General features: G+C 25.0%; 8 protein-coding genes across 8 annotated transcripts; 5 read left to right on the top strand and 3 right to left on the bottom strand.

Annotated features, from left to right (window-relative positions):
* Positions 1 to 22,996: 22,996 nt before the first annotated feature.
* K444DRAFT_616594 (uncharacterized protein) lies at positions 22,997 to 23,673 on the bottom strand. Its single transcript, XM_024880951.1, has one exon. It carries the CDS (start codon positions 23,540 to 23,542, stop codon positions 23,228 to 23,230), a length of 315 nt encoding a protein of 104 aa, XP_024732925.1. The 5' UTR covers positions 23,543 to 23,673; the 3' UTR covers positions 22,997 to 23,227.
* A 2,094-nt stretch (positions 23,674 to 25,767) lies between these two features.
* K444DRAFT_633123 (uncharacterized protein) lies at positions 25,768 to 26,408 on the top strand (the record flags this gene model as incomplete). The annotated part of the gene is made up of 3 exons (XM_024883579.1): positions 25,768 to 25,776; positions 25,846 to 26,030; positions 26,234 to 26,408. The coding sequence occupies 3 exons, from the start codon at positions 25,768 to 25,770 to the stop codon at positions 26,406 to 26,408; spliced, it is 369 nt and encodes a 122-aa protein (XP_024732926.1).
* A 1,424-nt stretch (positions 26,409 to 27,832) lies between these two features.
* On the top strand, positions 27,833 to 29,089 carry K444DRAFT_536611 (uncharacterized protein; the record flags this gene model as incomplete). Its single annotated transcript, XM_024875391.1, has 1 exon — positions 27,833 to 29,089. The coding sequence occupies one exon, from the start codon at positions 27,833 to 27,835 to the stop codon at positions 29,087 to 29,089; it is 1,257 nt and encodes a 418-aa protein (XP_024732927.1).
* A 461-nt stretch (positions 29,090 to 29,550) lies between these two features.
* K444DRAFT_694496 (uncharacterized protein) lies at positions 29,551 to 30,016 on the top strand. The gene has a single exon (XM_024887867.1). It carries the CDS (start codon positions 29,606 to 29,608, stop codon positions 29,777 to 29,779), a length of 174 nt encoding a protein of 57 aa, XP_024732928.1. The 5' UTR covers positions 29,551 to 29,605; the 3' UTR covers positions 29,780 to 30,016.
* K444DRAFT_694502 (uncharacterized protein) lies at positions 29,978 to 30,706 on the top strand. The gene has a single exon (XM_024887868.1). It carries the CDS (start codon positions 30,176 to 30,178, stop codon positions 30,446 to 30,448), a length of 273 nt encoding a protein of 90 aa, XP_024732929.1. The 5' UTR covers positions 29,978 to 30,175; the 3' UTR covers positions 30,449 to 30,706.
* Positions 30,707 to 31,331: 625 nt separating this feature from the next.
* K444DRAFT_567543 (uncharacterized protein) lies at positions 31,332 to 32,977 on the bottom strand. The gene is made up of 4 exons (XM_024877171.1): positions 32,470 to 32,977; positions 32,339 to 32,416; positions 31,715 to 32,272; positions 31,332 to 31,662 (listed from the first exon to the last, which is right to left on the bottom strand). Exons 1-4 carry the CDS (start codon positions 32,967 to 32,969, stop codon positions 31,545 to 31,547), a joined length of 1,254 nt encoding a protein of 417 aa, XP_024732930.1. The 5' UTR covers positions 32,970 to 32,977; the 3' UTR covers positions 31,332 to 31,544.
* Positions 32,978 to 33,086: 109 nt separating this feature from the next.
* On the bottom strand, positions 33,087 to 33,683 carry K444DRAFT_72369 (uncharacterized protein). The gene has a single exon (XM_024888597.1). The coding sequence runs from the start codon at positions 33,511 to 33,513 to the stop codon at positions 33,205 to 33,207; it is 309 nt and encodes a 102-aa protein (XP_024732931.1). The 5' UTR covers positions 33,514 to 33,683; the 3' UTR covers positions 33,087 to 33,204.
* Positions 33,684 to 35,136: 1,453 nt separating this feature from the next.
* K444DRAFT_567545 (fatty acid oxygenase) lies at positions 35,137 to 39,315 on the top strand. Its single transcript, XM_024877172.1, has 16 exons — positions 35,137 to 35,390; positions 35,443 to 35,607; positions 35,655 to 35,763; positions 35,812 to 35,898; positions 35,951 to 36,299; positions 36,349 to 36,623; positions 36,672 to 36,839; positions 36,890 to 37,027; positions 37,080 to 37,115; positions 37,166 to 37,370; positions 37,420 to 37,694; positions 37,749 to 37,965; positions 38,016 to 38,430; positions 38,482 to 38,644; positions 38,716 to 39,078; positions 39,131 to 39,315. Exons 1-16 carry the CDS (start codon positions 35,220 to 35,222, stop codon positions 39,166 to 39,168), a joined length of 3,174 nt encoding a protein of 1,057 aa, XP_024732932.1. The 5' UTR covers positions 35,137 to 35,219; the 3' UTR covers positions 39,169 to 39,315.
* The last annotated feature ends 32,464 nt before the right edge of the window (positions 39,316 to 71,779 follow it).

Raw genomic sequence — 71,779 nt, forward strand, 5'->3', positions numbered from 1 at the left:
GTTATATAAAGCTTCTAGTTAATAGACTAATATAATATATACTTCTTTAATATATTAGGTAATATATTAGTTCTTAATAAAGAGATCTTAATAAATAATACCTCTATTACTTATAGTAATAATATTTTTTATAGAAATAGTTTAGAGGTTTTTATATTAGTATTTCTATATAAAAGTAATTCTAGTAGTATTTATATAAATAATACTTCTATTAAACTTGAGATTATAATTAATAATAAGATATTTATACTTTTTAGCTAAGAACTTAGTTTTTTAAAGCTTTAGTTACTTCGTTTTTACAAAATTATTATTTTTAATAAATAGGATATTATTAGTTTAAAGGCTAATAATTTTAAAGAATTACTTATTATAGAAAAGGCAAGAGTTATAAATTAATTATTTTATAAAAAGCTTATTAATATAGTAGAAATAGTAAGTTTTAAACTAGTAATTTCTAGCTTCTAATATATTATATAATAGTTTTATAACCTTTAGAACCAAATTATTATTTAGATTTAGCTTTCTAATAAGCTTATAAAATAAGTTAATATAAAAATTATAGTTAAGTAAAGTTATTAATTAGATATAAGCTTGCGAGATATTATATAAATATAGCTTTGTAATATCTATTATTATAGTAATAATACTAAGAATAATTCTCTAGCTAATATATTAAATAATTAGTAATTATATTAATATTATATATTTCTTACTATTATTATAAGCTTAGATAACTAGTCTTAATTTCTTAAATTCTCTTTTTATATTTTTATTCTTAATTTTATTAATAAACCGAGAATTAAAGATATGTATTTTCTTAAGTATCTGAGATCTAAAAATAACTTTAAATATGCTTTTTTCTAGGAGGCTAGTAACTTTAACTTAACGGGAGTTCTTATATAAGTTATTATCTTATAAGAATACTATAATATCCGGATTCTTATAAAAGTATTCTCTATTATATTTTAGTGAAATAGCAGAAATAATAAGAGAAATTATACTTATATTACTTTTAGTTTTATTATAAAATTCAGGAATAGGTTTAGGTTTAGGGCTATTAGTAATAATCTTAATATTTCCTATATAAAAGGGCTTTATAGAAGTTAAGTAAAAAATAGTATTACTATATAATAAAGCTAGTATATAGTTCTTTCTATTAATAGCTACTAGCTTATATAGCCTATTCTAATTACTAGATTAACTAGTATTTCCTTTATATTATATAAAAATATTTGAATTTAAGGGAAATTTATAAATATTAGTAATACTAGAACTATTTCGGGTATTTAGGGTATTTATAATCTAATATCTAGTTTAAAGCTTCTGAATTTCTATTATTACTTTCTTAAATACTACTAATTACTATAATATAGTTAGTAATAGAGTATTATAAACTAAGAGAATTAGGATAATACTATTAGGTTTAGTAGAATTATTAATAGCTTTAAAAGCTATTTAGAATATAATATCCTTATTAATTCTATTAATTTCGGCTATAATAATAAGATAAGTATATTAAATCGGGCTATAATAGTATTTTATAATTCTAATAAAATTATAAGTTTCTATAGAAATAATTTTAACTTTAGTTCCTATAATATTCGTAAGCTAAGTAAACTTCTTACTAGTAAACTGCTTTTTAATATCTGCTATAATCTAATTAAGAGAGCCTAAATAGGTATTAATCTAATATTATTTTGGGATATTCTAAGTATATAATATACTAATATTTTAAAGCTATTAGCTAGCTTAATATTAAGTGCCTTTATTAATAATATGAAATATAAGCTTATTAGAAATATAGAAAATATTAATAATAATAAAATAATTAAAACTAATATTATTTCTTAGGTTAAACTTGAATTATTCTAGTAATTATCCGAATTTCTAATATTATTTATAGTACTTTATAAGGTATTTAAGGGCTTTTATATTAATATTATAGTCTGCTTATTCTAGTATATTTCGGAGCTTACTAATAAATAAATAACTAAAATAGTAATATAAATATTATAATTTGATTTTTATAAAAAAGCAGGAATTATAAATAAAGAATTCAGAAATAAAGCTTTATAGAATAGTATTTTAAAATAAGAAAAAGTATTTAAAACATTATACTATAAATATAAAGTATCTAGTAAAAATAATAAGATAATTAATAAGATTATTAAAATAGATTTCTAGTTTATTTATATTAGCTAAGCTAAGTAAAAATAGAGTTTTTATAGGTATAATATAGAATTATACTTGCCTAATTAGTATTCTTATTATTATAGATCTAATAAAAAATATAAATCTAATACTAAACTAGATATTAACTTGATTTTTAATAGTTTTATTAAGTTAGATACTACTATTAGTCTGCTATAAAGCTTGAAATTAGTTAGAACTAGTAATTAAGAATCTAGAGGCTCTAATATTAATTATAATTCTATAAAAGTAATAAGTATTATATCTTAATATATTATTAATTATATATATCTGGGCGTTTTCTATTTATTTAATAGGCTCTAAAATATAATTTTTGCCTATTATCTAATATATAAGAGAAAGAAATATAAGGTTATTTATAAGAGTATTAGTTATAGAAATAATAGAAACAGGAACTATAAGAGTAGCTAGGAAGCTCTTAATAGAAATAAAGTAAAAATTGGAATAATATTTCTTTCCTTTATTTATTTCTACTAGGAAGGCTTTAAAAGCATTACTTACTAGTTTGTTTTTATTACTCTTATTATTTTCTTTTTTTCGAATTTAGTAATATATTATATATAAGTATTACTAAAGTATTTATTAAAATTACAGGTATTTCGGGATCTAAATTAGTAAATATTTCTATTCTTGAATTAAGCCTTCTTAGCTTTTTATTTCTCTAGTATATATTTCTATAAGTAGTATTTGGGTCTCTTATATATAAAACATAACTTCGGAATATAATTATTATAATTACAGGGCTTAAAGTAGTTATTACGGGTTCTAAAGTTATAGCTAGGTCCGTATTAATAATTTCCGGATAAATAGTAATTTAAAAGATTTTAAGAATAATATTATTAATTAATAAAATAGGTTTTAGTAATAATTTATTACTTTTTCTTATAAGTAGTAATAGGTAATTAGAGCTTATTAATAAGCTAGCCGAGATTATTAGAAGAATCCGAAACTATATATTAATATACTAGTAAGCCTTAATAAAAGATAATAATCTTATTATATAGGAATTCAGTATTTTATAAGATAGAAATAAAGCTATATTATAATTTATATAGGTTATTAATTAGTATTTAGACAAGCTTAAATATTGTTTTTTTAGGGTTCTTTATTATTATAGTTACTAAGATAATAGTATTTCATTTATCTAAATTTCAATAATAGAAACCAGGGCCTTTAAAAAAGCTATAAATATTTATATAGGCCTTTTTATATATATAGCTCGAGAGCTAATTATTATAGAAGTAGTCTTATACTAGTTCTTTTAATATAATAAGAAAAGCTCTCGCTAGTATTTCTTCTAGAAGCTCTATATATTAGTAAATATTAAAAGAAATAATAAGTTTATAATTAAAACTATTATTAGTTCTATTATATTTCTATATTTTAAAATATATCTTTATTATTTTCTTAATAAGCTTCCTAGCAAAAATAGTAAATACTAATTAATAGTAGTTCGGGTTTAGTAGTAATACTAATAATAATAAAAATAAAAGAAGTAAATAGCCTTAATTTAGAAAAGATAAATAAATAGCTTAATTTCTCGACTAAGATTATCTAGTTTCCTTATATCTAGTTTTATTTGAAGTAAAATAAACTAATATAATAGGTCCCTAAAAAAGATCTATTCTAATTAGACTATTATTAATAATATTAGCTTTATTCTATATATTCTTTATTTTCTTTTAAGTAAGATTAATAAAGAATTATATAATAGTAAGGTTTCTATAATTCTATTTAATATAAATATTATTATAGTAAAGTTAGGTTTAGAGATTTTATATAAGTATATGGCTAATTAGACTATATATTATATTATTAAAGTTTTCGAAGTTATTCTGGAATAGATCTTATAAATTATTATTACTTTTCTTATATAAGATATATTAATATATTTTAGTAATTATATATTTCTAAAGTTTAGTCTTTATTATAATTATTAAGTTAATACCGTTCTTTTATTTCTTAATTAGCTTCTTTCTCTTATTAGTATCTATACTAAACCAAGCTCAGGTTCTCTCTAGTATATATATATAGTTTATAGCAGGAGGGATTTAAAAATAAAATAGTTTATAATAGGTTTATAAAAAGATTTAGTAATAAAAATATCCAGATACCTAATTTAGATATTAGATATCTAATTCAGATACCTAATTAAGATATTAGATACTTAGTTATTAAGATATTAGATACCTAGTTATTAAGATACTAGATATCTAGTAATTAAGATACTAGATACCTGGTTTGAATATTAGATATCTAGTAAGATATTAAAGTAAATATTTCGCTCTTAAATATTTTATTTATAATAAGAAATTTAGGAAATAAAATATTATAATTCCGGGAAAGTCTAAAGCTCAAAGAACTCAATTTAATAATAAAATCGAAGTAGTAGTTAAAGAGCTTTAAGAATATATATAGGATATATATTCCAGAAAAAAAGTTCTATAGGTATAAGTATTATATAAATAGAAAAGATAGTTTTTAAGAAAGTAATCTTGGGGCCAAAAGAAATTAATTTTAAAAAATAGTAGAAGTTAAATAAATAGATAATTAAATAACTAATTATTTATTAATTAGTAAGAATTAGATATTTTTTTTATAAGCTATTAAATACTTTTATAAAATTAATAAGTAGTTTCTTTTTTTAATATAGAATAGACTAGATTTGTCTTAGGCTACTAAATACTTTTAGGACTAATCTAAAATCTTATCTAATCTATATATATAAACTAATTAGTATTAGTTTACTAGTAATATATAATACTATTATATAGGTATAGAAATACTAGTTATATTAGTTAGTAAAATTATTATTATTCAGAAATAAGAAATATAATATTATAGTATTAATATATAATTCCTAAATCTACTAAGCCTAAAAGGGTCTAGTCTACTAGTCAAGTTACTAATAGGATACGAGGTTATATAACTATATCTCGTATCCTATATTCTATTACTTATATTCTATATCCTGTATCCCATAACTATATATATAACTCCTAAAGAAATAGCTATACTAATAATTAGATTATATATTAAGAATAATATTTTAGAAAAAGAAATACTAGTAATATAAAAAAGAATTTAAAAAATTTAAATAAAATAAAAAATATTAAAAAAGTAATAATAAAAAGTATATAATAAAGTTATATTATATATAAAAAATATTAAATAAATATTTTAGCTTTTTTAAAGTTTTAGAAATTATAAAAATATATAAATAAATATATAAATAAATATATTATTATTATATTAGGTTTATAATTTTTATAAGCTAGTATTATAATAAAACTAGAACTAATTAAAAATAAAAATAAAATAAAAATTGAAATATAATTTATTATAATTTATAAAAAGAATAAAAAGCTAAAGAAATGTTTTAATTATTAATAAATAATCTAAAGATTATAAAAATAAATATTTTTATTAAGAAATTATTAAAAAAACCATATATTTATTCTTAGAAAAATTATATAAAAATTAGTAAAATTTCTAATTTATATATTTTATAAATATTTTGTTTTTATAATTATTTCTTTTTATTCTTATTACTAGAATTCTTTCTAGAAATAAATTATAAATTAGCCTAAAAAGTAATTAATTATTTATAAAAAAATAAAAATAAAACAAATTTATTTATTATTAAAAATATTTTATATTTATATTAAATTAATAAGATTTAATTTAACTTATATCTTAAATTATTAAAGGAATTTATAAGTTTTAAATAATAGCTTTAATATAAGAAATATATAAGAAAAAAAATAACTTTTTTTTATTTAAATAAAAAATAAGAAAAATATTTATATATATTTATAATTTAGAAATAATAACTTAATTATATTATATATATTTAAGAAATTTTAAATAATATTAGAATAAGAAATAAAAATAAAAGTTATAATTTATAGAATTAAATTTCTTATTTTTAGAATAATAATAATTATATATTAAATAATTATTATTTTTAATATAAATAAAATTAGAAATCTTAATAATATTCTTGAAATATAAAATATAATAAAAGTAAATTAAAGCTATAAAAGTATTAACTAAATAGTTAATAATAAATTAATAAGTATAAAAAAAAGAATTTATTTTAATAAATAAAGAAATAAAAGAAAATATTAGAAAAAATTAAAAAAAAAAATTAAAAAAGCTTAAAAGAATTTAAAAAAGATTTAAAAATAATAATAATAAGAAAAATTAAAAATAAGAAAAAGCTAGATATAATATTATAATTAAAGAAGAAAAAATTAATTAATAAAAAAAAGAAGTCTTTTTATAATACTTTTTTCTTTAATAATAATTACTAATTTAAAACTAATTATATATTAGAAATATTTAGAAAATTTTAAAGAAAGAATTTATAAATAAATTAAAAAATTAAAATAATTATTTATTTATAAATAGAAACTAAAATAGAATTTATAAATTAATTAGGAAATTAAATAAATTTTATATTTAATAATATATATTATATTTATATTACTTTTATAAAAGAAAATTACTAGAAATAATTTATAAATTAATTAAATTTATTATTTAATTTAATATATTTGAGTTTAAAAAGGCTTATATATTAGTTAATTCAAGTATTATAAATATTATAATAAATATATTTTATAGAATTATAAAAGCTATAATAATTCAAATTATAATAAAATATAATAGTTTTTTATTAATAGCTTTTAAAAGCTTATTAATATTAAAGAATTTAAATAAATAAATAAAAATTAAATAAAAATTAATTTAAATAATTTTACTAATACAAAAATTCGAGCTATAATAAAATAATTAATAATTAATAAATTATTTTATAATTTAGATTATAATTTTCGTTTTAATAATTTCAGCTATATTAATTATTATAATTATTCTAAATCTAGAAATAAAATAAAAGCTAAAGAAAATACCTAAAATAATATAATTATACTAGATTTTGAATTATTTAATATTTTTTTAAAAACTAAATAAATTTTATATTAAAAAATTAAATAATATAATAATTTATCTAGTTCGAATTAGTAAAATTAATAAAACTAAAGCTAAAATAATATTTATAATTTTAGTAATAAATTTCTAATTAAATATAAATAGCTTTAATTTATTTAATAAAATTTAAGGTTTTATTAAATTAGAAAATAATAATTTTCTTTTCTTTTTTAATTTCTAATATTATTAGCTAAAATAAAATAAAAAAAGCTAAAAAAGATATTTCCGGAATTTAATATAAATTAATATTAAGAAAAGAAAATAAATTTTAATTTAGTAAATTAAGATTTAGTTTCTGAGTTTTTTTTTAGAGTTTTTATAATATTTATTTAATTAATAAATTTTACTAAATAAACTATAAATATATTAAAGTTTAATAAACTTTTAATATTAATATATATAAAGATTATAGAATAAAGAATTATATGAAATAATAAAAACATTAATTAAACTAGTTAGAAAAGAGCTTTAGTAAAATATAAAGCTTTAAGAAATAAATATATAGATTCTAACTAAATAAAGTAATTATACTAGCCCTAATTTAGTAATTCTTATTATAATATATTTATTTTATTTAATTAAAAAGCTTTAAAATAATAAAAACCGTCTAATATATAAGTTTTATAAAACTATATTAATATTTAGATCCAAATAGGTTTAGTATATATTATTTCTCTAGATTACTAAATTTTAAAAGAATTTTATAAAAAGCCTTTCTTTTTATTAATTCTAGAGCCTTTAATTAAATTACTTTTTTTTAATATCTTTTTAGAACTCTTTTTTTAAGCTTTTAATTATTATTAATATAGCTTATACTAGTTCTATTTCTTTTTATATTACTATTAAATTAATTCCGGCTTATAAATTTAAGATATTTTTAATTTAAAATATATATTTTTTATATTTTTTATTAATTTTAGATAATATTAAATAACTTATAAAATTATAATAAATATAGCTATTAATTATTAATATAAAGCTTATATTTAATAAAATGTTAAGGTTTAGATTCCTATAATATCTTTTAATATTTCTAGTATTTTTCTATTAAAAATAAAGAAAACTATTTCGAAATCTTATATTTTTTATTTTATTTATATTAGTTTTAGAAATATCGCTTATATAAATTATTATAAATTTTTTATATTATTTTAAAGCTTGTTTTAATTTAATATAATTTCTTTTATTTTAAAAAATAAAGGTAATAGTTTTATTATAATATTATTAGTAGAAGTTCTTATTACTAGAAATATATTTTTAGTTATTTTTATTTTACTATTTTAATTTCTTATATTTCTATTATATAGCTTTTTTTTATTAAATTTCTAATTATTAGAAATATTATAAGTTTCTTTTTTTTTCTTTTTTTTATAGATTCTTACTTTTTTAAAGTATTTATTTATTTTTAAATATTTTATTTATATTATATTTAAGATTATTAAATCTAATAAAAAAAAAATTAATAAAAGCTTTTTTATTCAGGCTTTAGAAGCTATTAAAAAGAGTAAAAAGTAGTTTAATTAAATAAAAGGCCTTTTATATAAGCTTATTAATATTATAATAGAATACTTTTAGATTCCTTATTATTAGCTTTTAAATTCTATTATTTTAATAGATTTTATAAATAAAAATATAAATAAAAGCCTTTTCTTATATTATTTAATTATTTTTATCTTTATTCTAATATTTTAAAGATTTAATAAAGCTTTAAAATTCTTGAATTTAATTAGAATAAATTTTTTATAAATTTATTTAAAAATATATAACTTGAAAAATGCCTTTATTATACTTTTAATATAGCTATATATTTTAGATATTAATATAATAAAACTTTATAATAATTGTTTTATTTTTTCTAATAATTAATTAAATAATTTATTTATTATTATAAAATATAATTTAGAGTTTTCTAAGATTTAAATATAGATTTCTAAATAGTTTTTAGAGAGCTATAGTTTCCTTTATTATATAAATAATTTTATATATTTCTAATTTAATTAAATAAATAGTTATAATATTTTATTAAATAGTATTTTATAATATTAAATTTCTAAATAAGGAAATTATATATTTATAGCTTAATTATTATATATCTAGATTATTATTAGTATAGCTATTCCTTTGGGAGTTACTTGTATAGTTACGGGACACGGGATACGGGATATAAGTAATGAGATATAAGTAATGGGATATGAGATACGGGATATAATTATATAACCTTATATCTTATTAGTAACTCGACTAGTAGACTAGATTCCTTTAGGCTTAGCAGATTTAGGAATCATATATTAATATTATAATACTATAATTCTTACTTCTAAATAATAATAATAACTTTACTAACTAATATAACTAGTATTTCTATACCTATATAATAGTGCCATATATTACTAGTAAACCAATACTAATTAGTTTATATATATAGATTAGAGAATAGAATCTTTTGAGCTAAAGAAGTATCCGGTAGCCTATAGTAAAATTGAACTAGTCTATATTAAAGAAGGGAATTACCTATTAACTTTATGAAATATCTAGTAGCCTAAGAAAGAAAATAGCTAGCTCTTACTAAGAACTAATAACTACTTTATTAAAGTGGGAAATTACTTATTAACTTTATAAAGTATCTAGTAGCCTAAGGAAAAAGACTCTAATTCTTACTAATTAATAAGCGGTTAGCTATTTAACTATCTATCTATTTAACTATCTATTATTCTTTAAAACTAACTTCTTTTAGCCCTAAGATTATTTTCTTAAAACCTATCTTTTCTACTTATATAATACTCGTATTTATAGAATACTTTTTCCGGAATATATATTTTATATATGCCCTTAAAGCTCTTTAACTATTACTTTAATTTTACTATTAAATCGAGTTCTTTAAGCTTTAGACCCTCCCGGAATTATAATATTTCACTTCCTAAATTTCTTATTATAAATAAAATATTTAAGGGCGAAATATTTACTTTAATACTTATAATATCCCTAGATATCTGGGGCATCTGGTATCTGAACTAGATATCTAGTATCTAAACTAGGTATCTAGTATCTAAACCAGGTATCTGGATATCTTTATTACTAAACCCTTTCTATAAACTTACTATAAACTACCTTACCTTTAAACCTCTCTTGCTATAAATTATATATATATTAAGAAGGGCTTGACCCTAGGGGTTTAGTATAGCGGAACTATAGGATAAATACATATAGGTAAAGAAGTAGAAAGGCAGTATTAACCTAATTACCTATAATAATAAGGAAGTTCTAGACTATCTTAATACTAGACTATTTTAGTATAAGATAGAGAAGTTAACTAATAATAATTTCTGGGAAGTATTTAAGAAGGATTTTAGTAATTTTGACCTCGAAATACTCAATTATCTAGATTAATATATACTATATAAATTATAAGCTATTTTATAATACGGCGGCGTTTATATTAAATAAAATAATAAGAGACTTACTATTATATAGTCCTTAGTTAATACTATTTAGGAAGAAGAGTAATATATCTAGACTATAGCTAATATTATTATTACTAGACTAGACCTTAATACAGGCCCTATTACCTTATTATATATATCCCTTAATAATAGTATTATAAGAAATTAATAAACTAAACTAATTATTACTTATACTTCTTTATTACCTATAATTACTCCTGCTAGTACCAGACCATAAAGAACTAGTAATAACGGATTTTTACTACTTCTACTATTTCTATTATTTTTAAATAGCCCTTTAGCTAGCCCTCTTATTATAAAGCTAATTAGAGAAGTAGTAAAAATATATATTAAGGCATAAAAGTATAATAGAACTAATAGTAGTTTTAACTAAAAACTCGCTATCTTTTTCAATATCTACTAATATATAGAGCTTTTATAAAAGGCATTAGTAAGAGCTTTTCTTATTATATTAAAAAGACTAGTATAAGATTATTATTATAATAATTAGCTCTCTTAATATACGTATAAAGAGGCCTATATAAATATTTATAGCTTCTTTAAAGGCCCTGGTTTCTAATATTAAAACTTAGATAAGTAAAACACTACTATAATAATAACTATAACGGCTTAATATTCTAAAAAAACAATATTTAAGCTCGTCTAGTTACTAATTAATAACCTATATAAATTATAATATGAACTAGTACCTGTCCTATAAAATACCGAATTCCTATATAATAAGATTATTACCTTCTATTAAGGCATACTAGTATACTAATATATAGTCTCGGATTCTTTTCCTAATCTCAGCTAACTTATTAATAAGCTCTAATTATCTATTATTACCTATAAGAAGAAATAATAGATTAATACCGAGATTCTCTTTACTAATTAATAATACTATTTTTAAAACCTTCCAAATTACTACCTGTCCGGAAATTATTAATACAGACCTAGCTATAACTTCGGAACCCGTAATAACTACTTTAAGCCCTATAACTATAATAATTATACTCTAAAGTCATATTTTATATATAAGAAACCCGAATACTGCTTATAAAAGCATATACTAGAGAAATAAGAGACTAAGAAGACTTGATTTAAGAATAAAAACGTTTACTAATTTAGATCCCGAAATACCCGTAACTTTAATAAATGCTTTAGTAATACTTATATATAGTATATTACCAAATTCAAAGAAGAAAAGAATAACGAGAGTAATAAGAATAAATTAATAGGTAATGCTTTTGAAATCTTACTAGCAGAAATAAATAAAGGAGAGAAATATTACTTTAATTCCTACTTTACTTCTATTAAGAGCTTCCTAGCTACTCTTATAGCTCTTATTCCTATTATTCCTATAACTAATACCCTTATAGATAACCTTACTTCTCTTTCTCTTATATACTAGATAATAGGCAAAAACTATATTTTAAAGCCTATTAAATAGATAAAAGACACTTAGATATTTATAATTAATAGTATATTAAGATATAATACTTACTGCTTTTATAGAGTTATAATTAATACCAGAGCCTCTAGATTCTCAATTACTAGTTCTAACTAATTCCAAGCTTTATAGTAAACTAATAGTAGTATCTAACTTAATGAAATTACTAAAGGTTAAGTTAATATCTAGTTTAGTATTAGATTTATATTCTCTATTAGATCTATAATAATAAGAATACTAATTAGGTAAGTATAATTTTATATTATACCTATAAAGACTCTATTTTTACTTAGCTTGGCTAATATAAATAAGCTAGGAGTCTACTTTAATAATCTTACTAATTATCTTATTATTTCTAATAAATGCTTTATACCTATAGTATAATGTTTTAGATATTCTTTCTTGCTTTAGAATACTATTCTATAAAGCTTTATTTCCGAATTCTTTACTTATAACTCCTGCTTTCTTATAGAGGTCAAATTATAATATCTATATTACTATTTTAGTTATTTATTTATTAGTAAGCTTTAAAACATACTAGAATAAGCAGGCTATAATATTAATATAAAAGCCCTTAAGTATCTTATAAAGTATTATAAGTAATACCAGAAATTTGGATAATTACTAGAATAATTTAAGTTTAACTTAAAAGATAATATTAGCTTTAATTACTTTATTATTATTAATATTTTCTATATTTCCAGTAAGCCTATATTTTATATTATTAATAAAGGTACTAGATATTAAGCTAGCTAATAGCTTTAAAATATTAGTATATTATATACTTGGGGTATCCTAAAGTAGTATTAGATTAATACCTATTTAGGCCCTCCTGATTAGATTATAACAGATACCAGAAAGCAGTTTACTAGTAAGGAGTTTATTTAGCTTGCGAATACTATAGGAACTAAGATTAAAATTATTTCCGTAAAAGCTTATAATTCCGTCGGAATTATAGAATACTACTATAGCCTAATTTAATATACTTATCTTATTATTATAGCTAAAATTAATAGAATTAATAAGAATACCGTATTTTAAATAGCTTTTAAGGCTATTAATAATTCCGCTAGACCTAATAATATTATCCTAATTCTCTTAATTTATAGTACTTTACCTTAAATAACCGAATATAATACCTTATTACTAACTATATTATAGTAATTAGTAGTACTCAAGAAGGTAATAATAGAAATTCAGAAGCTTTAAGCTAGATACCAGATTACAAATGCCCTAAATACCCGAAATAGTTCTAGTACTACTAATATCTATAAACTTTCCTTAAATTCGGATATTCTTATATAATATAAAGGGAATACCGGTTAACCTAGTAATTAAGATAGGCCATATAAGCTAGTAGCTATTAATGAAAAGAACTATATACTAGCTCTATTATACGGTAATATTACTTTTTGCTTAATCTTTATAAAGCCCTTTTATATAGGGAATATTAAGGTTATTACTAATAGCCCCGAACCTAAACCTTTTCCGAACTTTATAGTAAGGCCAAAGGTAATATAGGTATGATTTCTCTTATTATTTCCGCTATTTCACTAAAGTATAGTAGAGAATGCCCTTGTAAGAACCCGGATATTATAGTATTTCTATAAGATAATAACCTATATAAGAACTCTCGTTAAGTTAAAGTTACTGGCCTTCTAGAAAAGGGCATATTTAAGATTATTTCTAGATCTCAGGTACTAAAGGAAATATATATCTTTAATTCCTAGTTTATTAATAAGTTTAAGAATAAAGATATAGAAAGAGAATTTAAGAAGTCGAGACTAGTTATCCAGGCTTATAATAATAGTAAAAAACATATAATATTAATATAATTACTTACTATTTAATATATTAGCCAGAGAATTATCCTTAGTATTACTATTATAATAATAGATATTATAGAGCTATATTTATATAATATCTCGCAAGCTTATATCTAATTAATAATCTTACTTAACTATAATTTTTATATTAACTTATCTTGCAAGCTTACTAGAAAGCTAAATCTAAATAATAATTTGGTTCTAAAGGTTATAAAACTACTATATAGTATACCGGAAGCTAGGAACCACTAGTTTAAGACTTACTATTCCTATTATATTAATAAGCTTTTTATAAAATAGTTAACTTATAACCCTTGCCTCTTCTATAATAAGTAACTCTTCGGAATTATTAGCCTTTAAACTAATAATACCCTATTTATTAGAAATAATAATTTTATAAAGATGAAATAACTAAAGCTCTAAGAGGTTAAATTCTTAGCTAAGAAGCGTAAATACCTTACTATTAACTATAATCTTAAGTTTAATAGAGGTATTATTTATATAAATACTACTAGAATTACTTTTATATAGGAATACTAGTATAAAAACCTCTGAATTATTTCTATAAAGAATACTATTACTATAAGTAGTAGGGGTACTATTTATTAAGATCTCTTTATTAAGAACTAATATATTACCTAATATACTAGAGAAGCATATATTATATTAGTCTATTAACTAGAAGCTTTATATAATTTATTAATTACTACTTAAGCTATTAAATCCTCGGAAACTAATATAAAGGCACTTAATAAATGCATTTAATAGTAAATTAAGAATACTGCCAGAGAACTGAGATTTGTAAAGCTAGTAAAGAAGTTCTTATATTTAATTATTTTTATAAATACTTTATTTGCAAATAATAGAGATCTTTTCTCCTAAATCGGATATATTATAGTTCTAGTAAATAGAACTAGATATACTAATATTATCTACTAGTTCTTTACTAAATATAAGAGAGTTACTAGAAGTATTCTAGCTTTAGAACTCTATAGTATAGCTTATGGCTTTAATATAGGCGCTTTAGTTAAATCTATAATTAATAGAATACTAGAAATAGAACTATTACTAGTAGTCTATACGGATTCGAAGTTATTATATAAATACCTTATTAAATTAGGAACTACTCGAGAAAAGCGTCTAATAATTAATATAATATACTTTTACTAGGTATATAAATAACGAGAGATTACAGAAGTCAAATAGATTAAGGGAGAATTAAATCCTGCCGATTCTATAACGAAATTAAAGCTAATAAATGCCCTCAAGTACCTAATTAATATAAATATCATATAATTAGATATAGAGGAATAGGTCGAGTACAGATAGAATAGGAAATAAATATATGAAATAGAAGAATATTATAAGAGGAGAAGTCACGTATAAAAGGCTATAGCCTTTAGTATATAACTAAAACCTCGGAAGTAATATGGATATATAGAGTATTTGGGAAATCTGGTACTAGGCCGCATTAGGGAATTTGTATATAATTAGAGGGAGATACTATTTTTCGCGTTTTTAGAGAGTTTCTAGTATTAGTATAGCTATTTCTTTGGGAGTCACGTATATGTTACGGGATACGGGATACGGGATATAAGTAATAGGATATGAGTAATGGGATATGAAATACGGGATATAATTATATAACCTCGCATCCTATTAGTAACTCGACTAGTAAACTAGACCCCTTTAGGCTTAGTAAATTTAGGAATCGTATATTAATACCATAATACTGCGATTTTTACTTCTAAATAATAATAATAACTTTACTAACTAATATAACTAGTATTTTCACGCCTATATAACGGTACTATATATTACTAGTAAACCGACAATTATTTATATATAAAATATTAAATATAATATATAGCTATATTTTTTAATATTTTCTATTATATTAAATTATTAAAAACCGGATTTTAAATAAATATTAGAAAATCTAATTTATAGCTATAAAATACTCTAGAATAGAATTTATTAAAAACTAAGAAAATATTATAGTAATAAAAGTTATATCTGGTTTAATTATAATTATAATATAAAGTAATAATTTAACTTTTTCTAATATATTTTAATTTAATATAAATAAGTTTAATTATTATATTTCTGAAAATTAATTCTAAATAATAAAATACTAGAATACTTTCTATTTATTATTCTAAACTTCTTAATAATCTTTTTAATATAGGTATTATAAACTAGCTAGAGCTTTTTAGTTTTCTAATTTCTAATTATATAAATTTCTAAAAACTATTTTATAATTTATATATTATAAAGCTTATAAATTCTCTTTATTTAAATAATAATTAATTAAATATATACTTTATTATTTTTATAATAAAATAATAGAGATTTTATAATCTATATTTATATAAATATAAGGCTTTTTATTAAATTTAGAGAATTTAATTCTTTTAAAAATATTTATCTAATATTTATATTATAAAATAAAAGAGTTTTATAGCTTATATAAAGTTTAATCTATTTCTATTATATAGCCTAATATCTTAAAATCGTCTAATAGCTTATATATTATTATAGGTTTATTAGAATTTTTTTTATATTAATAAATATATTTATAATATTAAAATAAGCTATAATTATATTAGTTATTTAAAAAAAAAACCATATTATAAATATAATAGTATATATAAATAGAAATAATATTTTCTTTTAGAAATTTTTATAAACTATTAGCCTTAAATAATATTAAATAATATATTTATTAGAATTAATTTTATATATAAATACTTATTTTAAAAAAATCGAAAATATATTTATTTTATTACTAAAAATAATTCTTTAGTAATTTCGAGCTTTAAAGTTATTAATCTCTAGTTTAATATTTGATTTAAAATACTTTTTAGTTAGATATTTCTCTAGATTATTTTATATTTTTAAAGCTTTTAGAAAATTATTAATATAAATTTTTATTATTATTATATTATTTAAAGCTCTTTATACTAGATATATTTTTAATTAAATTACTATTATAATTATAATATATATAATTTTATAATCGAATTTCTTTTTATAATTCTCTAGCTAATTAGGTTAAAAAGATTTTAAAAGAAACTCTAAATAATTAATCTAATTTAATTTATTTATTATTTATAGTAATATATTTATTATAATAATTATATTATTACTAACTTTATTTAAATCTTTATTCTCATTATTTTTCTTATATAAATATATCTAGATTAGCATATTTCTATTTTTAATAATTAGCTTTTTTATTTATTTTCTTTTTAGTTTTATTATTTAATCTTTTATATTAGCTAAACTATTTATTCTTTTTATAAAGAATTCTTTTATTTTTATTAAGCTATTTATTTATTTTATAAATAAGCTTCTTGCTTTATTTATAAAAGCTACTAATAGACCTTATTACTAGTTTTAAAGAGATTTTTTTCTGCTTTTATTAATTTAATATATTTCTCTTTATAATATTAAGTCTTTTAAGAACTTAGTACTTTTATTTCTATTATTTTTAGGCTCTAATATATTTTTTAATTCTAGAATATTTTATAGAATTATAAGTTCTATTTCTAATAAGGCTATAAAATTTCCTATTTCCGAATTATAATCTATTAATATACTTATAAACTCTTTTAATTATTAGTTTATTTACTTATTATTTTCTTGTTTAGGCTTATTTTTAATTTGCTTTTATAAGCTATTATATTATAATTCCTTATTATTAAAAAATAATTTAGTATTCTAAATTTTATTTCATAAAAGAATAATTCTATTATATTTTTTATAATTTCTATATAATAGCTTTTTATATATTTATAATTCTTTTTATAAAGAATATTTCTATTAAATATAATATTATATATAATAATTATTTAATTAAATATAATATATTTAATTAAATATTTAATATATCTATATAATATAATTTTAAATACTTTCTTATTTTATTCTATTTTATAGTTCTTAATTATTAGATATATTCTAGAACTATATATATAAATTCTATTCTAATTAGATCTAAAACTAATTATTATTAATATTATAAGATCTAAGTTATATTAATAGAAATAATTATAAAATTATAAATTAAATACTTTATTTAGTATTCTCTAGTTATTTATATATAAAAAGCTCTAATTTTATAAATAAATTATAGTTATAAAGCTTTCTAGCTATAGCTTTTCAGATAAATTAGTTATTAAATATATTATAATAGCTTTATTTATAATTTCTTGCTTTATTTATTTAATATTATTATTTGATTTATATATATATATAAAAGAAAGCTTGATTTTAATATCTTATTTCTTTATCTAGATCTAATAAACTAATATTTCTTAGATTAGAATAATTGCTTTTTTTAAAATTATATTTAATATAAGTAATTAAAAGATTATATTACCTATATATTTATTATTTAAAATCTCTAATTATATTAAATACTAGTAAATCTTTTTTATTTAGTAAAAGATATCTAAAAAGCTTTTTACTAAATTTGTTTTTAATTATTAGAATTTAGCTTAAACTATTATAGCTATTTAAGTAATTAAATAAGTCTTATAAAATTCTCTAAAAAAATTAAATAAACTTTTTCTTAATTAGCCTATATAAGATTACTTATTTAGTATATATTTAAATATAAAATTCTTATATAATTCTTATTAGTCTATTAATTTTTATATTATATATATAATTAATAAGCTAAATATCCTGTTTTTATATATTATTTTTCTTTTAAATTATTTCTTAATTTAAAATATTAGAAATATAAATATACTATTAGTATTAATAGAAATCTTAAATAAAATATTAGAGTAAATAAAAAGTAGTTTATATTTAAGAAAAACTAAATTAAATCTATATTCTAATTATATTAATATTATATTCTCTTTATAATTTCCTAGTCTAATTATAAAATTATAAAGAATTAGATATTTAGTATATAGTTCTATAAGTTTATTAATTATATTTTTAATTATATAAATACTATATTTAATAATTAGAAGATTAATTATTTCTGCTTTTACATAATTATTAATTTTTGCTTTAATAAAAGTACTAGAATTAATTAGATTTTTATTATTAATTAAATATATAATATTATAGTTATTTAGTAAAATATTTTAAAAAATTAAATATTATATAGATCTCTTAATTTAAATTCTAGATTATAAATATAAGATTTATTAGAATAATATTAAAGTTCCTAGAAAATTAGGTTTTAAATATTTTAGATTTCTTTCTAGAACTAATACCGGATATTAGTTTCTTTATAGTTTATTTATTAATAATTTTTATATTATATTTCTTTTTTAGCTAAGGTTTTAGATTTTTCTAATATTTAATTAAGAGTCTTTTCCGGATTTTTTTAATTTGTTTTTTGTTAAACTTAAATTTTATCTAAGTTTTATTTAATTTAGTAATTATAATTTCTATAATAATATAACTAAATAAGTTCTATTTATATTTAAAGGTTTTAAAACCCTTATAATAGTACTTATAGTACTTATATTTATTCGAATCGGGTTTATTATCTAATTCTTTATTAGTTTAATTCCCGAATATAGTAAAGATTATAGAAGCTTCTAAGTATTTAATATTCTGATTTTCTAAAATAATTCAATTAAATATCTAGTTATATTATTCGAGTATAAGAATTAGAAGCTCTAGTTCGTTTTTATTATATAGATTATTAAGCTATTCTATTATCTAGATTAGTATAAGCTTTTACTAAAGAACTATTAAGAATTCAATTATTATTAGAATATCTTTAATTTTAGTAATTTTAAAAGCTCTAGTATAATTAAATACCTTTTTCTAATTAATAAACTAGTACTTTAGGCTTATTTCTTTTTTACTTACTTATAATAAAATCGAGCTATATATTCTTCGAGTAATAGTAATTGATATTATATTTATATAACTATATTTTATTAATAAAGCTTTAAAAACCTTATAAATAAAGCTTTATTTACTTTTTTTTAAATTCTAAAATAAAGTTTATAAGAATCTCTATATTAACTATTTAATAAAGCTATTACCTAATTATATAATAATATATTAGCTTATTTATCTAGTCTAGTTTCTTGATTTTATAGTTTTATAAAAGTATTAAATAATAATCTCTAATATTTTCGAATATTATAATCTATAGAAATACTAGTTTTAATTTTTTTTTAATTATAAATCAAATATTCTTATTCTAATTCTCTATTTTAACTTAATATCTAAGATAGTAATTCTTTATTTCCTTTAGTATATGCTTATTAATTATAAAGAAGGCCTGAGAAAAGCTATTATATTTATTTTAATTATTTTATTATTAAAAGAATTAATTTTATTTTAAATATTTTTATTACTAGCTATTTTATAAAAAGTATTAAACTAGTTTATCTAGGAACTATAGTTTTTTAGAATAATAATCTTTACTATAGCTTCTAATATAATTATAATTAAGCTTATAGAAATAATAGAAATTATAGAAATAATTTCTATTAAATAATTAATAATAGAAATATAAATTAAAATATAATTTTCGAAAAAATAAATTAAATAAGCTCTTAAATACTCTTTATAGTATACTAATTAGAAAGCTTATTAGTATAAAGCCGAGCTTATAACTAATATATATAAAGATTATAGAATAGAAAATTATATTAAATAATAAAAGAATTAATTAAACTAGCTAGAAAAGAGCTTTAGTAAAATATAAAGCTTTAGGAAATAAATATATAAATCCTAATTAAGTAAAGTAGTTATACTAGCTCTAATTTAGTAATTCTTATTATAATAAATATAAATAGAAATAATAATACTAGATTTAATAAAAAAGAATTTATAAAATATTAAATAATTTTATTATATATATTTTATATAAACTTATATTTATTAGACTTATTATAAATAAATATAAACTAGTCTATTATTATTATAAAGTTATATATTATAATTTACTAAATATAAGCTTTATATTTAAATATTTTAAACTAGATAAAGATAGTTTTAGAAATAATATTATAAATATATATATTATTATTTAAATTAAAAGAATAAAAAGACTTAATATTAAGCTTCTTTTATTTCTTTAAAATATAATTAGAATTAGTAAATAAAAGAAAGTTTTATAAATATATAAAGTTTATAATTTAAAAAATAAATTATAATAAATTTATTTAAATAAAAATAGAAAATATTATTATTATTTAAAATAATATATAAAATATTAAAAAAAAAATAAGGCTTTAGAAATTAATTAGAAAGATTTTTATATTAAGATATAAAATAAAAGTTCAGAAAAAAAGTTATAAATATTCGATTATTTTATTATAATTACTAATATATTATTAATAAAATAAACTATAAAATTAATAAATATAAATATTAAAAATATTATAGCTATTAGTTTTAATTTAAATAAAACATTTATATTTTCGAATTATAAATATATAAATAATAATTTCTATAAAAATATTACTTAAATAACTAAAGTTTATTTTAATTTAAAATAAATACTATTAGCTATTATATTAATTAAAATATAGCAAATTATAAAAGAAATAATAAATATTTATTTTGGGTTTAATTCTAGTATAAATATTAGAAAAATAATATTTTAAAACTATTTATATTAAAATTTTTTATATATAAATAATTATTAGTTTTTATTAAAAAGTTTTAAATTTATTTTGCTTTTATATAGACTGTTTTTTTATTTATAAGCCTTTTCTTTCTTGTTTTTAGAACTAATATATTTCAAATAAATAAAATATTTTATTTAATTTTATATATAATTAATTAGAATTCGTATTTTTAACTTATTTGAAATATTATTAGTTAGTTAAAATATATAAAGCTATTATTTATATAAGTAAGATTCTTAGATACTTTTTAAGGTTTTAAATTAAAGATATTTGTATTTATTAAATCGAGTTCTGTTCTTTTAAATAATAATATTAAATATATTTTAAAGAAAATTAATTATTATATTTTTAGTAAAAAATAAGAAATACTAAAAAAGTATTAGGCTAAAAGAGGTAATTCGGAAATTAATATTAGCTATTAATATTTAAAATTCTTTTTAGAAATAAATATATTTTTAGAACCGTTTTAATAAAAAGTTAATACTTTATTAATTTTTTATAAAATAATAAAGAATTAGAATAAATCTAGAAAAATATTAATTAATAAAATTAAAAAAAAGTATATTTTCTTTATAGTTTTAATATATTATAGGATATATAAATAAATTTACTAAATTCTATATTTTATTTTAAGAATAATAAATAAAAGTATTAAATAAAATACTTAATTACTTTATAATATCCCGGCTATTTTTATATAAAAGTATTAAATCTAATACTATATTATTTATTATAAATAATAAGTAAATAGAATTAAAATCTCTAAAAGATAATAAGAATTCTAATTCGAAAAATTAGATAAAAAGAATAGAGAACTAGTAATTTATTAAAATAAAAAACATATAGAAAAGTTATAAAAAACAAATAAAGGCTTCTATTAATATATAAAAGCAAATGTTTTTAAGCTTTCATTTTTTAATATTTCTTTTAGGATATAGCTATTTAATATCTAATTTTATAAAGCTTAACCTATAAACTTGGCAATTTGCAAATATTAGCAAGAAATTATACTATCTCTTCTCGCCTTTATATTAACTACAAGTTTGAACTTTTATAACCACTTGCTCGAATTTCTGCAATCCTTTAACTTTACTATCAAGCATCCAATAATATAACCGATAGGGCTTACCCAAAACTATAACCAATCCCGGATTGCAACTAATGGCAGCTCCCAGGCTACCAAGTTCCAAACTCCTAGCCTGTTACTTGTCCAAATCTCTACATATGCCTGCACTCGCTAGAGCTGCCTCCTGCAGCCCCTCCTCGCTAACTCGCCAAACATCCCTCCTACAATAGTATTATGAGAACCTACACTATAGCTCAGCCCGTCGTCTTTTAATCATATCTTTGCAGTTCGTACTTTACCAATTACCTGGCTTCGCACGAAGGGTCTGGGCAGAGACTTTCGATAGCTAGCATAACTTTAGTATATATAAGAGATATATTAGAGATAGTATAAAAATATTTGTTTGCTAGCCTGATTTGTAATCTTCTCATATTCCAATCAAACAACTCTTTACAAAGGAAACAAGCAAGAGAAAGTAAGCTCAAATGAAACCATATCGCCAGCACCCAACTCTAACTACGGACCGTCAATCCGTAATATCCACCGACAAAACCACCACTTCCTGTAACACCTCTAAAAATCTCATGCCCTTCTTACAACTCCACAGCCCAGCCTCACGTTTGCTTCCGGGGCCAGCCTTGCCGTCTCTTCTGCAACTGGCCCCCCGAGACATTGGCTTTACCAACACCTGCTCGGATAGTATAGTAGTATCCCTGGATTGCCTTTGGGGTCTGGTAGAGTAGGATGTTATGGATCTCTTCCCAAGAGCAGCTGTCCTTGTCCCTCATCTTGAGCACTGTTGCGTCCTCTTCAGGTGTCCACGGAACACGCTTTATCCGAGGACAAACCGCGGCAAGATATATCTTGGAATGTGCGCTAGCGTTGTGAGGGGTTGCAGCCTCTGCGGACGTCTCCTTGTCAGAACGCATGCCCAAGGCTTTGGAGTAGAGGTGCTCCAGGACATGTTGCAGCTAGAACTCGAGATTGTATATTGTCTTGTTCCCAATCCCGGTGCGTTTTAGGAAGCCTTGAAAGGGCCATTCCTGATACTTCGCGAATGGTGCCGACTTCACTGTAACGGAGGAACTCCGAGAGGTTCGCGAAGGATGGTGGTCGTCGCTAGCTACGGGTGCCCGCTCATCGGGTAGTGTCGGAGAGTTGAGGCCTCTCACCTCATCCCTGTCCATTTCACGTAAGACCCTTATCCTTCGCATCCTAAGATATCTCCGTTTCGCTCGACTTTGGACTTTTTCTCATCGTCGGTCTCCGGCATGCATCGATCGCAAGCACCTCTCGATTTATGGCCCCTTCGTATCCGCCACTGACCGACCGATGGCGTTTCAGCTTCAAACCCGACATTCTTTGCGGCATAGGAGACGTCAGACTGTAGACAAACTTTAATGACAGCTGTTAAGCCCCTTGGACATTAATCCCTTCATCAACCATCCACGACAAACACATCAGTAAAATTTCCAGCATCCCAGTGAATTGATTTGTTAGTACAATATCTCACAAGCCCACGCCGTCCTTCTTCAACTCTGACAGAGCTTCGCACAGGGAGCATAGCATCGTCGAACTGTCTTAACAAACACGAATCACGAAAGTCCCTCCTCGCTGGAGACACAGCGTACCAACCGTACATCGTAGGATACCATCAACGTGAAAATTCGCGCCATTTGTCGCTGGCGCAGGGCTACGACAAGGAATAATGTACAAACCAAATACCACCTGGACATAGTCCTTCCTAATTATCGCGTTGGTGCAGACCGCAGCCATTCTTGCTATGGAAGCATAGGCATACACCATTATCTAATTCAAGATACAGATACTAACTCTTTGGTGATAGCTTCGTCTTTATAGGCTTCGTCTTTATAGAATTCCAGGAAAGCCTTATACCCAACTTACCCAGAATACCATAAGTTAAGACTATTCTGACATATCTCACGATCTTTATTTTCGGATTTCCCTATCAGTATACCCTGGTCTATGACCCCCTCTAGTTGAAAAATACTATTCAAGTCACTGGTCTCTGCTTGTATAATATCGGCATACTAATCTATATTGCTATCCCTTGCATTATTGCCTTATATATCATGGTCATGTCTTATATTACTTGGAAATTATATACTGAGTTTGTATAAACCATTTACAAGCATATTAGTGCAAATAAAATAATAAAGTAAAGGTTTCTGACCTTTTAAGTAGGCCTCTTCGCAAGAGAATCTTTTGCGCAATACTAACTCTAGCTTCTAGATCTATAATTCCCTTTTGGAGTTTGACTTCTTTTTCTTCCCGGGCTTCATAATGAAATTTCTGGCCATTATTACAAATATTAGCCTTGCTAAGTTTGGACTAACTATTGTTGCCATTCCAATTACAATTGCTATCCTGCTACTAGTTACCTTTTTTACATATTAAGAGAATATTATTGGGATAATCTTTATTCTAATCCTATACTTCGGCAACTTGGCTTACTTTCTCTTCAAGCTAGTCCAAATATATTAGCCCGGGCATATTAACTAATACCTGCTTATAAAAAAGTCCCTTATAATCTTCGCTATCTTAACTATAGTCCTGATTATACTTACGATTATTAACACATTAATGTGTACTCACAACTTCGGAAAGGGTCTGAAACTATATATCCTGAAGCGCAAGGTTCAAGAAGAGAATATGGAACTACTGGACGTAAAGTACGGACCCGTACTAAGCCGGATAACGACTAACTAAGGAGTATATGGTGTGGTCTTGTCGGGAGGGTGAGAATCGTTTGTACATTGAGACGAGAATGGCATGTCTTCAGTAGCGTGAAAGCCTTTGGGCTTGCCTCCGCAGATTGCTATCGGCCTCGCCAGGGCGCCAATTTCAACGGCCCTTACCAAACATTTTCTGTCGAGCTTCCTCCACCGCCAAGCTGACAATCCATCTCTACAATCGGCAGATTTCTGGAAGATGATATATACTAGTCCCGGTTTCCCTACTTCAATCCTTCCTGATATAAATACAGAAATTTGGCCAGTCTCAGGGTCCCATCAAACGTCCAGTTTGAAGTGGACGACGTAGAAGCAGAATGAACCTTTCGTACCCCATTGGATCTCATCCACGTCCGTTTCCTGGCCTTCTCCATCGTGGACTGGCCGAAGCTCGCTAGACAATGCTACACGTGAGTATCCTCCCCCCAGCCCTTTCTTTCCAGTCCCGTTTCTTTCCTCACATTATACATCTCAAATAGACACACCAGGCCAGGCGGCGGGTTGAATTCAAAGACTGTGATCACCACATTGCCTCGTCCGATAATTCGCTTTCAAAAGATAGCTACATCTACCAGTATCACAAGTTACTCAAGGACGCAATTGATACGATGCATCCCTCATATGCTCCTGGCCCGGAGTTGAAGAAGTGGGCCGAGGAGGCAGGGTATGTGAACGTGATGGAAGATATCATACCTCTGCCGATTGGGTTGTGGCCAAGGGACAAGAGGCTGGTACGCGCGGCTTTCACGTTGTCATTGCCTTCCAGCTTGTTGTCCATACTTTCGTATGTTGGTCATAAGATTTCCAATCCGAAGTCAGTCAAGGGATTTGGGTGAGAAATGATTTTGGTGCTAACATCTAGACCAGAAAGAGATTGGAGCCTGGAACTACCTCTGTCTCATCGAGGGCCAAGGCCGTCTGTATGCACATGTTTACGGGTGTCTTTGGCTGGTCGGTAGAGGAGGTGCAGGTTTTCCCTGCCAAGGTTAGGGCCGAGTCGATGGATATAAAGAAAGATAAGGTTCATTCACAGTATACTTAATAAGCGGTTCCCTCCCTCAATATTGGCTTGCTGGGGTGCTGACGAATGTGTGCTCATTAATTACGTCGTGACTAGGCAGAAGCCCGAGGGCAGGAATTGAATAGTCCTTCTCCCATTTTTGTTTAGCTAGATATATATATTAGGAGAATATCACTGTGAGTGGCTATTCACGATGAGTGACTCCCAAGAAACTTATTTTAAGAGCGGTCCTGGCGACTGGTCAAATGGGTAGTGGTCATTGGCTAGTGACTGATCACTGGTGCCTTCCTTACCCGGAAATTAAACTGCCTCATTACAATCTGGCATAAAATTATCCAAAAGCTATTCATGTGAGGGTTTGAGTCAAGGTATGTATTGATTCTAGATACACAACGTAGCGCGAGGAGCAAAAGAAGAATAACGCGGGGAGCCATCCTTAAACAGGCTTCGATATAACTCATTATGTGGTGTTGAACTAGCTAAAGCAATATAGCTAGGGTCACGTGCTTGCAATGTAAATCAAGTAAACGATACTGAATTGACTGCTGTTCTACAGTGGTAAGTAGCCCGTATATATAGCCCTGAACCCCCTAAGTCACATGTACTAAATCCCTATGCCAGCTGAACCGATTACAGCTATACAGGGTATTCCAGCCGTACAGGGTATTCCAGCTATACAGGGTATTCCAGCCGTACAGGGTATTCCAGCTATACAGGGTATTCCAGCTGGACAGGGTATTAAGCTAGTGCACAGCCCCATGGCGTTCGGTTCCAGGGCTTACTAAGCCTATTAGGGGCCTCAGGCCCCTAATTTCAACATGTGGCTCAGTGTCATGTGGTCACGTGATTTCGCGACAATTCATGGATTATTTGAACTACCAAAATATAAATTTGAATGGATTGAAATCGCCTTAAACGAAAATTCGATTCATTTGATTCATAATTCATTCAAAAAATTCTGGCTGTCGGGTCCTGAATGTATGAGGGCTAGGAACCCACTCAAAGTTTCACATCGCACATTATTAGCTGCTGGGACATTAAACTCTCACCTTCCTAAGACCGTAAGGTGAGTTCAATTTCTCGACCTTAAAAATGCCAATTCAGCACGTGTAGCTTTAACGTCCCGCTGGCGACCTAAAAATTTCGCTTCTTCCCGCGGCCAATCATCACCAAGTCTCCTCCAACGTGCCATCAGCCCAAAAATGCAAAGCTGCTTCAATGGGGATTCTTTTCCGGGGAGTGTCTAAATCGCAGATTCAAGAGCCTCTCTCTGGACAGATAGATGTCACTGCTTCCCGCTTTGTGCCTTGCAGACGAATTGGGGGGTGCATGTTCATGATCACCTTTTCTTATAAGTAGGTTGCTTGTGCGTCGTGCGCAATAGCAAAGAACTCATATTTCTTCTCATTCTTCCCTCGTTGTCTCCTTCCATCCTCTCACTCAGTATGCGTTACAACTATCAATCTGCTGCCGTGAGCGCGACGATTGCTGCATTGATTGGCAGCACCTCAGCTCAATTCGAACTTGCGGACAATGAGGTACCCTTCATTGGTGGTGGCGTCTACAAGTCCAGTGATCCAGCTCTGGCTGGTTACACTATTCAGTACAAACCACCGTTCAAAGCATCCAACTACGGCGGGTACTACACTTGGGCAGTCAACAACAATACTGTGGGGATTAACAACAACACTGCTCAAACAGACCCACTTGGTATCCCGAATTCGCCCTCAGACAACACCATGTACCCATTATTCATTATTAATGAAGGGAATCCGAAGGAGATATCTGTCAGCAAAGATGATGACACGCACAGCGAGGGCAAGGGCAAATTCAAGAAGATCCTCCACGTGATCTTCGAGAACGAAGTGTACGGCTGGACTATGGGTGATTCATGGTGGAAGCTACTTGCCAAACGTGGGAAACTTTTGACGAATAGCCACGGCATAACCCATCCGTCCTTGTCTAACTACGCCACTTTCCTCGCTGGTGACTTCTTTGGTGCTGCAGCCGAAGACTTTTATAACCTCAACACCACCACCATCTATGACCTGCTCGACGCAAAAGGGCTTGACTATGCCACTTACGCTGAGTGGTATACTCCTCTCGCTACAAAACGGGGCCCAAATGACTGCAACAATGAATTATTCATCGGCCCACTCGACAGCACCAACCCAGACTGGAACAGCCCAGTATATCGCCGCTTGGACGTACCACCATTGCTCTTCTCTACATACACCGACAGCTACACTCGCTGCAGCAAGATCTACAATGCAACTGAGAAATTCGACGATGATGTGTTTTCACAAAAGCTTCCCGCCTATTCATTCTACGTCCCCGATATGCTCCACAATGGCCACGACCCAGAATCAGACAGCGACTACGCCCATCAACCTACATCATCGGGAATGTGGTTCAACGCCTTCTTGGATATGTACCTCGACGATTTGAAGGACCAGGGTACCTTGATAGTTGCAAGTTTCGACGAGGCGACGTGGCAGAATGATAACGATTATATCCCAAACAATAATAACCAAGTTGCCACTCTTTTATTCGGCCATGGTATTGACCCCAATACGAAGGATAATTCATACATCACCCATTATGGTGTCCTCCGAGGTGCCATCACCAACTTTGGTCTGGGTTCTCTTGGACGTAATGACACCAACGCTACTAACGGTAATCTGGCGTTGTTGCTCGGCTGAGCATGAAGATGAGAGATAGTTGGATATTATCATTATGGAAACTTGTAATTTGCTTGAACATTTCGTGGTTTCGAAGGGACAGTGTCTAGGGCTGATAATTGAAGACTTTGAGCTTGAATCACCCTAAACTCCTTTGAATGAATTGAATCCAGATTAGGAAAGGCTTCAATGAATTTAAAGCTAGCCCAAGGCCTCTTCATTCATCAAATTTATCAAAATTCTATGAATTACCATAAATCCCAAATGTATGGTCCCCTGACCCGATCCTTAAAATTTGACCTCAAATATAATAAATATTAAAAATAAAATAAAGACTTTTATTTTTATAAACCTAAAATTATTATTGATTATTAGATTCAACCAAAATTCGATCGAATCTCGTCGAATCAAACTAATTCGATGATTCGATAGGAGCCCTAGGTAGTACAGTCACCACCAACTGATATTAGCCGAAACGCGTATTTAAGCGACGCGACGCGATTTCCCCTACCAACCCCCTTACATATATTATCCAAAATGCCACCTTTACGCACTCCTTTACGCTCCATCTCTGGAAATCGCCCTAAGGGGTCAGAGATCTCTCCTTATATACGTGGTCAAGTTATAGGGGAGGCTTCAGAGGGTACAGATCCTACCTCGATTGCAAAGGACCTAAAATTAACTCGCAGCACCGTTAATTACACACTTTAGCAAGACGAATTACGCAACGACGGGCACTCCCTACCACGAAAGCCTCGCAAGAAATCATATACCGATACCGATAAACGTCGAATCCTCCGTTACGTTCGCCTGAACCCAAAGGACACATACTAACAGGTCATTGATTAATTAGAGCTGGGTTATAGGCGTGAAACCATTAAGAAGATCCTCAAGAGGCATGGCATATGTAATTGGAGAGCAAAGAGACGCCCGGAGCTTATAGAAGCTTACGCAATGGCACGGCTTGCTTGGTGCCTCGTACGAGAAGGATAGACAGAAGAGGAGTGGGGCTTGGTGGTATGGAGTGACGAGTGTTCTATAGAGCGGGGGCGGGGTAAAAGGGGGGAATAGTGCTTTCGTATACCGGAGCAAAAGTGGCACAAGGAGATGGTTCAAACCTATAGTACGGGCAAGAATATAAAGATTATGGTCTGGGGATGCTTTTGGGACTATGGGAGGTCCAATTACTATATTATGGACCGTAATTTTGAGTCGGCAAAGTATGGGCACTTAGCTAACTCCTACCTGGAGATTTGCAATACAGAAGTAGCTCCAATTTTCTTACGATTTGACGATAGTTACTTATTTATACAAGATAATACTTCTATATACCGGGCATATATAGTTCAGGCTTGGTTTGCACTCCATAGTATTATATAGATAGCAAATTAGCTCGTATACTCCCCTGATCTCAATCTAATTGAGTATATCTGGTGGTACCTGAAAACAAGGACCTATGAGATGTTCCCAGAGGTAGCGGCAGATAAATCAGAGTCAGAGTATGTAAGACAGAGGCTAGAGTCTTGTATTCAAGCGGCGTGGGACATATTAGATAAGGGGTTATTCGATAATTTATATGCAAGTATGCCGGCGAGAATGAAGGCTTGTATCGCGGCCGATAGGTGGTATACTAAATATTAAGATAATTAGACGGATGAAACTGTATAATATTTGGGTATATAAAAGAGCGAATCGCAATGATTAAAACAATATAATTTGCACGTGAATTGCCCTAGTAGTTATTAAGTAATTAAGTAATTAATATGGGGTGGGAATGAGAAGTGTGGTGTGGTGCGGGGTCGTGTCTAATATCAGTTGGCTAGTACTGTACCATCGTTTTTTGGTGTTCAGTCTAAATTCACAATACCACCGCATCGCCGCCTACGGCTGTGGGCGCGGTAAAACTACCAATGGCACCTCTTAGGATGCGTCCAATTCGCAGGATTTCCCTGTGCTACCGCCCTTTCTATTTTCTCCTTGGTCACGAGCGAGATTCCGACGTGGTGGTTTAGGTATTTTGGGCATTGGGATAAGTTGAGGTTATATTCCACGAGCGGCGGATCCCGAGGGAGGCTTGGAGGAGATGGGGTGGAAGGGGTATGATCATCAGGGCGAGTGAAGCTCGTAAATAGACGGCACTTTAGTGTTGCTTGCGCTGAGCAACAGCCTAACGTCTTTATTCATTGCTCCAGAGGTATATGGTTCTCCCTGTCTACCGTACCTGCCAGGCTACATGATCGTATAACTTCTGTTAAAAATGGCGCCTGGGGATGTAATATTTACAGCGTTTGGAGCCACGAGATCGGGTGCAAGAGCTGTTCTCCGTGAAGTCTTTCTGGATGCCGCTGGGTGCTAAAATTCTAGGCCAATTTTTAGAACTCCTGTTCAGCTCCTCAACCAGAGACCGAGAAAACAGTATATGCCCTCTCTTCAGCGAGACACAACAATACGCTCAACATTCAACACCAAGCAGCACCTAGTCCTGCGGCTTCCCACCATTCCTATACTGCCAAAGCCTCGAAATATCCTTCAGTCTCTTCTCCCTATGTCCACTAAACCCATTCAAAAGCTCTTCTTTATTCTCCCTTCCGTTACTACCACGCGTCAGCATGCCTTCCCTTCAAACCACACAAAGGTTCAACTGACCTATTAGGAACCAACGAATCCATAAACACATTCCCATCCGCCACCCTCCCGTTAACCCTCGTAAACATATTATCTAAATAATGCATATCCAACAAATGTCCACTACCCTCCCTAATGAACACTGGCCCATAAAACGCATTCCCATCAGCATACGGCTGCGCCTGTGGACTGGTAAAATTAAGAACCCCAATATTAGCCACGAAATCCTCGCTGTTCGCATAATGCTCAATATGTTTAATAATCCTTTCACCTCGACCATCCCTCCCATTTTCAACCGTAGATACGTTGAGAAGGGGATTGTTGAAATGACGAGCCGCGTTCCCGAAAGTGAATATCTCGAGTTTGGAGATTAAGGAGGATGAAAGATCGGTAAGAAGCCAGTCGAGAATTGAAGAGCCTTCGATCCCGCCCTGGCTATGGAGAATGAGGACGACTTTGCGAGTGGTGGGGGAGGAGAGCGCGGAGCGGAGTTGCATGCGGCCTTGGCGGATGTCTTTGGTCTTGTAGTCGATGTCGCGCTGAATTAGGCATTCTATGAGGTCGAAGAGGAGTCCTTTTCTGGGAAATGTTAGTATGGAGCCGGTTGGGAGTGAGTGGGGTAGAAGGGAGAGGAAACGTGCTTACGTCGGGTTGTGGATGCCTACTATCTCGCGCTGGAAGGTGCTGGCGAGTAGATTGAGATTTGATTGTAGCCAATTGTCTCTTGGGGTTGGAGTTAGACTGTTCCGTTGATCTGATGCGGAAAAACAACATACCCAGTTGCAATACCGTTGATAAAGAACCAGAGTTCGCTCTCATCATTCACAGGTGGCTCGCCATCGGGTAGGCCGACTAAGCATTCAGTCCTCGGTCCTCCATTGAGTAACCTCATAACCAACAATGTTGATACTGTGAAAAGAACACAGAAGACAACATGAACAATTCCTGGAACAAACCAGTATAGAACAGCCACAATTGGCAAAGTAATAAGCAATAATAGTTGGCTGATGATCAATACGGCATGAAGGAAAATGTCTCTAGTATTCCGCCACGTTGCTGAAAGTTCGTCGAGTTTGCCTGAAATGCATGGTCGAAGCGGGATGACAATAAGGGGAAGAAGTCTGCTGTACTGAAAGACGGAGAGGATGTCAATCCATACCAGGCGGAAGGGATTCCTGTCGACGTCTGATGGGATCTGGATGTAGGGGTTGTTCCCGAAAGGTTTGTTCGCGTTGAATATTCCGCTACCGGGCATCTTTTTCGCGTATCCGTTCATAATGGAAGTGAATTGCTTCGTTATTGAAAGGATGTGGGATAGAGTTGAGATGGAAAAGTGGTGTTTTATTAAGGAAAGTGCTACTCGCAAGAGTGCTTTTGTTTGCGCCTAGGGCTGAGGTGAGAGGCCTTCCTCAATATTTAAGCTGCCTTAATAAAACGCCAGGTCTTGTTCCGCAGTAAGCAAACTTTCACGTGAAATAATACTTTGAAACCCCCTTCTTATTTTTATCTCTTTACGAAATGTTTCGACAGCTTGTCATCTTGAGAGGAGTGGAGGCTGAGTGACGACCAATTGAGGTCAATGCCACTATCCGCTCGAGAATTATCATGTGAAAGAAAGTAATACACCCCATTCGTGATAGGAATAGGGTGGCTGAGTTTGACAGTACAGCGGTGAACTTGTAGAACTTGACATGTGAGAAATACGAGCACGATACTCGCCAAACACTAAATGCAATAAGATTCGATGGGAAGTCAGGCGAGGCGTCGGAAAGAATCACCCCTATAAAGCCAAGCTGAAATAATAAGCAGGAACCCCGCATTCCCTGAGGTTTTCACCCCCCCTGTTTATCATCCGCACCACATATTCCCATTCTATCAAGCATGTGATAGACAGAAGATAGCCTCCTCAGAACTGACTCCCTGAACCCGGAGCAAATCCCCGGCAATGAAAATCCCCACGCACGTCAAAGTGCTAACAAGCTAGATGGCGGTTCTGAACAAGCTGAATCGATGTGAGCTGACAGATGTAAACGACGGTATAGGCGACGCGCAGACACAAATACGCCACAACAAAGGCATTGAGAGTGGAGATGTCGATACTCGCGATGTAGCCAGCCAAGACAGCCCCCACGAAGACCGGAGATTCTCCATTCCGTTTTTATGAGTAGCTTCTGCTCTTTCATAAGGACCATACACCTCGATGGGCGTAGACTCGCTCAGGGTAGCGTCCTACTTGGAAGATCTTGGGTTGCTGTTGTTCAATCGTCCATTGTTGACCTTTTTCATGATTGCAAAGGCATAATTGTGAGGCAGCAAGGGAAGGACTCAGTAGGCTGGAATGGCGAAAAATAAAAAAGTTGGTCATTTGAATGGTAGTGGCTCGCCTATCTCGGTGAGATATGACGTCTCTCTCCGTGGATGCTTGGGCACGGATGTGAAAAAGGCTGATCGAATTTGGAGCCGCTTCCTACCGCCAGCGAATTGGTGATCTGGACGAGGATGAGCGCATCTTAGAGACGTACGCAGTAAGACAGGTAAGCATGCAACAATCTCGAGGCACTGTGGAGTGACTTAGAATCCAGGAAGATTTTCCGAATGCGGATATGTATAGGGCTATGACTTCGAATCCCTCGAATGACAAAGCAGTGATGTTAGAAAGGTTCAAAGAAGATGGTGCGTATGGACATTCGAAAGGGTAGGGAGAACTCACGGGCTTCTTCTGCTGATTTCACGTGCAAATCCTTCCTGAAACATGGCGTGTACAGGGGTTTACTGGGCGCCGGGGCTTCTAACCCAACGTCCTGTCGTCAACCTCTCCGCATTCTCCTGAAGGCCACCACTCTGCAGTCATCGTGAACACGGCAGGACGCTAAGTTGCGGCCTGTGCCATAATTTGGCCCATCAGGACGGAACTCTCCTTGTTATGCGTGATTTTCTCCATTCTGCAATGCTTCAGCTGGCTCTTCGCCGCCACTGAAGCACGAAGATATTGAATCGCCAAGGCGTTGCAGTCAGCTCGACGGGATCGTTGTCAGCCTTACGTAGGTATTCTCTTCGGGCGACATCCTGATCGCTGCATTTGAACTTCTCCTGACCCTTCCATGATCCAGAAGTCTCTAGATGAAGCCATCTTCTTCAAGAAAGTCCATGGATGTCGAGAACTATGGCGGTAAGCCGCCAAGCTCAGAGATATTACTTGCAGGAGCTCATGGGAGGTATCATGTCGTGTAACAGCGTATCGTATGTTTGACACTTCCAAGGCCAGCGGGCTGAGGGCTGGGTTTCATTCGTAACGCCCTCTTTCTGCTTACGTCCTTTTGCAGGTAGGCAACTTCACCTCTCCATAATTTTGCATGTGAATTTTCAAATCGTTGATCTCTCAAGGGTAATAACTACTTCTTATATCCCGAAGACACGTTTTGATGTGCTCAAGGAATCTGTTCAGGACAACCAATATCTTCTCCCCGTGTCGATACATTCTTCAACCTAGGAACAACGATTTTTAGATCATAATACACAAGCCATCATGACTTCGAGCAGCAGCAAGGCTGAGAAAGATGATCTTGCTTCTCTCTTGAGTCGGGCAGTTGAAGACGTCTGGAGTCAAGCTGGCCGCGTTGGTCCTGATGTCACAACAGCTCGCAATATTGCTATGACCACCTTCGCAGGCGGCGTTGTCGATGATCGTAAGTACATTGTAAGTCCCAACCGAGCCCCATTATACTCAGTATGCTAAAGATTAAATATAGATCGAAAACGTTGTTCAAGTAGCAGCATCTCTGCCCAATGACTCTCAACTCCGAAACGATCTAAGTGGACAATTCATCAAAACACTCTGGAATGGCTTGAAGCACCCACCGATTTCATATCTGGGTGATGAATTCAGATATCGTGCAGCCGACGGCTCGAATAATGTATGCGACCTGAAAGTGTGGGGAGAGTCTGCATTGACAATATTTAGAACATCATGTATCCAAACCTTGGAGCTGCAGGCAGCCATTACGCGAGGAGTGTAGTGCCCCAGCGCATGAAACCTGCGATTTTGCCTGACCCCTCACTAATATTCGACAGTAAGTTATGTCTGACATCTTCCAGCTATTCGTGCTTATTTGGTGGAGCCATCTTGGTTCGTAATGGACCAGCTAGGGAGCATCCTAGCAAAATATCAAGCATGCTGTTCTATTTCGCGACGATAATCATCCATGGTAAGTATTGTTGTCCTAAAAACATGGAATTACTTGTCTTAATTCGGAATAGATATATTCCACACGGACGAGCAAGACTACACCCGCCTTAAGAGCTCTTCATATCTCGATCTTGGCCCACTCTACGGCCATAACGAGGACCAGCAAAAGCTCGTCCGAACTTACAAAGATGGTACACTAAAGAAAGACACTTTCGCGGAATCTAGGCTCTTAGGGCAACCACCCGGAGTGTGTGCGCTCATGATTGCATTCAATCGTTTCCACAACTATGTTGTTGGGGAGATGGCGATCATTAATGAGGGTAATCGCTTTAGCATTCCGAAGGGAGTAACGCCACAAGATCCCGGGTACGAAGCAGCACAGTTGAAGCGTGATAATGACTTGTTTCAAACCGGTAGACTGTGAGTAGCGGATCTGTTTGTAAGTGACATTGCTAACGCCGTTGTGCAGCGTAACCTGTGGTCTCTATGTCAATATAATTCTCAATGACTATCTGCGAACGATATTGAACTTGAACCAAAACACCATTGACTCAAACTGGAAGCTAGACCCACGCAAGAACTTTGACAATGTCTTCGATACTTCGGGTATCCCGAGTGGTATCGGAAATCAAATCAGCGCTGAGTTCAATATGATATACCGCTGGCATGCAGCTACAAGCAACCATGATGAAGCTTGGGTAAAAGACTTCATGCGAGTTGTGTTTGGACCTGACGTTGACCCCAGTAAGCGCTCCCCAACAGTATCGAATCGGAAGTACTGACATCTCACAGGTAAGTTGACATTACCTCAATTCCTTGGGGGTCTTGCGAAATGGGCGCAGGGTCTTCCAACAGATCCGGCGCAATGGGAATTTGGCGGTCTGAAACGACAGTCGGATGGCTCTTTCCAAGCCGGAGATCTCGTTGACCTCCTTCGAGTTGCAACGGAAAATGTTGCTGGCAAGTTTCCTCCTTTGTCCGAATGACAAGAACTAATTATCCACAAATAGGTGCCTTTGGAGCACGTAATATACCAGCCGTGATGAAGGCTATTGAGATTCTGGGGATTGAGACAGGACGCAAATGGAATATTGCAACACTGAATGAGGTTCGATTGTTCTTCAAACTGAAGCCACATGCAACGTTCCGTGGGTACCTCAACGCCAATTATTATTGATGCTCTACTAAAGGTATCTCCAGTTGAGGTAAACTCAGATCCCGCGGTCGCAGAGGCTTGTAAGGCTCACTTAACCCCATGTCATGCCCCGGCGCTAATTTTGGCATAGTGCAATCATTGTATGAAACTCCCGATGATATCGAATTGTATCCTGGTCTCCAAGCCGAAGAGGCAAAGCAACCGTTCCTGCCTGGGTCCGGCCTGTGCCCTGGGTTCACAATTGCTACCGCCATCCTCGCCGACGCCGTCGCTCTGGTGAGGGGAGACCGTTTCTACGCGGTTGACTACAGCCCCGCGAATCTTACGAACTTTGGGTAAGGAGCTGTTGTGATATAACAATTTTCTTGCTTATTTTTGAATCAGTTTCAATGCTGCCGAATCCTCCTTCGATGTTGCCAATGGCGGAGTTATATACAAGGTTTTGATGCGTGCGTTCCCTGGCTGGCATCGTGCGAATTCGGTGTATGCCCTATTCCCATTCTCGACGCCAGACAAGAACCGAGAGATTTTTACAAAGCAGGGCCTTGCCGACAAATACAATTATAACCCACCTTCATTCATCGGACCACCTATTCCGGTGATTACATGGCAAGGCGTCGTCGATGTCCTCAGTGATCAGACGAAGTTCAAAGTCCCTTGTATGTAGTGGCGCTTGTCCTAAAGTATGAGCAGCGTAGTCTGACCATCAACAGGGGGAAATCACACCTTCCAGCTAACACACCACGACTACATGCTGAGTGGTGACTCGGTCGCTAATGCCAAGCAAAGAGAGTTCGTCAATGCTTGTCTGTTCAAACCTCAGAATGCTCTGGACGAAGTCCGAAAGTTCTACGACGCTATCACGTTAAGTCTCATCCGGCGTTACAGTCGCAAGATTGGCAAATCGTATCAAGTTGATATTGTGAGAGAGTAAGACGGTTCTCTAGTTCAGTGTCAAGTCGCTCGGCTAATTTTTACAGCATTGGCAATCTGGCTCACGCCAACTTTGCTGGCCATTTCTTCCGCATTCCGCTTAAGGATTTCGGCGGTGGAGAAAATTCATTCACTGACAAAGAGCTCTACAACGCTCTAGCCCAGATCTTCGCCTATGTATTCTTGGACTTGGATACAGCCACTTCGTTCCAACATAGCGTAAATGCTGCAAAAGCGACGAAGAAACTAGGGGATGCCACGGTGACTTCCGTAACTGCTGTCAAAACCGAGCACTTCTCTAGCTTCAGACACATGATGGGTATCACCCCTAGCGAGACAATTCTCAAAGATTATGGTACTCGTCTTGTCGACAGACTGTTCGAAGGAGGGAAGAGTATTGATGAGGTTGTGTGGACAATTATTCCCACTGCGGCAGCTGCGGCTGCCACGCAGGCTCAAGGAGTATGCGCATCTTCCAATGTTTAAATAGCTCATAGTCACTGACAGAAACAGTGGGCTCAACTGATCGACCTTTACTTGTCTGACGACTACATCTCGCATTGGCCTGAAATCCAAAAGCTTGCCAACTCAGACTCTCCTGAGGACTTCGAGAAATTGAAGAAATACGCTCTTGAAGGCCTTCGACTCGCCACTCCTGCTTTCGGCGTCCTTCGGGGTAAGTTACCTCTTTTCACAAAGCATTTTGTCCCGATAAAATAGGCGACATACTGACTTGCAATTTTGCAGTTGTCGACGTCCCCAAGACAACTATCGAAGATGGATCACGCGTTGTCCCGGTCAAAGAAGGCGACACCATCTTCACCGACTTTGTAAGCGCAGGCACTGACTCCGCAAAATTTCCCGATCCTCTGAAAGTCAAACTCGATCGACCAGACGAGTATTACATTCATCACGGCTGGGGTCCGCACTCTTGTCTTGGACGACCCATCGTCACGACGGCGGCGGCTAGTATGTTAAGAGTCTTTGCAAGATTGGGGAACTTGAGAAGAGCCCCAGGAGCTGCTGGCGAGATGAAGAATAAGATTGTTGGAGGCGCTTTCAAGGTTTTCCTCCTGCCGGATGGAAGCGATTGGGGATCGTTCCCTTGTAGTAAGTCTCCGCGATTGAGAGATTTCGGATAACTGCGCTGACAATTACCTAGCCAAGAAAGTGCTTTTCGATGATTTTCCGAGTGTTTGAGCTGGATATGAAGGTCATAATTAAGATTTTGTCCTCATTGTTTCGGTTTTGTTCAACATTCGTTCAGTTGTTAGTTGGTCTTGAATATCCAGATACTCCTTCCTTATTATCAAAATGCCGCTCAAATTGAAATCGTTTATCAAAGCCCCCGGAACTATATTTTCCAAAGTTCATCCATTACCATCATTCAAAGTGATCTCGCTATCTCTGGTGAGCAATGACGCGCAGAGGTCAAGTTTTATCTACTTATGTACGCATTATATCCTCTATATCTGTGGGAGCCCTGGACAGGGTGGAAGCATACTCTCCCCTGCTGTAAACATACCACAGCCAAGTACCAGCCTTAGTTCTTACGATACTTTCAGCAAAATCCTGTTAGAATGCGGTGGGCTGTTTTGATTTCCTTGGCATGACCTCAATATGAGTCACGTGTTACTAGAGCCTACTACTACCGTTATTATTAACTCTTGAGAATTATTGTAGCCTACTTTAATAATACTCTATATAAATAGTTTATACTTAGATAATATTATAACTATAACTAAATTGCAAAGTAATGAAAAGAGAATTTTCTTAATATAATCTAGCTAATTTATTAGCCTATTTAGGCTTTATAAGCTAGTAAAGACTCAGTTTAAGTTAACGAATATTAGATGCATTATTAGAGGTTCTAGGGGCGTAAATAAGAACTAATTTAAGGATAAAGATAGCTGTAATTAAGATATCTAAAGTATAAAAAGTATAGAAGTTATAGGCTCCTGAAATAAATACTAAGATAAGCTAGTTTAAAATAGAAAAGAAGAGAAATAAGGAAATATTTTATATAAAAGTTATTTAATACCTTAATTAATATATTTCTCTAAGTTATAAGTATAGTATAGAACTTAATAATAAAGATTTAAATAAACTAAAACTTTATAAGACTAATTCTATCTTCTTTTTATAATAATAATAACTAATAAATAAAGAAATAAGAAATAAAATTAAGTTAAAAAATAGTAAACTTATATATTAATATATTTAATAATATAATAATATTAAATGTTTTTAACTTAATCTCGAGTCTAAATAAATATAGTATTATTAAGCCCTTTATTATTATTAATTTAGGTATTTGTATTATAAAATAAATACGAATAAGGGTTTTAGTTTATTAGAAAAATATAGGTTTTAATATAAATTTTAATATAAATATTATTAAGCTTTATTATTTTAATAGTTTTTTCTTAATTAAAAGAAACTATATAAATTAATTAGTATAATACTAAATAATTAGTTATAATAAAGAAAATAAATAAGAGCTTTTTTTATAATAAGAATTAGCTTAATTAAATCACGTATTAAATTTATATATATTTAAACCTAAAATCAAATATTAATATAAATAAAATTAAAGTAAATTAATACTAATAAGAGAATAATATTATATACTAAATATAAAGAAATAAAAAAAGTAATTCTTTAATTTTATTTCTTAAAATATATTTATTTATAAAATAATTATACTTAACTAAAAACTATTCTTTATTATTAAAGTTATTATTAAAGTTATTAATAATTCGACCTTTAATATTTATTATATTAACTATCTAATGAATTTCTTTTTAAATAATAAGTAATTTAATAAAACTATTTATAATTATTTTATTTATAAACTTTTATTTAACTTAAATATTACCTTTATTAATCTCTTAATATAGTTAAGTATTATTTAATATTTATATACTTAAGTTTAGTTATAAGTTTTAGTAAATCTTTTATAAAAAGTTTAATAACCAAAAGATTATTATAATAAATAATAAGTTCTTAATTAATATTAAGGTTAATATTATTACAAAAGCGTCTTTATTAAAGAATTTGGCTATATAAGTAAGATAGTAATAATTAATTATAAATAGCTTTACTAATTAAATAAGTTATTAAAAAAAGTAAAGATATTTTCTTTAATACTTTTTAAGTACTTTTATTATTTATAAAAGTAGTATTATTAATAGTACTAAATACTAGTTTAAACTTTATTTATTTTTATATTTAAATATATAAAACTTTATATTATCTAAGTAATTAAAGTATTAATATATAATAATTAAATATTTTAAGCTAATATTTTTAAGGTTCTAAATTAATAATTTAATATTAAAAGTAATATTTAGTTAAGTAATAGTTATAATATAAATAAAAGAGCTTATTACTTAAAAGTAATAATAAATCCTATCTTTATTAATTATATTAATATATATATAAAAAGAAATTATTATTAGTATTTTCGGTTTATATAATATTATATTAATATATTTAAATTAATTATATATCTTTATAATATAAGTATTTTAATAAATCTAAAGTTTTTAATTTTTATAATTTCATATAACTTATATATTATAAAACTATTTTAATTTTTTTAGTTTTTATATTTTAAATAATTTTAAGAATTAAGTTTTAAACTCTTTAAAATATCTTTAATTTAAAGAATAATATAAAACTATAATATTCTTAATATAAAAAAAGACGAGCTTATTATTAATAAAGAGGTATAAATAATTTAGTATAAATATAAGCCTTAGCTTTTTTAACTTTTAACTAATTAAGTTAAATTCTAAAAGTAGTAATTTAAATTACTTATATAAAGCTTAAATTTATTAAAATATTTAATATAAATTAGTTTATTATTATATATATTATAAAAGGCATTAATAATATTAAATTAAAATAAGTAATACTTATTATAAGTATATTTAAAATATATATAATTAAAATTATAATATAAGTTTTTATAAAGAAAAACTTTTAGAAATTATTATATACTATAAGTCTAGATTTATATTTAATAGAATAATTATTTTAATTTACTTTATAAATAAAGACTTATATAAAAGATATAATAAACTAATTAATATTTATAATAAAGATTAATTTAAAAGTACTTTCTTTTTAAAAAAATATTATATTTTTCCTTTTAGAACTCTTTAAAGAATTAATTATATAAATAAGTAATAAAGTTTTTATTTCTTTTTAAAAAAGGAAATAGATTCTTAATATAAATTTTAAGTAATATAATAAAAGTAATATAAAAGCTTATAAAAGAATTATAAAAAAGAAATCTTAGTTTAATTTCTTAATATTAAAAATAATTAACTTATAAATATATTTTCTTTAAATTATATTTAATATAAAAGTACTTTTCGAAAACTCTTTAATTATTTCTTTTTTTAAAAAGCTACTTTATAATAATATTAATAAATTAATAATTAAATTAAATTAGTTATATATTAGTAAATTTATAAACTAATTATATATTTTTGAGCCGATTTTATAAATTAATATATTAATTATATTATCTTGAAAGTTAAAAGTACTTTTTTTATAATATTTAATAAAAGTATAAATAATAGTATTTATTTTATTAATAAAGTATAACTTTAAAGCAAAATAGTAATTAAAGTGCTTTTATTAAATATTAGTTTAAAACTTTCTTTAGAAATTAATAAGATATAAGCTACCTTAATTATTTTAAGAAATAAGTTTATAATTATTATATTTTTATATTTATTGAATATAGTTTTAAAAGAATATTAAAAAGAAATATTTCTTAATTATTAATTATATTATTAATATTTAAGGAAATAATTTCGAGTACTTATATTATATTAAAATTAGTAATTAATTAATTATTATTTAAGTTATATTATTTTTAATTAAAATAATAGTTTTTTAGTTTAATATTTATAAACTTATATTTTATAAAGTAATTAATATAAATATAATAATTTAGTTTAGCTTTTACTTTAGGCTATTTATTAATATATAAATATATTTAATAATTATATAATACTAAATAATTAATAGCTAATTTTAAAGTAAAATTACTTAAATATTTCTTTATAAAGTTAATAAAAGTTAATTATTTTAAAAATGAAACAAGAAATCTATTAAATAAATAATTAATATAAAGTATATTTTAAGTTATAAAAACTTTAGTAAATTAGAAATTATATATATATTATAATATTAAGCTTATAATACTTTTTAAATTTCTAAATAAAGCTAATTTAGGTTTATATATAAAATATAAATTATATAATAAAGAAATCTTTCTTTATTATTTAAAATATAAAGTTATTATTAAATCTTATTATTATTTTTTTATTTTTATATAATATTTTTATTATAAAGTTATAAAATATATTATTTACTAGTTTTTAATATATAATATATAAAATATATTTAAGAAATTAAATAAATAAAATAAAGTATATAATTCTCTTTATTAAAACTTTTAAATATTAAAATTAAGTTTTAATAAAGCCCTTAAAATAAAGTAAAATAATATATTATAAAGCTTTTATAAAGTATTTACTTTATATTATTTAAATAATACTTTTTATACTTTGAATTTATTAATTAAATAATAATTAATACTATTTCTTAATATAAAAAAGAACTTTAAAGTAAAAATACTTTATTATTTTATATTTTTAATTAAAAGTAATTATATTTATAAGCCTTAGATCTCGAGAAAAATAAGCTTTAAAATATATAATTAAAATACTTTAATATAAGTTTAATTTAGAGCTCTTAATAAGAGAATTATATTTAAATACTTATTAATTAAAAATTATTAATATATTAATTTAATAATCTTTATAATTTCCTTATTTAAATATATTTAATTAATTGAACTAATAAATACTATATTTATTAAATTATTTTAGAAATATAACTGAAATATAAAAAATAAATATATTAGCTATATTATAAATAGTAATTATTTCCTTATTTAGGAACTTTTTAGTTTATATAATTATATTTATAATATTATAAATTTCTATTATTATTAAGGTATTTCTTAAGTAAATAAAATTATTTTCTTTAAGTTTAAGTTAATATAAGTTATTTAAATAAGACTTTATATTATTATATAAAATATATTTTAATAACTTAATATTAAGAATACTAAAAGATTTAATTATTTATATAAAGCTTATAATTAATTAAAAAAAGTCTTTTATATTATATAAATAATATATAAACTACTTTTATTCTTATTATTTATATTAATTATTATATTATTACTTTTAATTACTTTTAAATTTAATTAATTAGTAATTAATATTATAAATTAAAAATATAATTATTTTAAGCTTTTTATTTTTATATTTGAATTATTTTAATATTTTTATTTTATAAACTTAGTTTTATTAAAACTTTATTAACTTTATTTTAAATTATAATATTAATTTTTTAATTAACTAAATAAATTTTTAAAATAAATTAATAATATTATAAATATATTTATATACTTTTATAAAGCTATTTAACTTTTATTTTTAAAAAACTATTATATAAGTATTATATTAAGATTAATTAAATTATAATAAATCTCGAAACTTCTAAATTATTTTTTTAAAGAAAACTAAATTAGTTTTATTATTTAGGGTTTTAACTAAAATTTAGTTTTAATTATAAATATAATATAATTCGACTTTTTTATTACTAAAATAAATATATAATATAAATAAAGATTTATATTTTAAGTATACTAAAATTTAATTTTAATTATTATTAGTTTATTAAAAATATATAATACTATTATATAATTATAAAATACTATTTATATAAGTTAGAAAAATAGTTATAATTTAAAAAATAGAGATTATATTATTATAGTATTAATATATAATTCCTAAATCTATTAAGTCTAATAAAAACTAGTTACTAGTTAAGTTATTTATATAATATAAGGTTATATAATTATTACCTATTATCTATATTTTATTATCTCTAGTTACTTTTATATTATATAACTATATTATATAATTATTAATAACTATAATTATATTAATACTAGAACTTTTCTAAAAATATAAAAAATAATATTTCTCTCTAATTATATACTAATTTCCTAATCCGGTCTAGTATTAGATTTTTCCAAATACTTTATATATTTACATTACTTTAAAGGTTTTAGTTATATATTAAAGGCTATAGTTTTTTATATATAACTTTTCTTTTTATAATATTTTCTTATTTTATATATTTATTTTCTATTCTATTTATATTTAACTTATTTCTCTATATTTAATTATATTATATTCGTATTAATTAGGTATTTAAGGGCATTTAATAGCTTTAATTTTATTATAGAATTAGTAGAATTTAATTCTTTCTTAATTTATTTAACTTCTATAATTTCTTATTATTTATATATTTAATAGAGATATATTATATTAATTATTAGATATTTCTTTCGAATAATATCTAATTTAATAAGATATTTATATAATAACTTTAAATTTATATAGATTACTAGTAATAATTCTATTTTTAGTATTTTATTAATTATAGATTTAACTAAAGCGCCTATATTAAAGCCGTAAATTATACTATAAAGTTCTAAAGCTAGAATACTTCTAGTAACTCTCTTGTATTTAATAAAGAACTAGTAAATAATATTAATATATCTAGTTCTATTTACTAGAACTAGAATATATCTAATTTGGGAAAAGAGATCTCTATTATTTATAAATAAAGTATTTATAAAAATAATTAAATATAAGAACTTTTTAACTAGCTTTATAAATCTTAGTTTTCTAGTAATATTCTTAATTTGCTATTAAATATATTTATTAAGTACCTTTATATTAGTTTTTAAGGATTTAATAGCTTAAGTAATAATTAATAGGTTATATAAAGCTTTTAGTTAATAAACTAATATAATATATATTTTTCTAATATATTTTTCTAATATATTAGTTCTTAATAAAAAGATTTTAATAACTAATATTTTTATTATTTATAATAATAATGGTTTTTACAGAAATAATTTAGAGGTTTTTATATTAGTATTTCTATATAAAAGTAATTCTAGTAGTATTTATATAAATAATACCTTTATTAAACTCGAGATTATAGTTAAAAATAAGGCAATTATATTTTTTAGCTAATAACTTGGCCTTTTAAAGCTTTAGTTATTTTACTTTTATAAAATTATTAGTACTAATAAATAAGGTATTATTAGTTTAAAGACTAATAATTCCGAAGAATTACTTATTATAGAAAAGGCAAGAGTTATAAATTAATTATTTTATAGAAAGCTTATTAATATAATAGAAATAATAAGTATTAAACTAGTAATTTCTAGTTTCCGGTATATTATATAATAGTTTTATAATTTTTAGAATAGAATTATTTTTTAAATTTAGCTTTTTAATAAATTTATAAAATAAATTAATATAGAAATTTTAATTAAGTATAATTATTAATTAAATATAAGCTTGCGAGATATTATATAAATATAATTTCGTAATATCTATTATTATAATAATAATATTAAGAATAATTCTTTAGCTAATATATTAAATAATAAGTAATTATATTAATATTATATATTTCTTATTATTATTATAAGCTTAGATAACTAATCTCGATTTCTTAAACTCTCTCTTTATATCTTTATTCTTAATTTTATTAATAAACCGGGAATTAAAAATATATACTTTTTTTAATACCTGAAATCTAGAAATAACCTCAAATATATTCTTTTCTAAAAAACTAGTAATTTTAATTTAACGGGAATTCTTACATAAATTATTATCCTAAAGAAATATTATAATATCCGGGGTCTTATAAGGGTATTTTTCATTATATTTTAGTAAAATAGCGGGAATAATAAGAGGAATTATACCTGTATTATCTTTAGTCTTATTATAGAATTTAGAAATAAATTTAGATTTAGGGCTATTAGTAATAACCTTAATATTTCCTATATAAAAGGGCTTTATAAAAATTAAATAGAAAATAGTATTACTATATAATAGAGCTAGTATATAATTCTTTTTATTAATAGCTACTAGCTTATATAATTTATTCTAACTATTAGATTAACTAGTATTTTCTTTATATTAAATAAAAATATTTAAATTCAAAAATAGTTTATAAATATTAGTAATACTAGAAGTATTTCGGGTATTTAAAGTATTTATAATTTAATATCTAGTTTAAAGCTTCTAGATTTCTATTATTACTTTTTTAAGTATTATTAATTACTATAATATAATAGGTAATAAAATATTATATTTAGTTATTTAAAATAAAGTATTATAAATTAAGAAAATTAAAATAATATTATTAGATTCTATAAAGTTATTAATAGCCTTAAAAGCTATTTGAAATATAATATTCTTATTAATTCTATTAACTTTAATTATAATAATATTCTATAATTCTAATAAAATTATAAGCTTTTATAGAAATAATTTTAATTTTAATTCCTATAATATTTATAAGCTAAATAAACTTCTTATTAGTAAATTACTTTCTAGTATTTACTATAATCTAGTTAAGAGAACCTAAATAATTATTAATCTAGTATTACTTAAATATATTTTAGATATATATTATACTAATATTCTAAAGCTATTAGTTAGTTTAATATTAAGTACCTTTATTAATAATATGAAATATAAATTTACTAGAAATATAGAAAATATTAATAATAATAGAATAATTAAAGCTAATATTATTTCTTAGATTAAAGTTTAATTATTCGAATAATTAGCTATATTTTTAATATTATTTATAATATTTCGTGAAATATTTAAATATTGCTATATTAATATTATGGCTTATTTATTCTAATATATTTTAGAGCTTATTAATAAATAAATAGCTAAATTAATAATATAAATATTATAATTTGACTTTTATAAAAAAGCAGGAATTATAAATAAAGAATTCGAAAATAAAGTCTTATAATATAGTATTTTAAAATAAGAAAAAGTATTCGAAATATTATATTATAAATATATAATTTCTAGTAAAAGTAATAAAATTATTAGTAAAATTATTAAAATAAATCCCTAGCTTATTTATATTATCTAAGCTAAGTAAAAATAAAGTCTTTAAAAATATAATATAGAATTATATTTATTTAGTTAGTATATTTACTATTATAAATCTAATAGAAAATATAAATCTAATAGAAAATATAGATCTAATATTAAACTAGATATTAACTTAACCTTTAATAGTTTTATTAAATTCAATATTATTATTAGTTTATTATAAAGCTTGGAATTAGTTAGAACTAGTAATTAAATATCTAGAAACTCTAATATTAATTATAAAAGTCTAGATATTTTCTATTAAAAATTTAATAGATTTTAAGGCATGGTTTTTGCCTATTATCTAATATATATAAAAAAATTGAAAAAAAATTATTTATAAAAGTATTAGTTATAATTATTAGTAAAATAAAAGTAATAAAAGTAATTAAAAAGCTTTTAACTAAAATAAAATAGAAATCTAAATAATATATTTCATTTACTTATTTCTATTAGTAAAGCCTTAAAAGTATTATTTACTAGTTTGTTTTTATTACTTTTATTACTTTTCTTATTATTAGCTTTAATAATATACTATATATAAATATTATTAAAGTATTTATTAAAATTACAAGTATTTCGAAATCTGAACTAATAGATATTTCTATTCCTAAATTAAGCTTTCTTAGTTTCTTATTTCACTAGTATATATTTCTATAAATAGTATTCGTATTTCTTATATATAAAACACGATTTCGAAATATAATTATTATAATTACAGGATTAGAAATAGTTATTACGGGTTCCGAAATTGCGGCTGGGTTTATATTAATAATTTCCAGATAAATAATAGCTTATAGAGTTCTAAGAATAGTATTATTAATTAGTAAAAAAAATTTCGAGATTAGTTTATTATTTGCTTTTATATATAATAATAGATAATTAGAGCTTATTAATAAGCTAACTAAGATTTATAGGAGAGTCTAAAATTATATATTTATATATTCGGGAACTTTAGTAAAAAATAATAATCTTATTATAAAGAAATTTAATATTCTATAAATTAAATATAAGATTATATTATAATTAATATAGTTTATTAATTAGTAATTAAATATTTTCAAATATTATTTTTTCCGGGAATTTAGCTATTATAAAAGCTAATATAGTAGTATTTTATTTATTTAAATTTCAATATTTGAATTCAGGGCCTTTAAAGAAACTATAAATATTAATATAAACCTTTTTATATATATAAAGAGAAAGCTAGTTACTATAAAAGTAGTTTTAAGCTAGTTTTTTTAGTATAATAAAAAAAGCTCGTATTAGTACCTCTTATAAAAGCTTTATATATTAGTAAATATTAAAAAAAAAATAAGTTTGTAATTAAAATTACTATTAGATTTATTATACTTTTATTTTTTAATATAGATTTTAATAACTTTCCTAATAAGTCTTATAATTAAAGGTAAAGAAGATAATTAAAGAATATTCGAATATAATTATAATAGTAGTAATAAGGCTAGTAAGAATATACTATTTACTTTTAAAGTTTTTATATTAGTATAGAAATATTAAAGATAATAAATTCTAGGTAATTATTTTTTATAAGAATAATAAAGCCTAATAAAATTAGTCTAGCTACTAATAGATTCTTATTTATCTAGATATATTATATATTTTTTTTAATAATAGAAAATAAAATAGTTATAATAATAAAAATACTAGTATGTTATTATATATATATATATTATTATATTAAAAAATCTTATATAAATATAGTATTTCCGAGAGTTTAAGCTTATTAAAGTTTCTTTAATATATAAAGTTCTTGAAATTATATCTAAATAGTTCCTAAAAATTATTATTAATTATTTTATAGAAAATATATTAAAATAGCTTAGTAATTAAAAATTCGAATATCTCTTATATTATAATAATATTTAGATTAATTCTATATCTTTATTTTATTACTATTTCCTTAAAATTATTATTTTCTATAAATATAAAATAATTAAATTAAACAAATCTAATAAAGGAATTATCTATTATAATAAGTTCTATTATTATATATTTTATAGGCTTATATCTAGTTTAAGATATAATAATTCGTAAAAAGAATAATTTCGTAAAAAAAAAGGTAGTTTATAAAATAAATAAGTAAAAGTTATTATATTTGAGCTAAAAATTTCATTTATAATAAGAAATAAAATATTAAAATTCCGGAAAAAAACTTAATAATTCTAAAGCTTAAGAGCCTTAGGTATTTAGGTAGTTATAAAAAGAGTAATTTCTTATAAGATAAGTAGTTTTATAGAATAATTAGATAATTAAATAACTAACTATTTAATAATTAGTAAGAAATAATATTTTTCCTTTTTATAAAACCGAATTATAAATAGAAATAACTATTATTTCCTTCTTTTAATATAGCTTAGTTAGGCCTTAGTAAAATTAAGTACCTTTTTCTTTTTATAAAACCGAATTATAGGTAAAGGTAATTAATAGTTATTTTCTTTTTAATATAAAATAATAGTTTTATTTTTAAAGAATTAAATCTTAAATAAATATAGCTTAATTCTTTTTACTATCTAATTTATATATATAAACTAATTAGTATTAGTTTATTAGAAATATATAGTATTATTATATAATTATAAATACTATTTATATAAATTAGTAATATAATTATTATTTAGAAATAGAAATTATAGTATTATAATATTAATATATAATTCCTAAATTTACTAAGCCTAATAGAAACTAGTTACTAGTCGAGTTACTTATATAATATAAGATTATATAATTATTATTTATTATTTATATTCTATTACTTCTAGTTACTTTTATATTATATAATTATATTATATAACTATTAATAACTATAGTTATATTAATAATTATAAATATAATATAATTCGACTTTTTTTATTACTAAAATAAATATATAATATAAATAAAGATTTATATTTTAAGTATTTTAGATTATATTATATTATAATAGCTTTTATTTAAATATTAATAACCTTAATTTAATATATATTATTAATAAAAATAAATTAATTCTTAAAGTTTTATATTATTTTTTATACTTTACTTTAATTTTATAATTATATTTCAAATTCGAGAATATAATTTCTTTATAATTTTAAACTTCTTTTTATAAATATATAATTAAAAAACTTATAATTTCTTTAAAAGAAATTTTTTTAAAGCTAATTTTCTTTTTTATATATTTAAGTTTATTTGCTTTTTCTTAAAGAAAAAGGCTTAAATATTAATAATATAATTCTTTATTTTACTAACTTTATAATATACTTATAACTAGTTTATTTAGGGGAACTTTTATAATTTAATATTTTTTTATAATTATTTTTATTTTATTACTAAAGTTAATATTTTAATAAAAATAAAAGCTAATTTAATACAAGCTCTTATCTTTTTAAAATAGTTTAAATTAATTAAAAAGTTAATATAATCTTATAATTAATACTTTAAAGCTATAGTTTTAATTACTTTAAATTAAGAAATTTGGTTTTTTTTATTATCTAAAATAATATTTATTAAGGTAATAATAATTATTTTAATTATAAATAAAATATATATAAATTAATTTAGTAATATATTAAGTTATATAATAAATATTATTAAAGAAACTAATAACTTTATATAAAGATAATTAAAAGTTTATTAATTAATTCTTAGTAAATAATATAGTTTAAAACTATTAATAAAGTGATTTATATAATAGAAAATTAGTAATATTAAATAATATAAATTCTAATATTAGAAAATATTTTTAACTTTAATTTATTTATTAAATAAGATACTTAATTTAAAACCTAATATAAAATAATAACTTCTTAATTTTATTACTAAAAAACAAGCCAAATATTTAATTTTTATTAATAAGCTTCTTTTATTTACTTTATATCTTAAATAAAGCCGTATTTCTAGCTTTTTAATTTTTTATTATAAGTAATATACTTTAGAAATTAGCAAATAATAATCTATACTAATTAATAAAATAATAATATAAAGCTCGAATTATATTATTAGAATTAAATAAATCTTAAAAATTCTTTATTTTAAAGTAATAAATAATTAAAATAATTAAAGCTAAGTTTATTAATTCTAATAAAATAATTACTAAATAAGTTTATATAATTATATTTTAAATAGGACTTATAATTAATACTAATTATAAAAAATAAAATATATATTATATTTGAAATCTTTTAATATATTTTAAATAAATAATTTATTATTTGAAAATAAATACAAGAATTTTATTATAAATATATTTAAAGTATTAAATTCGAACTATTTATATTATATTATATAATATTAGCCTCTAATTCTTAATATAATTATTAAATATTTTTTAAAAATACTTAAATTTATAATAAGTTTTTAATAATAATATATATTAATAATAAAAAAGTATCTTTTATTAAAGAAAAATAAATTAAGAAAAAAGACTTTTAATTATATATATTTATATTATTATAAAATCTTAATTAAGACCTATTTATATTTTATATTATATATTATATAAGAAAATATTTATAAGAATTATTAATAATATTGATTCTTTATCTAGCTAAAATTTAAATTCAAGTTATAAACTTTTATTTATTTTAAGATCTTAAAATTATTTCTTTAAATTATTTTTATTTATTTTATTATAATTACCTTTATTAATTCTATTTATTATAATAATCTCACTTTTTTTAAAAGGCAAATATTTCTAATTTAGTTTATATTTATTTATACTTATTTTATTTATAATACTAATTATTATATTAATTCTACTAGTTAATAATAATAATAATAATCTTAAATATAATACTTATATTACTTTTTATCTTTTCTTTTAATATTACTATTATATTATTAGTACTAATAAGACTATTATTAAAATTAAAGATATTATATATTTAATAAATAATTAAGCTATTAAAAATATTATTTCCTTTAAAAATAAAATTATTTTAATAATATAAATAATTTCTAATATTAAAATACTTATAATATAATTCGCTATTCTTTTTATATATATTATATTTCTTTAATATTTTCTAACTTTTTTATAAAAACTACTATATTTGCTTTTATATTTGCCTTTTTCTTAGATTTTTTCTTTATTTTTACCTTAAATAAATCTAATAATTTATTTAATATTAATACTTTTATTAAAGATCCATAGTTTAAAATAAAAATTAATAATACAAGTATTATTATATCTAGTAATAATAGTAATATCTATAATTAAAACAAGTTTATTTCTATTATATTTACCTTTAATAAAAAAAGCTTAAGTTTAAAATATATAATAAATATATATTAATATTTAAAGTATTTAATATTATTATTAATACTTATTATAATATTAAATAGTATTTATAAATGTTTTTATTTTTATATATTATATTTAATTATAAATTTACTAATCTAGTTATATAAATTAAAAATATTTAAAAATAATTAAATATTCTTTTTTATTATAAACTTTATTATTTTAAAAATTAATATAAAAGTTAATTATAATAATTATAAATAAAGTAAATCAAAGCTTTATTTAATTATATAATCTTAATTATAAATATACTTTTTCTAATACTTTTTAAAAGGCATTTCTTATAATATAATTCATTTATTATTATAAAGTTTATATTAGTAATTAAATTATATAATTTTTTTTATTTAGATTTATTATTTAATAATACTTTATATATATATTAGTCTTATTCTTTTATATTTTTATATATAATAAAATATAATACTTTCTAATTATTACAAATTATTTATTTATTTCTTAATTCTTTTACTAAATATATACTTTTTTTAAAATTAATAATTTTATTATAGATTTCTGTAATAATTAGTCTAAAATATTAAATAATAGTAACTTTAATAATAAATAATTACTTGCTTTAGTTTATAATAATAATAGCCTTTTTTATAATATTTGAAATATAAATCTATTTATTCGAGAAATTAAAAAGAATTTCAATACCTAAATAATTAATATTCTCGATATTTATAAAGGCTTTAATAATTATTTTTATAATCTAATTTAATATTAAAATAATATTAGATAATATATAAGATTTCTAATTTAAGCTATTAAATTAATTAGATATTATAGTATATTTACCTTATAATATTATTAATCTATTTAATTTTAATAGCTTTTTAATTTATATTTATATTTGTGAAATTAAATTTGATATAATAATATATAAGTTCTTATATTTAAAACCTAATATTTTAGCCTTTTATTTACTTTATTATTATATTTTAATATAGTATATTAGTTTTAAACTTAATTATTCTTAAAATATTACGAGTTATTATTTATTCTTATTTAAAAAAATTAAAAAATAAAATAATATATAATAAAACTTTAGCTTAAAATAAAAAATATATATTTATATTAGTAATTTGTTTTATTTAATTTAATTTAATAATATTATTTTATCTTTAGATATAATAAATATATAGAATAATATATAAATAAATATTAGATATTATAAACCTAATTTCTTATTTTAAATAAAGCTTGTATTAGAATTATATAAATTATATAAAATTATATTTTCTAATTAAATAAAAAGCCTTATATATTTAATTAAATACTAAGAAATATATAAGGAAATGCTTCTGGCTTTAAAAAAAGATATTAATTAATATTTTATTAGAATTAACTTTTCGAAATTAGTTATATTTATAAGTATTACTTTAAAGCTTATTTATCTCAATTACTTATATATTGTTTTACTATTATATATCTTATACTAGGCTTATTTTCTTATTTAGTTAGCTTATATTTATGTATTATTATTTAGCTTTATAAATACTTCTTTAACTAAAAGCCCAAATTGCTTTTTATTTTTATTACTTTTATATTATTTTATTTATTTTTAAAATTAAAATAATAATTAGAAATATAAATAATATAATTAAATAAAAGAATAATAATATTATAATTAGCTTTATTATTACTATAGCTAAGTAATTTCTCTTATATCTTATCTTATATATTATATATATAAATGATAACTAGATCTTTTTTTATTATTTTATTTTTAAATATAATAATTTTAATATTTATAATATATTAATTATAATAAATATAAATAATTAATTCCTTATAATATTTTTTTATAATTAGAAAACTAAATATATTATATTAGTTATCTTATTTAATTTATTAATATTAGTAAAAGTCGATTTAGTAATAAATAAATATATTATTTCTTTATTTATTTAAATATTTAATAATATATCTTCTAATAATTATATATAATATATAATATTATTAAGGTAATATTTTATAATATATTCTTTATTTAAAGATTTCTTTTCTTAATATATAAATAAAGAAATAACTATTTTTCTTTATATAAGCTTTTTTTAATCAAGTATCTAATTATAAATATATAATATATATAAAAAAAATCTATATTACTTTTAGTTTATATTACTAAAGTAATAAAATAATAATTAGAAGAAATATTTTAATAATTTAAAAGCTTGAACTAAAAGGAAAATAAAGAAGCTTAATATTAATTTAATATATATATTAACTCATTACTTTATCTTATTTCTCTTTTAATATTTTGCCTAATTCTAATAATCTTTTATATATGAATTCAATAAATAATAAAAATATTTTAAAGAAAAAACTATAACTAATAGTTAGATAATATATATTAGATTAAGTTTATAAAAAATATAAAAGTTAGAAAATATAATATTAGAGAAAATTAATTAATATATATTATTAAATAAAAGAATTTATAGATAGTTATTAAAATATTAAAATATATATAATATTAATATTTATATATTATTTAAATTCATTAAATAAAGTATATAAATATATTTATAAAAACAACTTAATATAACTTTATTATTATTAAGCCCAGAAATTAATATATAAATTCACTTTCTAATATATTTATAGTATTAAACTTTTTCCTATAATAATATTACGAATTTTATACTCGTTTAGCCAGGCTTATTTAATTCTCGCTTAATATATTTACTAGATAAAAGAAGGCAATATATAAAAACTAGTAATATATAAATTTTTCTTTATTCTTTTATTATTAACTTTTTAATATACTAAAATACTATTTAAAGCAGAAGCTATTAAAAAGCGAATTACTAGAGCCTCTAAGGCTATAAATCGAGATTTTAAACTTAAAGAAACAAAGGCTATAGCTTATTTTAGGGCCCTATATAATTAATTAATAGCCTAGTAAAAGAGTTATTTTATAAATAATTCTTGAAATAAATATAATTAAAAAACTCTTAGTATTATAAGATAAGTCTTTAAGAAATTATCTCTTAATACTTTATATTTCCGGGCAAAGTTCTAATCTAGAAGTAATTTAAATAAGTATCTTTAGGCTAATTTATTATAATACTAGTAATATTAATTTCTTTATATCTTATAAATAAATAAAAGCTTAAATTACCTATAACTACAAATTCCTAAAGTAAATTCGAAAGAAACTAATATTTAAAAGTATTTAAATATATATATTATAGAAAATATTAAAAAATATTTTACTAATTTTAATAAATATAAAAAAAAAAATTTTATATAAAGAATATATTTAATTTTAATAAAAGTAGCTTCCAAATTAAAGTAGTAATAGAAGATATTATATATATATTACTAGATTATAAAATAATATATAATACTAATTCAAATAATTAAGAATTATTTATAATTATAGCTATAATTAATTATAGTAGAAAAAAGATTCCTATATATATTATTTTCAAGAAAATATACTATTTTTATAAATATTTCCTATAAATATTTAATAATAATATTAAATTTATATTTTTTTTTATTAGTTTTATAAATAATTACCTGAATTTATAATATCTCAAGTATTATATTAAGTACTATTCTTTTTTATAAATAGGTATCTATAGGATCTTAACTTTTAATAAATATAGTTCTTATTTATCTAATGAATTTTTATATCTCTATTAGAAAAATCATATTTAATTTTCTAAATTATCTATATATATAACTTATTTTCTTTAATTACTTAATATTATTATCTTCTAATTTCTAAAATACTAGTTTTAAAAGAAGCTTTATTAAAAGATTTTTAATAGTATAAAAAAGTTTAATAAAATAGACTTCTTTGCGATTTTCTAGGAGTTTTAAGATAGGGTTTTCAAGAACTAGTATATTATAATCTCTTTTTTTAAGAAAACTAGATTAATATCTCTTAACTTATTTAGAGTTTTATAGAAAATAAAGAAGTATAAAGAGCTTTTAAAGTATCTGCGAACTCTAATTCCTTTTCTATAATACTTTTTACTAATTTTACCTTCTTTTTCTCCTGGTTTTACTATCCTACTATCTCGTACTCCTATCTATAAAGACTAGGCAAATTGGCCTATATTATTAATACTATATATATAAAAACGAGGTATTAATTATATTAAAAATCGTATAATACAAATAATAGATAGTATACCTATTACTTCTTTAGTTTTATATATATAAGAAAAGGTAAAGGCAATATTAGAAAAGTTAATTTTATCTGGTATTCTTTCTCTAAAAAAAGGGTATTAGATCTGGGCCTTATAAAGAAGAAACATTTAGCTAGAAAAGAAAAATCTAGTAAGATTATTCAGAAATATAAGGAAATTACTATAGAGTAAGAAAGAAAGAATATTAAGGCAAATAATAAGGATAAAGCTCGAGTAATTAATATAAGACATACTAGGCTAAATAAGCCTTAGAGAAATAAGTATAAAAAAATAATATAAAGATTTAAAGCTAATTACTAGGATATAATTAATTAGAAAATAAAGGCTACTAATTATAATTTATAGAAAAAATAGGGGTTATAATAGGCTAAAACTCTATAGTTCTATATATATAGTAAAAAATTTATATATAGCTAGTTTTTATATATTATTCTTCCTTATCTAGTAAGTATACTAAGTAAGAACCAGGTAAGCCTAGCTAAACGGGTATTTCCTATTAAGGTTTTTAGCTCATTCGAGTATAATAGAGATTATACTCAAAGTATTAACTAGTTAATAAAGTTACTAGAATATTAGTATATTAGCTTATTATAACTACTTTTTGAGTTTTATAAAGTATTATATCTGGATTACTCCTAGAATCCGGTATAAAAGGGCAGTATAATAGTATAGGCTCTAATAAGCTTAATAAGTAATAATTAGATAATTATACTAATTTATTAATAATTAATAATTATTAATAATTAGTAATAATTATTATTCTAAGTAATAAGAAGACCGGTAAAATCTGCTTCTCTTATTTTCTATTCTAATTAATTAATTAATTAATTAATTAATCTTTATACTAGTTCTTTAAAAAATATAACTAATTTAAGATATATTAAAAAAGTAATAATTTAAGTTATTACTTTATTAATCTAATAGCTAGCTAACTACTTTACCTTAAATATAAAAATTAATTCCCTAATACCTAATCTAGTTACTTTACTAATAACTCAAGTAAACTAATTACTCTATAGTATTACTATAAGGCATTTACTAACCTTACTAATATTTATTATTCCTAATCTCATTTATTAGACTAGCTTTATATTCTTTTTCTAAATAGTAACCCGCTTTATATAAATAACTATAAGATTTATTACTAGAATTAGATTAGTATAAAAATTAATATAATTAAGAAAAATAACTTATATTTAAACTCCGTAATAAGAAGCGTCTCTATAGACTTTTATAAAGCATATAAAGCCAAAGCTTAAATATATATATCTTATTTACTTTTCTAAGCCAAAATCTCCTTTACTAATTAATAAAATAGTACTTTTAGAATTAATAAATTAGTACTTCTCTAATATTTTCTGATTTCTTAAAGGGCTTTAGCTATAAAACTAGTTAGTAAATATACTAATATTTTTACTAATTAACTAATTACTAGGTCTAAACCTATATTTTTTCTTCTTTTATATAATAGTAGTAATATGGCCTTTTCTGCCAAGTGTTTTTCTTAAAGCCTTACTTATAAGAGCCTTTCTAGAAGTAATATACTTGCTATTAATTTACTTAGTTTATATTATAATTAAATAATTAACTAGAGATCGCGATTACTATATCTTAATTAATATAGTAATTAATATAAATTAAGAGATATACTATAGAAGAAGTTAATTAAGGAGTTAATTAAGGAATTAAAGTAGTATAGTTAAAGGAAAAATATTAGCTAAGATAAAGTAATAGGGAAAAGTAAGGTAATAGTTTAAAATTTTTTTCATATATCTTAAAAATAAATTATTTTATATTATAAAGTTAATTTTATTTTATCTTATCTCGCTTATCTTTTAATCTCTTCTTAATTACTTAACTATATTACTATATAACTTTATATTATAACCTATAAGTTAGTATTCTAATATACTAATTAATTTACTAATCTTTATATAAATTATTCTTATAATATATTCTATAATAATAAACTATAATTAGTATATTAAATATATTAGTAATTATAAAATATTACTAATTATTATTAAATTATCCCCAGAACCTAAAATAAATCTATACTTATATTATATTAATCTTTATACTAATTATAATATTATAGGATAGTAGCTATATTAATATAGTATCTTAACTAGCCTTTTCTATTAAATCTATTTATACTATTACTTATAAAAGAAAAGTACTAACGGATCTATCTTAAAACCTAAATATTATAAAAGTATATAAGTATAATAAAGCTCTTATAAAAGACCCTATTTATACTAAAATTAAAAAGGTAAAGGTAATAGATTAAGATATAATTATAATAGTAAAATATAAGGTAATAAGCTTAGTAATATATAAAAGTACTTTACTATTAAGATAGTAGGAAATAGTATAGGAATTTATTATAAGTATTAAATTAAGGAAGTATTTTTAGAATATTCTTATACTAATCTTTATATTAATCTGGCTTTAGAGAATAATAAGGAAAGAATTAGAAAGCAATTAAATAATTACTTGGCTATAATAAGTATAGTGGCTTATATATAGCTTAAAATAATAGTAACCCGGTATAAGAAGATATTAAATATAATTCCGAGAATAATATATAATTTAAGGAAATATAAAAGACTAAGGAAAAGCTTAATTAAGAAAAAGAAATTAAGTGAGTTTTAGAGAATAAAATAAAAGAAAAGGTTAATAGTATATAAAGAGCTTTAGCTAAGGTATATAACCTTTTTTTAAATTAGTATAAAGATTAGTATAAAACTAACTAAAATAGAAATACAAATATATTAAGTTTATAATATAATAGAAAACTTAGTAAAAGAAAAAGAGATCCTTATTTTATAAGATTAGATTATTATATAATAGATATGAATTTTACTTATCTTTATATTAATTACTAATTATTATATAGTAACTATATTATGCTTATTAGTCTTACTAAATTCTTTATATTAGGCAAAAAAGCTATTTAGAGAAACTTAGCTAGTTAAATATAAGGAGATAATAAATAAGTTAATTTTCCTAGTTCTATTACTTAATAGCCAGAATCCGAAACTAAATTAAATACTACTAGCTTTTACTTCTTTACTAAATCTCGAAAAGGCTATAAAGTAGTAATATTACTAGTATATACTAGAAAGAAACCAAAAAATAGCTTATATTAACGTGTTTTTCTATTTATCTCTAAGTTATGAATTATAAAAGATATTATAGCTACTTAATAATATTTAAGAAACTTCTTTAGTAAAAGTAATAGTTAGCTAGATATTATATCTTTAAAATACTAGTAATTATAAATTATAAAAAAAACAATTATAATTATACTAATTTTTATACTAATCTTATTACTTCTTACTAGTATTAATAAAAATACTCAAAATTCTATTTCTTTTCTAATACTTTAAGTATTTTACTATTTCTAAAGTCTTAGCTATTATTCGAGTTCTATTTTATAATACTATATAGCAAGTACCTAAAAAGATTTACTTTATTTTAGTATTTATTACTAGAATTAAGAGAATATTAATTACTATAAATAAGAGCTTTAGCTAATACCTTTTTTATATATCTTAATATTATTATTAAAATATAAATAAGTCCCTAATATTATATAGCTTCTTCTAATAATAATTCTCGTATTTATCTTAACTTACTAGCTATATATATTTCCTTAATATCTAAGTAATCTTATTAAAATCATTTAGTTCTTTCTCTACTAGCTATTTAATCTCCTTGACTAGTACTAAACTATTAGAGATAAATATCTAATCTCAATATTTCTCTCAAAGCTTTTTAACTTTAGTTAAAATAGGCTAAACCTATCTTTTCTCTTAATTAGCCCTAATATACTTCATATAATAATTCAAATAAAATATAAGAGTAGTAATATAAAAAGACATATTATTAGACTTATAATAATATATATTAAAGACTTTTTACATTTTCCGGATTCGAGTATAAAAGTCTTTATTATTTATATATATATTCTATTATACTATAATTAGTATTATTAATTCAAGTAATAAAAATTAATATAAAAATTAATATAAAGATTAGTATAAAGATTAGTATAAAAATTAATATAAAAATTATTACTTACTAGTAATCTATTAAATACTCAAATTAAAATATCTATTATAAAAAGCACCTAATTAATAGTTATAGTATTTCCTTAAGTTTTAAGAATAGCTCTATAAAATAGTTTAAAAAAGATAGAAATTATCCGAAGCTTTTCCTAGTCTTCCGAACTAAAATAATCTAATTTCAGATCTGCGAGATATTTTTTATAATAAGTATTAAAATAAGTATATTACTAAAAAGTAATATTAAGTATTATATATTAGCTATTCTATTATATTTAATTATTAAAAGAAATTATTCTTCTAATAAGAGCTTTAAATCTGGTAATCTAACTAGAAAAGTAACGAATATATATAATAATATTATAAAGCTAGCCTAATAGTCCCAAAAGTTGAAATTTTATTTATTTTTCCTTATTACTTAATAGGGCTTTCAAATCTCCCAAGTCCTCTTACTTATTAAATACCTCTAATTCTCTATCTATAAAAACATTATAAAATAAAAAGACTTATATAAAAAGATTAATAATATGTCCTAAATAATAAACCCGCTATTATAAAGTATCCTATTCTAATCTTTCTTCCCTTAGTAAATAAGCCTAAATAACTCGATATAATATAGTATTTATACTAGTATTATTACTAATAATAGCTTCAAGTTATTTAGTAATATTATAGTTTTAAAGTATAGATTATAAAACTATAAATTGGTTTTCTTTTAAATAACCTAGTATTATATAAAGAACTAGAAGGGCCTTTATATAATTCTTATCTTATTATTTAATAAAATATATAATAATACCTAAAAAAAGATATTTTTATAAAGAAGTCTAGATATTAAGAGTAAGATAAATACTTAAAACTATAAATTAAAGTTTTTATTATATAATATTCTTTAAACTAACCTAGTATTTCTCAAGCTTTTTTCTTATATAAAAGTGAGTTATAGAAAGAAAGGGCTAAGATTCTGGATTAAGTACTTAATAAAAGATATGAAATTCGGGCTATTTAACTACTTAAAAAAATAAATTATAAATAATAATTAATGAAATTAAAGCTTTATAAATTATTATCTAATTAAGGTATTATTAAAAGATATATATATTAATTTCAGTTATTTGGCCAGATAATTCTATTTATAAGTAAAGCTATTATAGCTAGTTAATTACTTTTAATTAAAGTAAACTAATTTCCGATCTACTCTTAATAGTAATATTATATATTAACTTAAGATAATTATATTAATTAGTAAAGATTAAAGTCAAATAAATATTTAGTAGATTTTTCTTTTTATAAGAAAAACAATAGTAATATTTAGGTAATTCTCCTATATCTGGATACCCGAGATAAGTATAAGCCTAAATAGCTCTTATAAGTTCTTCTTATTTAGAATCAGATTTGGATCGAGTCGAGTTTATATTAGTAGAGGCTTAATAAATTAATAAAGCAGATTTAGAAGCTATATTTAAATAATAGAAAATAAAGTACTATTATATATTAAAAAGAAAATAAAAGAAAATATGAAAATTTTAATCTTTTTTAAAAGAAATAGTAATATAAATCTTAGTATTACATATTAAATACTAGCTAGTCTATATTATATAATAGATTATTAAATAGAAAGTATAATAGTATATTTATAATAATTTACTTTTATATTAATCTTTATACTAATTAGTTTATAATTAAACTAGAAAGCGAGATATTTATATAATGGGACTTGCTTAATAGCTAGCTGGGCCCACTTTTATTAATGGCATTATTGAGGTAATAGGGCTCGCTTAATAACTAGCTGGGCCCACTTTTATTAATAGAATTATTAATAACTAGATTAAATACTAGCTAGTTTATATTATATATAATAGACTATTAAATAAAAAGTTAAAAAGTCTAATAATATAGTAATAATAGTATACTTTTATACTAATCTTAATACTAATCGGTTTATAATTAAACTAGAAAGCCATAATAGGGCTCGTTTAATGGCTGGGCCCACTTTTATTAATAATAATTATTAATATTGATCGTTTATTAATTGCTTAGCCGATAATAATTACTAATTAATAATTTCGATCAATAATTTATCGGAGCCCACACTGCAGTATGGATCTCTTCCTATAAGTAACCCTCCTCCTTTATCTTGAGTATTGTCTTATTCTCTTCTAGTTTCCATGGAACGCGTTTTCTCTTAGACTGCAGTGTTACTGGCCACACCTTGGAATGTGCTATAGTATTGTGAGGGGTTGCAACCTCTGCGGACGCCTCTTTATTAGAATGTATCCCAACTCTACGGAAAAGACAGGGAGATGGAGGTGCTCCAGCACATGTAATAACACGAACTCCAGGTTGTACGTTGTCTCATTCCCGATCTTGGTGCGTTTGAGGAAACCCTGGAAAGGGCCATTCTTGATACTCCGCAACTGGTGTCGAATGAATATTCTAGAACACTCATGGTTATGCAAGCATAACCATGAGTGTGGAGACGATCTATTATGCAAATTAGAAAATTGAAAAAAGGCACAGACTGAAAGAATGCCTTACAATGTCGTGTCATAGAAAACTTTTTAGTAAATCTCCCGTCGCAAATGCTACACGAAAAGGAATTGTCCTTTATAGATTGCTATCCACTCGAATTATCCTTTCGCCGCATAGGCGATCCTCGACTTGTTGTTTTGACTGCTTAACTACGAGTTTTCCGAACAAGCCAGGCTGTTCGCAGATGCCATTGCGAGGAGGAGTCCATGCCTGGATTCCCCATTCCTCACCTCCTCTTGAGTCTCATCCAAGGCTTCAAGGCCTTGCATATATCCTAGATTTTATATCCTTGGCGCAAAAACTTGGACCCAAACTTGTAGATTTCATCCTAAAGAGGATCTTGGTCGTCCTCATTTGAAGAGTTCTCTAACTCGCCTATCGTTTAGCAGGTCTTCCTTTAACGCTTTCCTCCCACTCATCATAGTCGTTATCTTTTGTATCCCAACTATCTGAAAGTCCACTAAGGGGTTTCCTTGTTACCGTGGCGATGCTATTGACTCTATTTATATATATCTGCACGCATCTATCCAAGGTAAAGCTAGCCCTTTGGAAATTCACCCCACTGGCTTCCTTTAAAGTGACATGTCATAGAAATGATTAATGAGCGCGATAGTCCACGAATTTGCGGCATTGATTTTATTATCTGTGGCAAGTCGTATCCATTCTTCAAAGTTCGCTAGGATTAGTACTCGTTTTAGAGGCGTAGAGGGTGTTATAGGGGCCGAATTCGGAGGTTTCGTACAGGCACTATCTTAAGTCGATTCTTCTGAACGCTATAGAGCGCGTGCCGCAATTTCAGCCTCTTTACTTTCTCTTGCGCATCGTCGTCTATAGTGCGGTTTTTCTGCTAGATTATGTAATGCTAAGGGGGGGAGTATCCTTGCTACTACTACTATGCTCTCCCATATTTAAAGATGGGGGGGAGGGGGGGAAGAGACATAGAGGAACGTATAAAGTCATTGAGCAGGTGGAGTTGCATTATAAGCAGGGACTATTCCCTACAAGACAACGCGCTCTCTTCCCTAGGTAGAGGTGTCGTGATGGCTCCCAGAGGAAGGGCAATTGGGCTAGACTGCAAGTGGAGAGATAGCATATTAATAACTCGACGTCCATAAGGAGGTCGTGCCGCAGTGTACGCAAGCGTGGTGGGGTATGTTTTCACAGCAATACCACACGACGAGGTCGTTGGGGATAGAATATTGAGTACATCTATAAGTCTGGTTCGTGCTGACGCTAGAGATTGGTGCAGTGACGATGCGACATAGTTCGATGCGCATATTAAGGATTACGCTCACTACGAAGGCGGGCGGCATTAAACACCGTCCATCCGCAAAAAGCGAGGAACACCAAAATCGCTACGTTTAGAAAATTACACCAAATCTCAATGTAATATCTAAAAGTCTTCAAAATAGTTTTGCGAGATAGAAAGGAAGCAGATCTAACTTTTATAGAATTTTTGCGATTATTAAATGTGATACGGAATTACAAGAAATTCTTATTGGGAGGGTCAGGATTGCGCCCGCGCTCGCTTAGCGAATTGGACGAATTTTAATGCCGTATGCCTTCGTATATGGGCAACTTTGTTGTCTTGCGCACGAGGTCGGTCGATGGTGCCTTCGAATTCATGATCGTATTGGACTTTGTGTTCTTTTCGGGCTAGGGGCACGTCCACATAGGGATCATTGTGCTCGGGGCGTTTTTTTGCCCCACAATTCGCGCTAAAATTTTCCGAAAATGGAAAAAAAGGCAGGTGGGTCCCAACCGGTTGCTAGCCGGTAGCCCAGTTAGCAAACCGGTTACTGGCTAAGTAGTTAAGAGCCGGTTATTAACCGGTTAAGAGCTTTATTTTTATTTTTATTATTATATAAAATTAATCTTACTTTTAAGACAAGATATTAATAAGAGTAATATTAGTTAATAATTAATAAAAAATAATATACTTTAATTTTAAAGCTAAATAATAATAATGCTAGAAAAATAAATAAATCTTATATAATTAAGAAAGAAAATAATAACCAGTTTTTAACTAGTTATATAAAATAATAAGTAAGAAATAAAAAAAAGTAACCGGTTGGGACCCACCTGCCTTTTTTCCATTTTCGGAAAATTTTAGCCCGAATTGTGGGCGAAAAAAGGCCCCGAGCTCATATCACCGGTCCACATAGCAACGTTAGGTCGCGGCTCATTATCACGTGCCATAGCTACTGAAGGCCAGACCCTATTCGGTTGGCTTATCGCTTATGACGACCTCAATTCTAAAGTGCCTTTGCGGAACGGAATATCTAGTGAAGGATCATAAAAACATGCACACCCAAGACTTTAAGGCAGTTGGACTATAAAGAACTCCAGACGCTGGCGATGAATTGCCCCGGTTCAGGAGGACTCTTGCATGATTAGCGCCTCAGATGTGGCTATGTTTTCGAGGTGCTAATGTACAAACGCGGAACCTCCTTGTGGACGTCGAGTTGTTAGTGAGCAAGTACAAGAACCCAATTCGAGACTTTGGTGCATAGCCCCGGATAGGAAGCTAAATTAAGGATGGATATCGGATTATGCTCGTTGGCAAGGACCTGTCTATGCTTATGAACAGGCTGTCTGGGGAATCCCGTGGAGTTCCCGAAGATGAACCAAGGCAGAGAGGGGATTCAGATCTGGGTTGCAGTGGTGAGGCCCGATTGGCTGAAGAATACCAAGACGGCTATTGTTACAGATCAGCCTGCAATTGGCTTTCCGCTGAGATTCTAATTCTTGGGCGACGAGTGGAACGAGATTCTGAGGGCGAATCAAGACCATCTTGCCACGACGTGCATGCCCTCGAACTACTCGTGGAGTACCTCCAATCGAGGCACCACCTTGTTCCTCAATACCCTATGTTCGGATCGATGAGCACAAACATTGTGTTGATCATGTCGTGGGAGCTTGGTGAAGATTCGCGGCCTCTTTGGAGGGGAGGACGCCGTGGCCGCCACCATTATTATTAGCATTAACGGCGACCCTTCAAATGCAGTGACAATTATGACTGGAGACATAAATAGAACGTCCAGATTGTGAATAGACCCGAGCGTCAAGCTCTAGCCTTGAGCCCGCCCATGTACTCTGTCTGTTTCGTAGTAGAGGGAAGAGGTTCACTACGTGGCGCGATGTTACAGCGTATCTCTGCGACCTGCCTTCATTACCACGACGCAGCGTTTTGTCTGAGACCGGGATCGTCAGAGTATTGAGCAGACGGAACAAGCTGTTCGAGGGGATCACCTAATTAGCGAAGGGTCGCTTATTCTGGGCGACGTACGGGCTGATTTAGCGACGTTCGGCTCAAAACTCAAGGAATGCAAGAAAACCGAAAATCGCAAAAATCAATAATTTTAGGAATTTAATAAATTAAAGCTATTCAAGGCTAACCTAATTATTCGGAACGTGATTATATACCATCGAACTGCTTTCCTATTGAATTCTAAGCCTATAAGTAATATAGATAGCAATGTAGTAGCAAAATATATCACACGTAACTTACCCCCATTCTCTATATCTTACCTAACTTTCTATTATAATTCTATAATACTTTATAATACTTTACCTAATTCCAATTATTAGAACTACTTTTATTCTTTAAAATGGGTCATCCGCCAAAGACTCTTATGCCTTATAGGGAGTTTATTTCTAATTTATATTTAAATAAAGGCCTCTTTTATAAAGCAATTATTAAGTGTCTTATAACGGAATTTGAGATTAATACTACTATTCCTATACTTTAGCAAAGTCTTACTAAATAGCATATTTGCCGGAGGGCTACATTTATTCCTTTAAACGAGCTAAAGGCCTTAATAGTATTCTTTTTTTTAACTATTTATATTATAGACAAAAATATAGTTTATAACCTATAATCTTTTAGATATAATATTCCTAATATATAACTGCTTTACTAAATATATAGAGTAATAGAACTATACTATAGAATACTTAGTTCGGAAATAGAAGCTAAGAAGAAATAATTATAAAAGATATTAAAGAAATATATTATTAATTAAGGGCCCCAGAATATTACTCGGAGTTATAGTAAAAGCTTTCTCTATACTTATATAAACTCTTTACTAGAGAGTAAAGCCTTTTCTAGAAATCAAATTCAGTTAGTTTTACAGGATATTAATATCCCATTAATTAGATATTAATATAAAGAGATATAATTAACTAGTAGGAAGTACTAAATTAAAGGGCCTGATTTTGTCTAATTAATTAATAGCTATTATAAGGTAAGTATAATTATATTCTATCTTTAAAAATTATTATCTCAATAACTACTAATTCGTTTCCTTAGCTATAATTTTATAGAATCGAGATATATACCGGTATTAATACCTATTTATACTTTATTTCTTGGATTTATATTAGAGTTATAAATAAATATATTATAAGTATAATATTTATAAACTATTATTCTCTTTTATACTCGCTTAAGCTAGAGGCAATATATAATTCACTAGTATAAGTTATAATATTAATGAATTTACTTTCCTATAGCCCTCTTTCTTTATTTTATTTAAAATTAATCTAATTAATTATAACTTAGGTTACTATTCTCGTTTAATATTTTAATCTTACTAGTAAACTTCAAATAATACCGCTTTTTATTTAGTCTAATAGAGGAATAGAAACTCTTATAATTATAGATATCTATTATATTCTATATTAAATATTAAATATTAAAGCGGGATTTAATTCCTATAAATTTTCAGAAATTTACTAGTTTAGAACTAATACTGCAAATTAATAAATTAAAGCTTAATAGTTCTAATTAGTAAATGTATTTTTATATTTTTAAAATATAAATATTATTTATTAAATTATATAAATCTTAAAATATATTAAATAAGTAAAAGATCTTTTTAAGAAGCTTTACTATTAATAACTATACTCTCGTTAATTATTCCCTAATTATATAGCTATACTTGTAATATATCTTCTAATTATTAGAAAGCAAATTATTAAATTTATTAGAATATAAAATATTTATATAATTAGGAAATAGTCTAATTATTTATATATTATTTATAAATAACTCTTCTAAAACTACTTCTTTCTAAAGAAGGAGATTAAATACTATAGTATTCTAGTTAATATTAATAAACTTTATAAATTATAAAAAGAATATAAAGAATAAAATATAAATATATATTTTCTAAAGAATATATTTTAGTTTTCCTAGAAATATCTAGTAAAAGCTGGATTTATTCTTTCTATTATAAAGTCTTTATATAATACTAGTAAAAATATAGCTTATTTACTAGTATATCTTATATTATAAAACGAGATTATATATTATATATTAATTATAAGTAATTTAATATTAAAACTATATCTTTTACTATTTTCTATTAGTATATATAATTGGGTACTATATTTAGATATTATTATAGGCTTTATAAAAGCTAGAATAAAGAACTATAATAATTAGAATAATATATAATTTATAAATAAGAATAGAAATATACTAGCCTTTAATTAAGATTTTATTTATTTTCCGAATTCTAATAAAAAGAATAAGAATCTTGAGATTATAAATAAGCTAAGAATAGAGGAAATATTCTTTTAAAGAGTTCCTAGTATTATAAACTAGCTAGTTAATAATATAGATATTTACTTATATATAATTAATAAATATATATTTAAAAGAGAAAATAATAATAAAAAAGATTTAGTATTATCTTTTTCTAATATTTACTAATTTATTTAACTAAAAGAAAATAAATAGGAAATATAATAAACTACTTCTATAACTTAAAACCTTATACTAGAATTAATAATTATTTAATAATTAATTTCTAAATATAATATAATACTATATAATTAGTAATATTTACTTAGTCTAATATTATTTAGGAAATAAATCTCAGGAATTATAATATAAAAAAAGTTATATATCTTACCTTATTTCATATTTATTATATTTCTATTAAAAGTTATTATTTATTATTTAATTAGTTTAGGAATTCTACTTAAAATAAGTAAGTTAATATATAAATATTTTATTAAATAAATATAAGAGCTATTAATTTTATATTTTTAGAAATATTAAAAAGTATCCTCTTTTATATTATCCTATATTCGGACTACCCTAAGCGGTTGGCTCTCGGAGCTTCTTGAAAAATACGAATTATATAAGGAATACTAGAATTGCCTCTTTCTAGGAAATTGTATATCGGAATATAATTGTATCCAAATCTTTAGTACTTAGCTAGGAATTAGAAAAAAGAAGCTTAAATACCTTTTTTTCTATTTGAGTAGTTCTGGAATATAAGGGGCTTTTATTACGATTTTTTAAACCTCGGAAGAAGGGGAAAGGAATTCTTAAAGTACTAGCTAGCTCTTAGGGCTCCTTAAAAAATACAGGTTATATAAGAAATACTAAAAAAAAAACCTGGCCTTACTTTACTCTTTTTTTCTTTTTCTCTTTATTACTTTTACTTTTACTACTCTTTCTTTTATTTATATTATAGACTCTTCCTGCTTTTATACTACCTATAAGCAAAATCGGCCTGCTTTTAATTTTATTACGGAATGGGCTAAGATATATAAGAGCTATAATTACTATTAAGTCTATATTTTCCCTCTTTTCCTAGCTTAACTAACTAGTTAATAGGCCCGGTTAGCTACTAATTATATCTAGTAGTATTTTGCCTTATAAAAACTCGATCCGAATATTCTTCCTACTTTCCGGTAATAATAATAGTCTATTACAGATATCTCTATAAACGAGCTAGCCCTATAGTACTAGTAACGGATCCGTTAACCGTCTATTACGGCCCTAGTTAATATCTTAGAGGACCCTCCTATAGACCTACCTATTATATAGCCTCCTGGCTTTCTCTTATACTTCTGGCTAGCTCCCGTATATATAACTAGTCCGCTTATAGGTTACTATATAGCTTATAGAGCCCTCTATTTTAATTATATAAATAATTACTTTAAGGCCTATTATAAAAAGGATAATATAATACTTCTTTTAATCCGTAAGCCTCTTCTATATCTCTCTTATCTTTTTACAGGCAATAATCCGCTTTACTAGGCCTTCCAAACAAATATCCGGATATATAATTATACTTTTGCCTTTATATTAGTTAAGTATAAGAAAAATATACGAATTGATTTCTTTTATAGGATCTAGTATTTTCAGATCTATAATAAGCTCTTCTACTTCTAAGGCCTGCTATAGCCCGCTTTATATACCGAACTCTCTTTTATATAACTCTTCTTTTATAATCTGCTCTTTATAACTAATATATAGGCTACTAACTTTCCTTACTTAGATTATATAATTCTTTTATAACTTATAAATATACTTACAGATTATAATCCGTTTATTATAGTCTATAAAATAGCCTATAAGTATCTTATAAGCTAGTAAACCGATTTCCGGATCTTATTTAATTTGCAAATATATTTAATTCTCGAGTCAGGTACTAATTATTATTATAAGAATTTCCTAATAAGTAATAAGATTATAGCCCTTATCCCGAATAAGTATATAGATATAAGCCGCTATAATCTGGTACTTATAATCTATAAAGCAGGCCGCAAGTATCTATAAATATATATGATTAATATTATATATATAATATATATATTATTCTATTATATCTTATTCTTCTTATATAATAACCC

This window comes from Hyaloscypha bicolor, assembly GCF_002865645.1.
Source record: "Hyaloscypha bicolor E unplaced genomic scaffold K444scaffold_123, whole genome shotgun sequence".
In the NCBI taxonomy this organism is placed as follows: domain Eukaryota; kingdom Fungi; phylum Ascomycota; class Leotiomycetes; order Helotiales; family Hyaloscyphaceae; genus Hyaloscypha; species Hyaloscypha bicolor.

Bases quoted from the DNA above. Each gene is read 5' to 3' on its own strand.
- K444DRAFT_616594 (XM_024880951.1), bottom strand. From the start codon at position 23,542: ATGCGTTCTGACAAGGAGACGTCCGCAGAGGCTGCAACCCCTCACAAC.
- K444DRAFT_694496 (XM_024887867.1), top strand. From the start codon at position 29,606: ATGCCACCTTTACGCACTCCTTTACGCTCCATCTCTGGAAATCGCCCT.
- K444DRAFT_694502 (XM_024887868.1), top strand. From the start codon at position 30,176: ATGGTTCAAACCTATAGTACGGGCAAGAATATAAAGATTATGGTCTGG.
- K444DRAFT_567543 (XM_024877171.1), bottom strand. From the start codon at position 32,969: ATGAACGGATACGCGAAAAAGATGCCCGGTAGCGGAATATTCAACGCG. The intron at 32,273-32,338 runs GTAAGCACGTTT...AACATTTCCCAG, and splicing joins GTAGGCATCCACAACCCGAC to AAAAGGACTCCTCTTCGACC. The intron at 31,663-31,714 runs GTCAGTTGAACC...GACGCGTGGTAG, and splicing joins GATTCGTTGGTTCCTAATAG to TAACGGAAGGGAGAATAAAG.
- K444DRAFT_72369 (XM_024888597.1), bottom strand. From the start codon at position 33,513: ATGCGGGGTTCCTGCTTATTATTTCAGCTTGGCTTTATAGGGGTGATT.
- K444DRAFT_567545 (XM_024877172.1), top strand. From the start codon at position 35,220: ATGACTTCGAGCAGCAGCAAGGCTGAGAAAGATGATCTTGCTTCTCTC. The intron at 35,899-35,950 runs GTAAGTATTGTT...AATTCGGAATAG, and splicing joins CGCGACGATAATCATCCATG to ATATATTCCACACGGACGAG. The intron at 37,695-37,748 runs GTATGTAGTGGC...GACCATCAACAG, and splicing joins GACGAAGTTCAAAGTCCCTT to GGGGAAATCACACCTTCCAG.